The following is a 72,089-nucleotide window of genomic DNA, read 5'->3' as shown; positions in this document are numbered from 1 at the left end:
TCTGCATGGGTAGCACCCAGACACAAGAGGCAGCGATCGTGGCCATCAGACGGGGAGAGAGAACGACCGCAACCAGGAAACACACACAAACGGAAAGACATCTTAAAAAAGACGCTTCACCGTTTGTGCCACTCTATTAGAGAAATAAACTCTTTTAATGGTTTTATATATATATATATATATATATATATATATATATATATATATATATATATATGTATATAAGAATATAAATATATATATAAACGAAGTTATTCACTCCGTAAACTCTTTTATCAGCTGCTGAAGCGCCCAGGGGTGTATGCTCAGCACAACGTAGTATGCGAGGGGGAGGACCACTGCAAAGCGCCGTAAAGCCAACAGCTTGCAGAGATGAATGACACAGCAGAGGAATTCAGCTCTATGACTGCTCTCTCAGCTCCGAAGAAGATATCTGACGTGTATTTGCAGCGTCACTCCTTGCATGCAAATTCCACACGCCAATTCTCATTGGCCTTTTCTCAAAATCAGAGATGGCTGTGCTCCGCAGGAGCGACCCCTAGTGTCAACTCAGCGACACAACGTCGACTGAGTGACAGACGGGGATTCATTTTGCAGTGAGTTTAACAATCCAGGATGTGCTACGACATTCATACCAGCAGGGGTGATTCTAGGGTCAGAGCTTTAGGGGTGCTGAGCACCCAATGAGCCCCACTGCCACCACCCACCCTCTTTTCACACAAAAATAAAAAATATGTCTATTGAAAAATAACTTTATCATTTTAACATTGGTTCAACTAACTCCAAAATCCAGATGTTTTCTTTTTTTTTTTTTTTTTTAGACCTTTTCAGAGCACCAGCTTAATTGTGAGAGTTCACACAGACAGCCCCCTGTAACAAACACAAAACCTTTTTCACTCAGCTGCTTTTACTGACCGTTAACTCCATGTGCCTCCATTTGTATCAACAGTCATCAGATTGGTTACATTAGATTCAACTTTATTGTCATTGAACAAAGTAACAGGTACTTGGACAACAAAATGTAATTCATCTTCTGTAAATTATTTTAAAAAAATGTGCCAAACTGAGTATTAGGGTACTGAGACAGCTTGAACTGTTTAGGACCAGTGTCCTCATCCCCTAAATCTGAACAGCTCTCTTCTGTCTCTGCTGCTTTGGCTTGGTGGTCTCTATGTTGCACTCCCTCTGTCTCTTCATTTCTTTCACTAGTCAATTCCCTCTCATCCCTTATGGACTCTCCCTGTTGTTTTCCTCCTCCTTTATTATGAAACAATGTGGTGTAAAATAATGTTACAAAAAGTAAATGTAATATAGGCTACTTAATGCCAATAGGTTAGTATAGGAGTATGAGTAGTTACTGTTTTGCTTGCCAATATTCACTATATGTCAATTTATTGTTGTTGTTTCCTCACCTGGTTCTTCCTGCATGCTCTCCCTTTCCCTTTCTCCATCTCCCTGACTTGGCACTGACAATCATACACAAATATATTGTAGGCAGGAGAGATGAGGTCAGTTTGTCATGTCACAAAAATGTCATGGAGTCCATTTACAGATTCTAAGGATATGATCAAAAGGCACACAGAGGCGTGCCATTTTCAATGTCTTTATTATTATTATTATTGGGCTTAGAAACTTTTATAAATCACAAATTCCTTTCACAAGAGAAGCTGTATTCTCCATTGAGGGTTTGAAATAAATAAAAAAAAATAAAAGCAGGGGACCATTGCCTAGATAAGTAATTTGATACAACAACAGATAGCTGGTTTGCATTATCTGTTACTTTAGCTTAACACTTTTCAGAAGAACAAAAAAAAAAAAAAAAACAAGACAGAGGTCATTATGGGCTAGTCTCTCACCTGAATCTGTCTTATTTCTTTTAAAGAACTGTTGTATGTCCATTGCTCACTGGCAGGCCACACACACGCACACACACAGAGAGAGAGAGAGAGAGAGAGAGAGAGAGAGAGAGAGAGAGAGAGAGAGAGAGAGAGAGAGAGAGAGAGAGAGAGAGAGAGAGAGAGAGAGAGAGAGAGAGAGAGAGAGAGAGAGTAATGCTAGGAGTTAAGCCTGGTTCAGGTTAAATCCTCTGTGTGTGAGGAATGAATAAATACAGCAAAAGAAAAACATTAAACTTTCTTTTATTGTCTAGTTTGATAGTCAGCCACAACTGAAAAATAACAGATATAAATCTAGGAATGAATAACAATTAATTTAAAAAGCCACAGTGAGTGTTTTCACACATAATGGTGGTATACAGTGATATGTTTTTTTTACTCTGGTCCAAACGCCAGGGCTTCATGTTTCCATGACGACTGACCAGAAAAGACGCAGGTGATATCATGTTTACATGACTCCTGATTGTTAAAATGAGTATCAAATTAACGATAAACTTTACCAACAGAGACACACGTACGCACTACACAGGTACGCAGTTTATTTGTCGCGCTGCTGTTTTTGTTTCACGCTCTAGCAGTTAATAAACAGAACTGCATGCGTCTTGCGGAAGAACATTGTAACCGGCGCTACTTCTCTCCGTTTATGACTATGGACGAATCACCCAGGTCCTGTGCTACTCCACAGCGGCGGCGACGCGCTGGACTAAAATAGTCCGAGAATAAACACTTATTATAGGTGTACCATGGTGATTCAGGATACTGACTCCAGTACTCACCGATATGGTTTCGGAATCGGAACAACTCTAGGTAAAAGGAAAGACGTGTGAGACACAGCTTTGGAGCAACTTAGTTGATTCACAACACTACATAAAGCTACGTACACACTGCCAGCGACTTTATCGCTGCAGGTCGCCAGTGGCTGGCGGTGAAGTCGCTAGTGGGTGTTCCCACTACTGGTTGCCTAGTAACGTTTATAAATGACATTCACGGATGTCATTCCATTGCTGTTGACAGCGAATCTCTTTTCTTGCCACTAAAAACAAACATTTTGTAGGGAAAAGACTAAATATAAATGGAATCAGTACATAAAATGCTTTATATCAAAGATGAATGAGAAACAAGGCGTGCTGTTTGCCAGAGCGGCTGTTTATCTGCGGCGAAAATGCAAATGTCGGTCTGTATGGGTCCATAAAATCCCCGCGATCTCAGATACACCTTTCCACGCAGTATTTTTCTTTAAAATGTCCTTGTACGTGGGAAGAGACATATCATAGAGCACTGGAACATTTCTAACAGCAAGAATTAGCCTTTCATCCATCTTTCCGTTACTGCAGGAGCTGAGAGAAAGAGAGAAGGATCACGTGAGCTCTCCCGTCGTCTCTCCTATTGGCTGTCGCTTCCGTTAGTCGCTCCAAAGTTGAACTTTTCTCAACTTTGTCGCGTCGCTGGACACGCCCACATCTAGCGCCAACGGTCGCGACAGCTCGTATCGCCGGAAGTCGCTGTGCTCCCATTGAAAATGAATGGTATTGAGTCGCTGTCGCGCGCGATGTCGCTGGCAGTGTGTACGTACCTTAACGGGTTCTCACGCTGCGTGTGTTTCGCGCTGGATGACGGTGGTGCTGAGCAGTGCAAGTACAGAGGAGAAGTAGAAGAACAGAAGAGGATGATACCATTTGCTAAGCGGGCGTGTTTTCATTTTCATCCTTAACACATACATTTTAAACCACAAACTACGGAGTATGTTTTGGACATTATTTAACCTTGTCAAAGACGAACAAAATTTTTAGAATAACAACATTTCTTACTCCAAGTTTTAGGGGTGCTGAAGCACCACTAAAAAGGGGCTAGACTCGCCCTTGCATACCAGCATACAGCTCTCCTAAAACATCAATAAGCACCACTACTCTAAATGAAACATAGTCATTTGATGTGTGGTTATCGACTTCATTCGCATGTCTCGCAACTCTCTAGATATATGTGAAGAGTCAGCTATAGTTTTTTTTATTATTTATTGCAGATGTATACATACATAAACGATAAGGGAAATGAAGCATGTTGTATCTTTTACAATGAACAATCATAACAACAGAAAACAATATTATGGATTTGCAGACATCAAAATATGAAGTTATATACGCAGAAAAAAAAATGAAAAGGACAAGGTTAAACCATATCATTTATGAAACTTGCTCATTTTGTGGTTTTGTTGAAGAAACGTATCGGTTACCTAACGTAACCTCGGTTCTCTCTAGATGAGGGAACGAGTATTGCGTAAGCTAGCTTACGCTACGGGAAAGATTCATCTTTTCTGAGATATTGAAGCCAAAAAATTATCCTTAATTTTTGTATCCATTGTCAACGCAGTGCGGCAGCTGCAGACCTTGAGCGGGCTAGCTAGCCAGCTCATAGGTTGCTCTGCGGCAACTGCTGCAGCCTATAGACGAGCTTGGGCGAACTCGCATCCAATGAGAGGCGTCCGTGCGCTCACTGCAACAAAGCCCGCCAAAATGGGCGTGACTAGAGTGCATATAAGCGTAGTTCGTAGGCTGGAACCCTGGTTTTCATTGACTGAAGCAAAAAGTCGCCAGTGGCGCTGAAGCACGGCCGGCTTACGCAATACTCGTTCCCTCATCTAGAGAGAACCGAGGTTACGTTAGGTAACCGATACGTTCTCTTACGAGAGGTTCTCTCGTATTGCGTAAGCTAGCTTACGATCACGGGAACCCATTGTCAACGCTGTGCGTGCCAAGCATCCACTGTATGAGCCCCAGGGAATTAAGGGGGACCGGGGAGCCCTTATGAGTGGGGAAATAATATTTGGCCGGCAAGAATGCGGGTCATTGATTGTGTAATACATAAGCACATAGTGGGAAGGGAACGACTGGAATGTGTCCCATCAGTGCAGCTCACCAGGGGAGCTGTAGCGTATTAAACCGCTAGTAGTTTTGCCTGCAGAGTGGGCACTTCCATATTGTAAAATCTGACAAAGGTGGAGGGGGAAGTCCATCCCGCTGCCACACATATGTCATGAATGGAAATCCCGCTGGACCATGCCCACGAGGATGCCATGCCTCTAGTGGAGTGAGCCCTAATGCCCAACGGGCATGGCAGGTCTTTTGACGCGTATGCAGCAGCAATAGCGTCCACTATCCATCTAGATAGTGTCTGTTTCGAGGTCGGCGAGACCTTTGGTGCGCCCTCCGAACGAAACGAAAAGCTGCTCAGAGCTTCTGAAAGCGGCGGAGCGCGCAGTATACAATCTCAGTGCTCTGACCGGGCAAAGGAGATTGGCGTCGCGTTCAGCTATCGGTGCTGGCAGCGCCGATAGGGAAATGACCTGTGCTCTGAAAGGAGTACCGATCACCTTGGGAACATAGCCGTGTCTAGGCTTTAAAATGACCTTGGAGTCACTTGGTCCAAACTCAAGACACGCAGCGCTGACAGACAGCGCGTGAAGGTCTCCCACACGTTTGACTGATGACAGGGCAGTCAGAAAACGGTTTTGAGTGAAAGGTATTTCAAATCCACAGATTGAAGTGGTTCGAAAGGGGGCTTTCATAGTTTCGAGAACTATAGAAAGATCCCAGATAGGAACCGATGGGGGCGCGGGGGTTCATCCTTCTAGCTCCCTGAGGAAGCGGATGACCAGCTCGTTTTACCCCATGACTGGCCGTGCAGGGGTTCAGCGAACGCCGCAACGGCCGCCACATACACTTTGAGCGTGGATGGGGATCTGCCCTTATCCAGCAGCTCTTGTAGAAATACGAGCAGCGACGACACCCCACATGTCCACGGGTCCAGGTCTCGGTCGGTGCACCATTTTGAGAACACAGACCATTTTGATGCATAGAGTCTTCTCGTGGAAGGGGCTCTAGCGTGTATGATGGTGTTTATTACTCCTTCTGGCAGAGCGACGGGTAGTCGTTGATCACCCACGCATGCAGCGCCCAGCGCTGTGGGTGGGGATGCCAGATTGTGCCGCGAGCTTGAGAGAGGAAATCTGCTCTCACTGGGATGGGCCACGGTGCTGTCAGTGACAGCTGCGTAAGCTCCGGGAACCATGTCTGATTCTCCCAACGTGGGGCTATGAGGAGCACCGAGTGACGCGTTTCCCTGATCCTCTGCATTACCTGTGGCAATAGCGAGACGGGAGGGAAGGCGTAAGCGGGCGTCTGGGCCAGTCCTGGGCCAGCTGGCGTCCTCGCTTTCGAGAAAAATATTGGGCAGTGAGAGTTCTCTTTGGACGCAAAGAGGTCTATCTCCGCTCTGCCGAATAGGTGCCATAACGCTCTGGACTGTTTGAGCGTGCAGGGACCATTCCCTGGGGAATATTGTCTCTGGACAGTCTGTCCGGGCCGTCGTTCAGGTGGCCTGGCACGTGCGTCGCCCTCAGCGAGCGCAGGTGGCACTGGGACCAACTCAGTATGCGTTTCGTCAGATGGAAGAGGTTCCTGGATCTGACACCGCCCTGACAGTTTAGGTAGGATACCACAGATCTGTTGTCCGAACGGACCAGGACGTGGTGACCCTGAATGACCGGGAGAAAGCGCACGAAGGCGTACTCGACCGCTATCATTTCCAGACAATTTATGTGAAGGAGCTTTTCCTGAACTGACCATAGGCCGAAAACCGGAGAGCCCTTGCACTTCGTGAAAGTACGGGGTGCTAAGGACAGGCCGAACGGAAGGACGGTGTATTGATAAACCTGGCCGTCGAAGGCGAATCTCAAGAATGGCCTGTGACGGGGATTTATCTGAATCTGAAAGTATGCATTTTTCAGATCGAGAGAAATAAACCAGTCCCCCTGGCGCACATGCGCGAGGAGTTTGCTGGTTGTAAGCATTTTTAACGGTCTTTTTGCAAGCGCTTTGTTCAAAACCCTGAGATCTAATATGGGTCTGAGGCCGCCGTCTTTCTTGGGGACAAGAAAATAACGGCTGTAAAACCCCGACTCGCTCAGGGGAGGCGGCACTCTCTCTATGGCCCTTTTGCACAGAAGGTTTGCTATTTCTGAACGAAGCATGCACGCTGCTTCCGTGTTCACAGTAGTTTCGAGCCGGCTCTGAAGCAAGGAGGACGGCGATCGAACTGTAGCAAATAGCCCTGTTTTATTGTGCTTAACACCCATTCGGATATCCCTGGAATATCTTCCCACGCTTTGAAGCGTAATGTTAGAGGGTGAATGGCCAAATCGCTCTGATTGCCGCACACAGCACGCTGAACAGAATGTGTGAGCACGCTTACTGTGCTTATGCTGGACTGCTCGCAGACAGCATGGACAGGCTGTTCTGTGAGTGACTTCCCGATTGAGGTGAATAGGGAAAGAGTCACGTCTGTTAAGTGATGCGCAAGCATAGCCACGGGCACGGGACTTACATACAGAGAAGTGTTTGCTGGCCGTGTGACAGAGAGGGCAGAGAATGGGCGCGCGCACGTATTCGTGAGCGCATTTATAGACTCTAAAACTCGAGTGGTTCGTAACCGCTTTTGAGTGTGCTCTGATGGCGACACGGAACGTGTAATGCTTGTGTGTAGAGGTGAACACTAGATTGTGGGCACATTTTCTACACATAAGGCTGGACGTGTGACAGAGCGGCCAGAGAATGGGCGCGCGCACGGATTCGTGGGTGCATTTATTAACCCTAACACTCGAGCGGGTCGTAACCGCTTTATGTGAGTGTGCTCTGATAGGGACACGGGACGTGTAATGCTTGTGTGTAGGGGTGAACACTGAATTGTGGGCACATTTTGTACACATAAGGCATGTTTACTCTTTACAAGATTTCTTTGGGTCGCCGTGAAAACGGCGTTTGAGTGCAGGCAAACGGGTAGTATCACCGGCTTGTTGGCTGCGAATCCACCACTGCAGTAGCCTGAGAGAAGGGGACTGACAGGGGGCGAAGCTTTGACGGTGGTCCGGCCGTGGCGGGACTGAGCCGTCGTTTTCTCAGCAACGCTAGGAGGACTTCGGTTGCTCAGGTTTCAGTACAATCTTAGGCCGAGGCCCGCAGGGGGGCGGCGGTCTGTGGCGGCTGTCTGAGCGCGATCGAGGGCGGCCGCCCTGTCGACGCTGAGAAGTCTGGCTTGTTGAGCTGGGCGCTGTGAAGAGGCTCGTGCAGGAGGCTGGTCACGTGGGCGGCCTGCAGAGGAGCTTAGCGCGACGAGGCAGAAAGAGATTCATGGCTTGGGCTTCGAGAAACGGTCAACAATGCCACTCACCGCGGAACCGAAGAGACCGGACAGAGAGAGCGGCGCGTAGTGCGTTCAGCTTCTCCCAAGTCGGCTAGTCAGATCTGAAACAGCCTCTGTCTGTAAGACGGCCATGGAATGCAGAGCAGATGCGGCTTGGCCGGCGGCGGTATAGGCGCGGCCAACACAGGCAGAAGTAGTTCTGCAGGCCTTAGACGGGAGCACCAGCTTAGACCGCCAACTCGCGGAGGGCGGGAAAAGGTGCGGCGTGGAGTCCGTTGGGAGCCTGCTCAGGGGGCGGTGACCACTCGAGCCCGAGGCGGTCGACGGCCTGTGTGAAGAGGCGCTTAGTTCCCCTTCGACTCGGCGCTGGTCCTGCTGGATTCCTGGGCCGAGGAGGAGGCGTGTGAGCCTGACCACTCCTCGCTGTCCGAGCCATGATGGAACAGCCCTTATCCTCCGCTTCTTAGTCCGAGATGGCAGCAGAGCAGCCGCCGGCGGCAACTGCGCTTCCGGTGGGCGGGGAGGGTGAAGGCGATGCTCGAGGGAGGGGCTCCGGCGAGGCAATCGCTTCTACCACTGGTTCCGGCAGCCTTTGAGAGCGGCGCTTTTACTGCGCTGCTGAATGGAAGGCGCGCGGCGGCTCGGTCCTGAGCGCTTCGAGTCGAGCCTGCAGGGTCGACATCGGAAGCTCCTCGCAGAGATCGCATCCGCCTTCAGCGAGGGTGAGCTCTGCATGCCCCAGTCCCAGGCAGAGAGCGCAGATGACGTGGCGGTCTCCGGTGCTGAGAGGGGCGCGGCATGAGGTGCAAGTGGAGCGAGGCATCTTTAAAAAGACGCTCGTACTCTTTTGTGAAGTTCATAAGAACTAGTTGCTTTAAAAAGGATACGTCGCCGGATGGCGTAGCTCGCAGGACGGCTGAAGGTGGCGAAGATGGCCGGCTTCTTCGAGCGCTGTCCACGCTTGCTTGATGCCCCTCGAACGGCAAAGCGGCTTCCAGTTCAGAGATGCGAAGAGCTTCGCTGAAGAGATGAAAATCAGGGTTCCAGCCTACGAACTACGCTTATATGCACTCTAGTCACGCCTATTTTGGCGGGCTTTGTTGCAGTGAGCGCGCGGAGGCCTCTCATTGGATGTGAGTTCGCCCAAGCTCGTCTATAGGCTGCAGCAGTTGCCGCAGAGCAACCTATGAGCTCGCTAGCTAGCCCGCTCAAGGTCTGCAGCTGCCGCACTGCGTTGACAATGGATACAAAAATTAAGGATAATTTTTTGGCTTCAATATCTAAAGCTAGCTTACGCAATACGAGAGAACCTCTCGTAAGAGAACAGCTCCCCATTTATTTTGTGATTGTAGTATAACCAATAAATCTTGGATTGACTTAAGCTCTTGTGTTTTTAGCCCCACAAATAGCTTTAGTTTACTCGCAATATGGCTATGACCTAACGTCACATCAAAACAAGTCAAGAGTAATCGAGCACACGCTTCAATCTACAATAAACCAATGGTAAGCAGGACCCGCCCACATCATTATCATACGAGAGATAGAAATGTAAGAATAAAAACAAAATAAATAAATGTGGGAATATTTAAATATAGAAATAAATACACGTGGGAATAAATAAATATAAAAATAAATGAATGCATATATAAATAATACAAAATAAAAAAAAATCAAATGAAAGAATATTTTTTTTTTTAAAGAATAAAAATAAAAAGAGAAAATACATAAAAAGAGAAAATAATAGTCATACAAAAATAATTATATTTGTTTTATCAAGACATTTATACATTTATTTATTTTCTTATTATTACATTTATTTATTTATGCATTTATTTATTATTTTTGCATGTTTTGTCCTCCATACCCCAGCAGTCGTATCACCCCTTGCCTGATATTTTCATCCAACGTTACCTTCTCTTTGATTCCCTTTATTCTCAAATTCCAGCGTCGGCTGTATCTGTCTTGCTCCTTTGACCTTTCTGTGAATTCATCAATTTCTTTCCATAAGACAGACATTTGGGTTTCCAAAGTAAAAGTCTTCTCCTTGCATTCCTTGACCCCTTCAGCATTGAACTCAATTGACTTCGTAAGATTAGCAATCATCACAATGTTCTGAGTTAGCTTAACGTCAAGCTCCGCCATCTTTTGGTCTTGACAATCAAACCTGGAGTGAAGTGCTTGAAGTGCTTCTAAAACTTCCACCGCGGTTGGATTTTCCTTGGACATTTTCTTCACATGTGCTCCTTTGGATGGAGTTAATGGCGGGGATTTATTTATCTCGTCATGTCCTCTTTTTCCTTCACTGTTGGGCGCAGTCTCCATGTCCGTTCCTTAATCATGGTCTGAATATCGCGTAGTTCGGAGGCTTTTTTCATCGTCTTTTTTTGTTCTTTTGTTCGTTCGGCATGGTCAGACAGTCAGTGCCAGCTAATATTTCTACACTGTAAAAAATGTCAGTAATTTTAACAGTAAAATAGTGTAAAAATGCTGCAGAAATAAAATGTTAATTGATTAACAAATATTAACAGTAAAATATACAGTAAAATGTTTTAATATATTTTAAAAGTCAATACAGTAGTTTTTACAATAAAATGATGTAAAAATTTAATATTTTAAATGTAAAAAGAACGATTTTCCTGTATAATGAATGGTAAAAAGAACAAGAGAGTACATGTACTTTTTTTTTTTTTTACAGTAAATTACAGTAAAAAAACAGTAATCAGGCGTTCCCACAATTCCCTGCATGACCCATTACATTTCATTATATTTTATGGGAATAGTTATGTTTCTTCTTGTTTTTTTAATATCAGTTATGTACACTGGGGTGTTCTGTGTTATATTTGATGTAATTTAGTTCATGTTTACTGCATTATTTAAATCTCACATGTGTTACCATGATGGTGATTAGTGTTTGTGTGAGTGACATTGAGCACTGTCTCTATATGTTTATTGGTCATTGCCCCTGGAAGAGGCACTACTGATGAGCTTCATGACATCATGTGCCTTTCTGTAATCACTATGGTGATTAACAATTACCTCATAAAGTAAACATTTAAAGAAGGCATGTTAAGTAAATTTTTTAGTTTATTTTACAGTGCCAGCGTGTAAATTACAACCATTTTAAACTGTAAAATGTACAGGTTGTTCTGTAAAGTGGTTTACATTTAACTATTTTTACAGAATTATTCTGGCAACCACAGCTGCCAAATTGTTTTTTTTTACAGTGTACCACATAAAAAAGAGGTGGCAATTATTTGCGACACGGATGTTTTAAGGCTTTTTTTTTTTTTTTTCATTTATGAAGTTACATAAATGCAGAAGTGATGGTTATCTTTAAAAAGTTCTGATTCTAATCTTTCAAATGATGCCACATATGCTTGATCTATGTATACGGTGACTTGAGCATTTTACGTGTAAACTTTTTACGCGATATAAATTTGATGTCATGTGAATAATGAGCAGGATCAGCTTGTGTCCAACAGTTGGACACAAGCTGATCCTGCTCATTATTCACATGACATCAAATAACTAAGAATTAGGTCAGAAGTTATAACATTTTCAGATTTGATTACTTTAAAAATGTATTCAAGATATTACATTAGTGCCTACAATTTTAGTCATGTAAATTGTAATCCTTACCAGATTACAATTAAAAAGTAATCTACCTAGCACTATAAGCACATGAGCCTTAGCAAAACTCATTTCAGCACTTCTATCTAAAATAATGTACATATTCACACATGTGGGGTAATGATAAAGCATTAAACTTACATTTATAAGGTGCTGTCTTGACAAAAGTTTAGCTAGTTGCTACATTCAATATTAATTACAATTGTTTTGTCAGGCCAGCATTGCAGTGTCCAACATTGTTTTTATCGGTTGAGGAAATGCATCATCCGGGTACTCATAGTACATTTATTTTTGTTGAATTTTCAGTGTAAACATATTACTCACACTACTTACACTACAAAATGGCATAGAAAGTGCAAAAGTGTGCTATTTGGGACAGCTTATATATTTTAATAAGCATTTATGCCCTTAATATTTGAAATATGTGGTAACTGTTTTATAAAACCAATAAGGCACTCAATAAGGCACTGATTTACAGGGGCTAAAATTTTCTTGACAGTTAAGATAGTCAAAGGCATATTCAGGGTTCAATACAAGTTAATCTATTTTAACAGCATAATGTTAATTGCCAAAATAAAAATACATTTCAACTCATCCCTTCTTTTCTTTAAAAAAAAAGCATGAGTAAAAAATCTGAACATTGGGGTTGAAGTGTGAAGCATTTTATGGGGGCTTCTCTGTGTGATGTTTTTTTTAAACAAACTTTGTAACATCTGCAGTGTCCTTGCTTAATTTCCCCTTTGCTTCACTATCAATTGATCGATCTGTCTGTCTGTGTTAGTACAATTACAATTATTATCATTCCCAAAAGTAATCATTAGGAAACAATGTAAGTGCAATTTATAATTTTTCTACAATAATAACAACAGGGCTGCGATTGCCAAAGCATTTATAATCAAGTGATTATGTTTCATTACAATACATTTAACAGTGTATAATAACTGTTCAAATTAACGCACAGATAAAGAACTATTCACTTTCATAGCTTATCCTTAAATATTTTTACATTATGTGTCATACCCAATTTTCATCTGAAATGCCTTCCATGCTGCTATTATCACCCTGTCCCACACTGAAAGTTATATATCTACAGGGGGAAAAACAGCCAATGATTTCTATGGAACAAATGACCTGTTTATCTCCCCCATCCCGAAATAATTGTTTTATGGTAATCAACATTAGCCTATGCCACAAATGCTTTCGATTGAGCCGAATTTGTCACGTCATACAGGCCACAAAAAGTATTTGGACACTTAAGCCACACTAAAATCTATTAATGCTGCATTAGATAACAAAACATCAAAACATGTACACCTCCCTCATCGGACTCATCTGTGGTGACGAGTCCACCAACAGGTGGGAGGTTGACCACCTGGTGACCTGGTGCAATCAAAACAACCTTGAGCTCAATGCTCTGAAGACTGCCCCATCACCCTCTGTGTCTCCACAATCAACACTGTGGATTCTTTCCGCTTCCTGGGAACTATCATCTCCGAGGACCTCATGTGGGAGCTGAATATCAGCTCCCTCATCAAGAAAGCACAACAGAGAATGTACTTCCTGCGGCAGCTGAAGAAATTCAACCTGCCAAAGACAATGATGGTGCACTTCTACACAGCCATCATCGAGTCCATCCTCACATCCTCCATCACTATCTGGTACACTGCTACTACTACCAAGGACAAGGGCAGACTGCAGTGTGTCATCCGGTCTGCAGAGAAGGTGATTGGCTGCAATCTGCCGCCGCTCCAGGACCTGTACGCCACCAGGACCCTGAAGCGTGATGGAAAGATTGTGGCTGATCTCTCCCACCCCGGCCACAATCTCTTTGAGACACTCCCCTCTGGCAGAAGGCTGAGGTCCATCAGGACAAAAACCTCACGCCACAAGAACAGTTTCTTCCCATCCGCCACTTGCCTTACCAACAAGGCCCGGTACCCACCCTGACACTCTCCACACTCCACCTCTGGCTCTACATGCCACTGTACTTACTCTGCTGTACTGCTCTCTTTTATTTTTATTCTTAATTTTAATATATACTGTGTGGACATATTTATATTGCTTATATATTAATACTTGTTTCTTATATTTAGAGAATGTGTGACACGCACCTACAACACCAAAACAAATTCCTTTTTATGCGTAAAAAATGTACTTGGCAATAAAGCTTTTACTGATTCTGATTCTGATCAAGTGGCATTGTCCAACAAATGTTGCTAATTCTTTTCTTAGAACTAAGAAATTGTATTTACATTTCGTAAATTAATTTCCCTCAACAGGTTTGTTGCAATCAGATAATAGATAGGCTATGCCATCACATAACTCAAAGAAAAGTAGCCTAATACTGTTGACTTGCCATAAATAATCAAAACTACAAAATAATACTTGGTAGATTTACTCATTACTAGATCAACACAAAGTGTATATATATACATAGCATATCTCTCTCTCTCTCTCTCTCTCTCTCTCTCTCTCTCTCTCTCTCTCTCTCTCTCTCTCTATATTACTTTATACCATCTTCTTCATGCCATGATTTCAATGTTTTGCATGTCACCATGACAGATACAGACCTTGTCATCTTACAAAATATGTGGGAGTTTTACCTAGTTATTTTAGTTCCTTTTTTGACAGACTTGACAGAATTCTTTTTTTTTTTTTTTTTGGTCAAAAGTTTTCTCATATTCTCACGACAGTTATGTGATCAGTGACAGTGATCACGACTAGATGTGTATCACAGTCGCGGTGTGTTTGCATGTGGCCTGTAATATAGCTTCAAAAATCCCTCTTTCATTTCCTTTTTCCTGCTGGACTTTAAACCTGTCCACAGCCTGCTTCATTTGCTTTAGATTGGAAAAGCATGCTTTCATTAATACAATTGTGTCAGGATTAGGCCTATAAAAGAAATGCGCGTGAGTATGTGATGTAGTTTGCTTTGTTAAAAAAACTACGTATTGTTTAAGAGATAAACAATAATTCAAAACACAACTACCTCATCTAATCCCATTATAGGAATAAAAATTGTAATGTCAGACATCTTCAAATTGTGTTTGAAATTATATGTGCTTGTTTTAATTTTTTGGGAAATCCACACAACCTTGTCTGTATACCTTATGTTTGTGTGTGTGTGTTGTCGGAAAAACCTCGCCTTGAATTTCAGGTTTCTTCACTCACACACCTGTTGGGTGTGAAGGGGATGAGATTTATTTGTACTCTCTTTTACATTCCCTCTTCTTATTTCTAATTTCACTCCTGCTCTTGCTTTTGTTCATGCCTGTGTGCGTTTTAGAGCTGTTTAATTTGATTATACGTAGTTTCTTTAGCATTTGTAAAATCCGCAGACTTTGATTAGGGAATTTCAGCATGACTGAGAGTGCCCTGAACACCCCGGACCTGAAAGATCTTGAAGAAGATGAACTATGGGATCTTATCAATGACAACCGTCATGCCATCTCTCTCGGTGTCCGTCCCTGTTTGCTCATCCCTTACTTGCGGCAGGCGCGTGTGCTTACAGACCTGGACGAGGATGAGATACTTACCTGTCTCAAACTCACCAACCGCAGTATGAGAACCAGTAAGACACCCTTGACTGATAGGAAATGGGAGAGAGAGGTTGGAAATATTCCAGAGTATGACAGGAAAAAGGATTATGAAGTACAAAAATTTACAATAGACAGAATCAGGCTAAAAAACTAATATTTAGTAAGGGTGCAAGTGAAGATCTTTTTTTTCATCTTTGTTTTGGAATTAGAGCAGCAGAGATATATAAAAAAAATTAAAAAACGTATCTTTCAATAATATGAGCAAGCTTACTGGAGATATAGGAAAATATTAAATGCAGACAAACAAGTCAGCTGGATCACAGCATGCTGATAACTGAGAAGAAAACAAAGTAATCCAGAGAAAAGTTTATACTCCAGAGAGAGTTAATATATTGTAATAATTTTGGGAAATAAAAAAATGCTGTTTGAATGTTACTTATGTACATAATTTATTATGATTATTATCTCTTTTTGCAGGTCATATGCTAGACCTGTTGCGTGTGCAAGGCCATAATGGAGCCATGGCTCTACTCGAGAGTCTGATGATCCATTACCCCACTCTTTACACACAGATCACCGGCCGCCAGCCCAGCACTGAGCCTTCAGGCTTCAGTGGTGAGCTAATTCTTATCTTATTTCTGAGCGTGTCACAAGTTTTTTATAATGTTTGCTTCCTGGAATTGATTTTCAGGGGCATTTTTACCTTTATGAGGGCATTTTTTCTTTTTACAAACCATAAATAATAAACTCTCAATCTGAACAACTATAGCTGTTACCTATTAAGATCAAGACAAAAATACAAAATTAGCTGTAAACAATGCAAAGATATCTTTGTTAAATTGTACAAACTACTGTTTACTATCATTATATATTTTGATGTTATTGCATCAAAATATATAAATTCAGTTCCCCTTCTGTCACTCACTCAATGTTGTGTCAATTGTAGTGACACGAGGGGTCCCTTCTGAGAGCCTCGTGTACCTCTGAACTTGAGAAAAGGCCACTGTCAAATTGGCAGACAGAATTTGCATGTCCCACCCCCAAACATACGGGTATAAAGGGGAGCAGGCGAGCATCTGTCAGACAGATTTTATTTAAGGAGCAGAGCGGTTGTGCAACAGCAAAGCTGAGTTCACCACTGTTCCATTCACCTCTACTGGCAATAAGCACTGCTGTTGGATCTACGCCGCATTCTAGCGGCTTTCTCCTCTCTGCACGCTATGCAGTCCACACCCCTGGGTACTTCGACAGCACTTTCATTGCATGAAAGAGTGTTTCTCCTCCTAAAGGTTTTATTTCCTCTAAAAGAGTTTGAGTTTCCACTCATAAAACAGCAATAAACAGCAGGCATTGAACGTCCTTTTCAGGATGCGTCTTTTTCAAGATGCCCTTCCGCCTCTGTGTAGTTCCTGGATGCGGTCATAAAAGCTGCCTCGTGTGCCTGGTTGCGAACACATGCAGGCAGCGTTTTATGAATGGTTCATGTTCTAAGTGCGAGAACATAGCCATTGCAACATTGCGGTCGTGGCTTTCTTTTCTCACGAGAGAATGCAACTTCAGCCGCCCCCCTGCGTCTTTCCTTCTTCCCACGGGATTGAGGACTACCTGGCTGGCATTGAAGGCGATTCGGGGATGACGATGGGCTCGGTTTCCAAAGAACCACCCGCCCCCTGGCACGCTTGCTTGCTTCCGTCTTGGGATTAGTGCGGCTCGCCTCGCGGCCAGCCGGTATTCTCCTTCAAGCCCCCAGAATTGGATGACGATTTCGCCGCTGCATCGGAGAGCATCACAACAGCGCCTGGTGCTGATGACTCGTCTGGGCTGCCACCTTTGGGTTTGCTCGCCCAGTCTGAGCCTGACACACGGATGTCTGCTATGCTTTCCCGAGACGCAGTGAGTGCGAGGCTGGACTGGAAACCTCCACCCCCCCCCCCCCCTCACGGCTACTCCATCGGTTCCTCGGGCTAGGGTGCCGTTCATAGTTTTTTATGTTATCTAACCTTTTACAGTGAGGAAAATAAGTATTTGAACACCCTGCTATTTTGCAAGTTCTCCCACTTAGAAATCATGGAGGGGTCTGAAATTGTCATCGTAGGTGCATGTCCACTGTGAGAGACATAATCTAAAAAAAAAAAATCCAGAAATCACAATGTATGATTCTTTAACTATTTATTTGTATGATACAGCTGCAAATAAGTATTTGAACACCTGTCTATCAGCTAGAATTCTGACCCTCAAAGACCTGTTAGTCTGCCTTTAAAATGTCCACCTCCACTCCATTTATTATCCTAAATTAGATGCACCTGTTTGAGGTCGTTAGCTGCATAAAGACACCTGTCCACCCCATACAATCAGTAAGAATCCAACTACTAACATGGCCAAGACCAAAGAGCTGTCCAAAGACACTAGAGACAAAATTGTACACCTCCACAAGGCTGGAAAGGGCTACAGGGAAATCGCCAAGCGGCTTGGTGAAAAAAGGTCCACTGTTGGAGCAATCATTAGAAAATGGAAGAAGCTAAACATGACTGTCAATCTCCCTCGGACTGGGGCTCCGTGCAAGATCTCACCTTGTGGGGTCTCAATGATCCTAAGAAAGGTGAAAAATCAGCCCAGAACTACACGGGAGGAGCTGGTCAATGACCTGAAAAGAGCTGGGACCACCGTTTCCAAGGTTACTGTTGGTAATACACTAAGACGTCACGGTTTGAAATCATGCATGGCACGGAAGGTTCCCCTGCTTAAACCAGCACATGTCAAGGCCCGTCTTAAGTTTGCCAATGACCATTTGGATGATCCAGAGGAGTCATGGGAGAAAGTCATGTGGTCAGATGAGACCTTTTGGTCATAATTCCACTAACCGTGTTTGGAGGAAGAAGAATGATGAGTACCATCCCAAGAACACCATCCCTACTGTGAAGCATGGGGGTGGTAGCATCATGCTTTGGGGGTGTTTTTCTGCACATGGGACAGGGCTGACTGCACTGTATTAAGGAGAGGATGACCGGGGCCATGTATTGCGAGATTTTGGGGAACAACCTCCTTCCCTCAGTTAGAGCATTGAAGATGGGTCGAGGCTGGGGCTTCCAACATGACAATGACCGAAGCACACAGCCAGGATAACCAAGGAGTGGCTCTGTAAGAAGCATATCAAGGTTCTGACGTGGCCTAGCCAGTCTCCAGACCTAAACCCAATAGAGAATCTTTGGAGGGAGCTCAAACTGCGTGTTTCTCAGCGACAGCCCAGAAACCTTACTGATCTAGAGAAGATCTGTGTGGAGGAGTGGGCCAAAATCCCTCCTGCAGTGTGTGCAAACCTGGTGAAAAACTACAGGAAACGTTTAATTGCAAACAAAGGCTACTGTACCAAATATTAACATTGATTTTCTCAGGTGTTCAAATACTTATTTGCAGCTGTATCATACAAATAAATAGTTAAAAAATCATACATTGTGATTTCTGGATTTTGTTTTTTAGATTATGTCTCTCACAGTGGACATGCACCTACGATGACAAATTCAGACCCCTCCATGATTTCTAAGTGGGAGAACTTGCAAAATAGCAGGGTGTTCAAATACTTATTTTCCTCACTGTATATCGCTCTCCTGCAAGTTCACCAAGCCAAGGCACCAAGGGTAGTCCAGATCCCGATGTGCTGCAGGAACTGCATTCTGCCTCCAACAAGGTCACAGCGCAAGCTCTAGATACTCTGAGCAGCTCTTTGTCTGCTTTGGCGGACAGCGGAAAGGGAACGCAATCTCCAAACAGAAGTTAGCTCTTTGGGTTGTTGATGCTATCCCCTAGCCTATCACACCCAGGCCGTGCCCCCTTTCGAGCACACTCTACGAGAAGTGTGGCATCCTCGTGGGCACTGGCCCATGGCTCCTCCCTAGCAGACATCTGCAGAGCAGTGGGCTAGGCAACACCCAACACCTTTGCAAGGTTCTACAACCTCAGGGTTGAGTCGGTCTTGTCCCATGTTGAGTCGGTCTTGTCCCATGTTTTGTCAGGTCTGAGCTGGTAGAACTCGGTAATACGGAACATCCGACCAGGTGTTTTGCTTGCACCTTGCACCTTCACCCTTTCCCAGGTTAGCTTAGGAATTCGCCACCAGACACACCACGAGTCGAGTGCGCCGTGTTGGGCTTGGGCTCCACAGGCATAGTTCCCACTTCAGGCAACTCCCTGTGATGTATTTTCCATGGTAAAGTCCCTCTGCTGGCAGGACCCGCGTCTCCCTTGGGCATTCCTCGCTACCCCCGGTCGCCATGTCTGTAGCAACTCCTCCCTTGTCAGACAGGATCTACCACCACACCATGTCCATGGGTGGCTTGACAACCCCTGTGTGTATTAGCCACAAGTTACCTCCCCCAGTCTGGGCAGGTTATGGTCTCCGCAGGGCCTTTTCCCCCTGAAAGAATAGGAAAAGGATGTCTTCCCCGATGCATCTTTTTAACTCTATGACGAGAAACATAGAGAGAGAAAAGGCACGGCTGGCTGGCTGGCTCCCATACAAGACATGTCGCCTGTTCCCGTATGGGTACAGGAAATCTAAGAGCAGTATATGACACCTTTTATTGGGGGTGTTGGGGAGGGTTACGTGCAGCCGACCCAGCTGCTTCTAGCACGCAGCAGCTTGCTTGCACCTGGCTCGGCGTGGGACCCCTTTTGTCACTACAATCAATACATCATGGTTACAACAGTAACAATGACGTTCCCCTTGTGTCACTACAATCGATACAACATCAAGTGAGTGACAGAAGGGGAACGTCATGGTTACTGTAATCAAAGTATGCAGTACTGGAGAGTATTTACAAAAATGTCTGGTCAGGTTCACTCTAATACGTTTTAATTGGAAATGCATTGATTTCATCCACACTATAATAGTGTTTTACTCGACCAAGAAGCATTTAGAACATGCTCTCCATTACCGCTTACTTTGGAAAACACTGACATTAGGAAACTGAAAATTTGTTTGAGTGTGAATGTAAATGTTGATTTGTAAATGTAGCATTTTCAATCGAAAACATATTAGTGTGGACGTGGCCTAAATCTCAAGTTATTCCAGCGGGGCTAAACCTGTAATAAGTGTAAAAGAGTGACTTTGGCAAAAAGTCAGCTAAATGACTAATAAGTAATTAGTAAAACCTTGCCTCTGTGCTTACCAGGCCTGATAAAGTACACTGAGCTGACAGAGTACCTGGTTCGTGCGGTGAGTGGTATGCAGACTGAGCTGCAAGAGGCGCGACACGAGGCAGTGCGACTGCGAGCCCGGTGCAGTGAACTGGAGGGGAAACTGGGGCAGGCGCAACAGAATTTTGACGAGTTCAGCCAGATGCAGGGAGATCATGTGCGACTGCGCAGTCACCTTGCTGGTTAGCATTTAGCATAGCATAACATATCGTAGTACATGAATATTCAAATTTGGATACATTTGCAAAATATGAATAAAAATGTCATGACATTTAAAATTATTTAAATTTTATATTAACTAATGATGTGTTATGTTTATGAAAGTTATTACCGTAATTTCCGGACTATTGAGCGCACCTGAATATAAGCCGCACCCACTGATTTTTAAATAAAATTTTATTTTAAACATAAATAAGCTGCACCTGTCTATGAGCCGCAGGTGCCTACCGGTAGATTGAAACAAATGAACTTTACTCAGGCTTTAACGAAACATGGCTTGTAACCAAATTAATAGGTTTTAACGAAACACGGTGTGGCAGTGGGGGCGTGGTCAAGCGCCCGTCCGGGAGAGAAAAGCGGTAAGGGCGCTTACACCTGAGCTAAATTATGTCTAACATCGGCGTCTAATTTCAGTAAGCATGGGGAGAGCGGCATAAAAAGGCAGCAGCCACAGAGCTGAGAGAGTGACACACGTCAGTCTAGTGTTGGCGCATAGAAGAATTGAGAAACTTTATAAAATTGATTGTAAACATTGCTGTGGCCATTAAAAGCCTTACCTGGAACGTCAAGTGCCCTGCTGAAAACTGGTGCCTGTGTGACAGTTTTCCCAAGAAGGACACGTGAAGCAGGGCACTTGAAATTAGACACCGGTGTTAGACATAATTTAGCGCAGGTGTAAGTGCCCTTACAGCTTTTCTCTCCCGGACGGGCGCTTGACCACGCCCCCGCTGCCACACACGGCTTGTAATAAAACATTTGCAGTAAACAGTAGCCTACCAAGAAAGTCATTGGTCACTATCTTCCTCGTCCTGTGCACTGAAACCACTGAAGTCATCTCCTTCGGAGTTGAATAGCCTCAGATTTAGTTGTCTTTTTGCACTGAGTCAATTCCTCACGCTGCTGTTTCCAACGTCTTATCATCGACTCATTAAGACCAAGCTCCCGTGCAGCAGCTCTATTTCCTTTTCCAACAGCCAGATCAATCGCCTTCAACTTGAAAGCAGCATCATATGCGTTTCTCCATGTCTTTGCCATGGTGAGGGTGACAAAATTACTACCGTAATCAGAATGATGGGAAGTTTGAGCCTTCGATTTAATCTAAACAGTAAACAAAAAAAGTTGTTTTGACCTTAACCCGTTCGGCAATTTCATTGGTCTAAGGAAAGCTTCACGCCGCCAAAAAACTGAGCACGTCACAGAATGTTTTTTTTTTTTTAATTTGAAAGTGGGAAAAATCCATATATTAGCCGCGTCATTGTATAAGCCGCGAGGTTCAAAGCGTGGGAAAAAAGTTGCGGCTTATAGTCCAGAAATTACGGTAATTAAATTTTATATTATTTAAGTAGTAATGCTTGTATAATACACTTGTATAATACACATTTGTATAATACCACAATTCATAATTGTATAATGATGGTATATACACTCACTGGCCACTTTATTAGGTACACCTGTACATCTACTTATTCATGTGATTATCTAATCTGCCAATAATGCGGCAGCAGTGTAATATATAAAATCATTAAAATATGGGTCAGGAGCTTCAGTTAATGTTCACATCAACCATCAGAATGGGGAAAAATGTGATCCCAGTGATTTAGACCATGGCATGATTGTTGGTGCCAGAGTGGCTGGTTTGAGTATGGCACCAACACTCATGCCACAGTCTAAATCACTGATTTTTTACCCAATTCTGATGGTTGAAGTTAACAGTATCTGAAGCGCCTGCTGCCACACGATTGGCTGATTGGATAATTGTATGATTAAGTAGATGTACAGGTGTACCTAATAAAGTGGCCAGTGAGTGTATATAAATGTTAGGTTGTCCTTTGCACAGGTTTACACAGAGACTGGCTGAAACAGAAAGATGAGATGTGTGATCTGTATGTTAGATACACCACAGCTGTGGAGGAGAAGTCTGCTTCCAGTATACACAACAGAGAACTGCACCTACAGGTGAGGAACTCAAATTTGTGTGTGCTTTGTGTGTGACTATAGTTGCCATTCAGCAGACATGAAGTAAATCAATTGCCTTCTCTTCTTGGCTTCCACCACTAGACACAATTTATAACATATTTAGAGATTTTTGTTGCAAGAGAATGTGTTGTCATTCTCTCCTTTGAATATTAATTTCCTTTTCTTTATATTTTTCCTTTTTTTTGCTTTAAACATATCTTTGTAATTTTGTATTTGTATTTTTACTTTTCTTAAGGTTGATTTATTACTTTCATAATCATATTGGAGATCACTTATATTTGTGTAACCACTGTTTATTTTTCCATGTTTACAGGGCAGTGAAATTTAAGCCATTTGTTTAAAAGAAACCTGAACCCATATGCTGTTAATTTTTTGTTCTATTAACAAAACAAAAAGCTGAAGATTTTTCTGTGTCATGCTACCACACCTACTCAACAAAAAGGGAAGGTTCAAAGCAGTCAAACTCACTGCCCTTGTCAGAGAATCAATAATAGGAATTAGTATAATCAAAAGAAATAGTATAATCAACACAGCAAAAATATGTTTCCTGTGGTTTGTTTTTCAATAAATTAAGAGCATAATGCAAACTCTTCTCTAGATTTACCAGCTGCAATGTGAGCTAAGGAAAGCTCAGAAAGAGACAGATTTCCAGAGGCAGCGTTCCTTAAAGAATATTTCTCTCAGTGACACACAGCAGCTCAAGGAAGAGATCAACGCTCTGCGTGCAAAGTTACTGGAGGCTGAGAAATTCTCCCCGGTGAATAAGAGATCCATTTTCATAGCACTATAACAAGTCAACCAATTTTGGGACTTAACTTTATTGTGCTGATCTTCATTGTAAATCTGTCTATATGTCTTTCATTCAGGCACGCCAGGATATCCTGGCTCAGGATCTGGAAGAGGCCAGAGACAGACGTTCGGAACTTGCTGAGGAGGTTGGTAGACTAAGTGAGGAGAATGAACGACTCCAGCAAGAGAAAGAGGAGGTAAAACTCTTCATGTTTGAATCTTAGTACTGTCTATCTATTTGGCTTTCAATTTTTTTGTCTGCATTAGACCATGTTATTTTAACATTGGGAAGAAAGCAAGCATTCATATCTCCTTTATTTCTTTGCATCTTGTACCTCTTTCTGTTTCTCTTTAAATGTATCATTTTAAATATACACCTTTTTATGACACCTTCATCACACTTGCCTCCTTCCTCCTTTAGCTCCTGGAAGAGAAGGACTGTTTGACCCTGGAGGTGGAGAAGTTAACTGTGGACTGTGAGATGTACCAGCACAAGAGTGCCCTGTTCCAGAGTCAGCTGGGAGAAGTACAGGCTGAGAGAGACAGGGTCAGCATCATCAGAATGCTTTATGACAATACAAACTCATTATATGCATCTTAAAAAGGCTTAATGTTCCCAGATTAAACAATACAGAAAACAGTTTGTACAGTATCTGTTTAAAATTCAATGTAGTGTCCCAAAGAATGAAATAAGGTATGGAGAATATCTCTTTATTTGTGAGTAATGTCATATATATATATATATAAAAAGTTTTGCTCTTATGGAAAGAAATTGGTAATTGTTTTCACCAAAGTGGCATTCAACTGATCACAATGTATTTAGGACATTAATAACATGAAAAATAACTTTTACAATTTGAAGAAATTTTTTAGAACTTCTTAAACTACTTCATCAAAAAATCTTCCACGTGCAGCAATGGCAGCTTTGCAGATTCTTCGCATTGTAGCTGACAGTTTGTCCAAATACTCAGGTGACATTTCACCCCACGCTTCCTGTAGCACTTGCCATAGATGTGGCTGTCTTTTCGGGCACTTCTCACGCAGTCTAGCTGATCCCACAAAAGCTCAATGGGGTTAAGATCAATAACACTCTTTTCCATCTATCTGTTGTCCAATATCTGTGATTCTTTGCGCAATTCTTCCCATAAGGCCTGCACCTCTGAGTCTTCTCTTTACTGTTGTTCATGAAACTGGGGTTGACTCTGGTATATTTATCCTCTTGTTTAGTTGTACATCTGACCCTCCACATCTCCTTCTGTCCTTGTCAGAGCCAGTTGTCCTTTGTCTTTGTAGACTGTAGTGTACACCTTTGTATGAAATCTTCAGTTTTTTGGAATTTCAAGCATTGTATAGCCTTCATTACTCAAAACAACGATCGACTGACGAGTTTCTAGAGAAAGATGTTTCTTTTTTGCCATTATTTACCTACTATTAAGACTTAAGACATGCCAGTCTATTGCATACTGTGGCAACTCAAAAACAAACACAAAGACAATGTTAAGCTTTGTTGTGGCAAAAAATTATTAACCAACCATTATCACTGCGTAAGAGACACTCTGAATCAAACAGTCTTTTAAAAGAATTTATTCTTGCAAGAAGGACCCAGTCACTACACAGGAATTAATCTGTGCCATGACTGAGATGCTGAAGGGGAGGGCTGACTTGTTTTTTTATACCTCTTTTCCCAAGGTCTCCCACAGAAGCAGATCCTCCCCCTCTGCATTCCTCAGACACAGGGGCATTCCCTTGCAATGACTATTACTGATCAATGAGTATAAAAATTTCTACAACAGCTTCATTTAATGAACCAAAATGCTGTTTTTGATATAATGGCATGTGATTTTCTAGTACCAAATTAGCAATTTAGCATGATTACTCAAGGATAAGGTGTTGGAGTGATGGTTGCTGGAATTGGGGCCTGTCTAGATTTGATCAAAAATGATATTTTTCAAATAGTGATGGTGACGCTTTTTTTCTGCATTGGTTTTTTTTCCTGACTATACTTTGTGATCAGTTGAATGCCACTTTTGAATTAAAGTGCCAATTTACTTCCGAAAACATAAAAATCTGTACATTATTCCAAATGTTGGTCACCAGTGTAAATATATATTTATATTAGGGCTGTCAATCAATTACATTTTTAATCTAATTAATTACATGGTGTCCCGATTAATTAATCGCGATTAATCGCATACACAAATATTTGCTGAGAAGGCCCATCATAAACAATAATTCAATATATAATGATTATATATATATTTATATCAATATATAATTATACATAGTGATCTTTAAATATTTAAACATTACATGTGTGTATATATAAATATTCATATAATTACAATGCATTACATTCCTGTAGCAGAAGAGTTAATCATTGATAAGACCGTACAAAAAGCGGCTTTAGAATACAATGTATTGTTTACTACCATATTACTGATCATAATCCAATCATTGGCACGCAGTTCACAGCAATCCATTTCACAAGTCAATTTGTCAATCAGTTTGAGATTTATTATGAGGGCTTGTTTAAGGACCCAGTCAATTTACACATACGTCAGACAGATGCTTGTGTAGCGTCTTGGGTGCGTTGCATCATAAACATAACATTTTTAAGTGTCAAGTTAAATATAGATTGATACTTAGAACACATCTTGAGATCGCTTAGTTCGGATTTGCGCTCCATCAAGTGTTTTGAATGCAAGAACGTAACGCATGTTTGTGTTGTTCTGCTGCTGAAGGGTTGTTTTCTTCACTGTATAAACTGTGCGTTGCCCATACAGCTGAAGTTTCACTTACTACCCTCTGGAGTAAACAGGTGATACTACAAGCTTGCATTTTTCAGGAATCTTCCTTATTGCAGTCCGGGGGAAGTGCAATTAATTGCGTACATTTTTTTAACGCGTTATTTTTAACTGTTCCTGTGCCTGACGGTTCTGGTGCTCAGAGCTCTGACGCGTTGGCCAGAAGGCAACAGTTCAAAAAGGTAGAAGGCTGGGTGAGTGGGGTCCAGATTGATTTTTACAGCCTTTTTCCTCACTCTGAAAATTTACAGTACTTGAAGGGAGGGCAGGGGGCAACCAATAATCCTCTCAGTAGTCCGAACTGTCCTTTGTCTTTTTTTCTGATATCCAATTTTGTAGCTGAACCAAACCAGACAGTTATTGAAGTGCAGAGGACATGTATACAGTATATGCTGCAACAGTTGTAATCAGCAGTCATTGAGTCTGTCCTCTGCACTTCAATGCTCTCTACACTATATATATATATATATATATAAAACCCTAAAGGTTGACAAATCTACACCAGACAAGTTATGCAGAAGGGTTCACTTTCATAGATTTCATAGAAGCTTTCCTAATAACATGCTGGAGGTGGGTTTTTCTTCAGGCATATTTGTCCCGTGATGAGGCACAGGCCCAGATTGCACGTAGTCTAGCGGAGAAGGACACACTGAGAGGTCAACTCATGGAGCTACAGGAGAAGATGTTCACCATGAATGTCTTTAGCAGACAAAGAGAGGAAAGACAAAAATCCAGGGTAACATTCACTCATCAGCCATTCTAATTTTATTATAAATTTGAGACCTTGATCAACAAGTTTTACAGCACACATTCATTATTTTGACTGGGTAGAAAATGCTCACTTGCCTGAGCCCAATATAGCAACAATTATTTAGTGAATTCAGTAAAATAAAATATAGTAGATCTTTGTTACCTGAACACAAGCACATTAGGCCTTTATTTTTAACATTATGTATCTTGCATGAGCAGGACAGGTTCAGTTGGGAGAGCAGCCGAGACTCAAGCAGTGAGTGCCCCCCATGCAGGCCCCCAGCCAGAGTACCTCTACGTCGCATGGATGCCCTCCGTCCTGAGTGTTTCCACTTGTATGACACCTCTGAGGTAAAGTTAGAAAATGTTGCTCATCTAAGCATAGTGTGAATTTAATAATTATGGATGTGTATGGGGCCATCATTGCCATGGTTTATTAAAAACTTAAGCAATTTCACACAAGTAAGAGTACTCTGTACTCTGGTCTGCCCCCTTATATTTAAGGCAGAATCTAAACCATGTTGTTATACTAAATAACAGCATGGTTTAGATTCTGCCTTAAATATAAGGGGGCAGACCAGAGTACATCAGGTAATCACAGATTCAGTAAAACAGAATGATTGCAACATTTCTATAACATTTCAATAAATAAGAATTTAATATTAAGGATCTTACATTTAGACACAATATGGCTAGTTATTTTATCTATTTTTACTCGTCTAATGAAAATAGTTACAAACAAATCCAAAGCAGAATAAATCAACCATTGCGTGTTACAGAGTAACAGACTGACACTGTTACGAAGGCAGGAGGAGGCAGACGAGGGGTGAGGATCTAAGTGCGGTTTTTATTGATAATGGTGCAAACAAACAAGACTGGAACAAATGAAACGTCCACGATGGGAGAACAAAAACCAAAACATGAAAACATCCAAAGAATACACGGGCTGGAGAAACATTCACGGTGGGCAAAGGTAACATTGACAAACTGGGCAAACACGGCAAAACATCTACATCCAGCCATCCACATTCAACGATCGGCATTCACTGGAGAACAATCAGGGTTTAAATACACAAACACAATAACGACTAAATGACATGCAGGTAAGAACGATGAAGTGCATGGGCAGTGATGAGGGCAGGGAAATATGGGAATTGACTAGTGAAACACGGGGCAGACAACAAGGGATCGTGACATAACCCCCCCTCTAAGGAGCGGATTTCAGACGCTCCTAAAAAAGAAAGAAAAATACCCAAAAAACAAAAACAAAATCGTCCAAGGAGTGAGGGGAGGGGCAGGCAGACCAAGGAGGGCACAAGGGGCAAACAGACAGCCCAAGGGGACACAAGGGGCAAACAGACAGTCCACGGGGGCACAAGGGGCAGACAGGCAGTCCAAGGGGGCACAGAGGGCAAGCAGGCAGTCCACGGGGGCACAAGGGGCAGACAGGCAGTCCAAGAAGGCCACAAGACGTGGACTGGGTCAGGTGGCCTGGGTGGTGGCCACAGGACAGGGACATGTTCAGGAGGCGAAGCCGTGGAAGGCTCTGGAGGCGGAGCCGAGGGAGGCTCAGGAGGCAGAGCCGTGGGAGGCTCAGGAGGCGGTGCCGTAGAAGGCTCAGGAGGCGGAGCTGTGGGAGGCTCAGGAGGCAGAGCCCTGGGAGGCTCGGGAGGCGGAGCCCTGGAAGGCTCGGGAGGCGGAGCCCTGGTAGGCTCGAGAGGCGGAGCCCTGGAAGGCTCTGGATGCGCTGGCTCTGGGATGGTCGAGGCTACAGGCGCTGACTCTGGGACGGTCGAGGCTACATGCGCTGGCTCTGGGACGGTCGAGGCTACAGGCGCTGGCTCACTGACGTTCAAGGCTACAGGCACTGGCTCACTGACGGTTGGGGCTGCAGGCACTGTCTCACTGACGGTCGGGGCTGCAGGCACTGGCTCACTGATGGTCGGGGCTGCAGGCACCGGCTCACTGATTTGTGGGCAAAGTTAACATTGACAAACTGGGCAAACACGGCAAAACATCTACATCCAGACATCCACATTCAACGATCGACATTCACTGGAGAAAAAACAGGTTTTAAATACACAAACACAATAATGACTAAATGACTTGCAGGTGAGAACGATGAAGTGCATGGGCAATGATGAGGGCAGGGAATTATGGGAATTGTAGTTTGTGACAATTGACTAGTGAAACACGGGGCAGACAACAAGGGATCGTGACAGACAATCTGTTTGGAAAGCAGCGAACACAGTGTGGCAGGGCGGAGGGCGGGGCGGGGTTGTGATCCTACACACCCGGTCCCGTATTAGGCTAATCAAGCCTCTGAGGTATAAAGGTCGACTGCAGGGGATCGTGCGGGAGAGAGAGATCGTTGATTATGTTGATTACCACAAAAACAAATTTTTGCTCGTCCCTCCTTTTCTTAAAAAATCGAGGTTGCAGTGAAGCACTTACAATGGAAGTGGGTAGGGCTGGGCGATATGGCCAAAAATATGATCACAATATTCTTTTTCATATAATTCGATATCGATATTTATCACAATATTCAATCACATTTGCACATTGTAAATTTTTTTGAATTTCCAAAAAAAGAAGAGAAAACTAAATCCTAAACGGTCTAAATAGTCTTTACAAAACTGCGTTGGGGGCCCAGACACAGCCAATGCAGTGGTGTCTGAGGGATCTTCTATGAAAATATTACAATATTTTATAGAGTTTATCAATTGAGTGCAGTTGGATATGAATGTTATAAGATGATCTGTTCATTTTGATAATAATGAAGGTATATATATATATTTGCTTACAGATATTTGGAGACTTTTAAACCCATCTGGTAGGGACTATAATTTTTTACATCAGTCCATAAGATTTATTCTAGAATAGATTTTTTTTATATATATCTTAGTCCCTCATTTCATCTGTTGTTGATTGCTCAATTGGAAACATCTTAGTCTCAGATCAAGCCCTGGTGAGTGTAGAGGTGTTGCCACATACGGAGAAAAATAAATGATATACAGGTGCTGGTCATATAATTAGAATATCATCAAAAAGTTGATTTATTTCAGTAATTCCATTCAAAAAGTGAAACTTGGATAATGTATACATTCATTCCACACAGACTGATATATTTCAAGTGTTCATTCCTTTTAATTGATGATTATAACTGACAACTAATGAAAAACCCCAAAATCAGTATCTCAGAAAATTTGAATATTGTGAAAAGGTTCAATATTGAAGACAACGGGTGCCACACTCTAATCAGCTAATTAACTCAAAACACCAGCAAAGGCCTTTAAATGGTCTCTCAGTCTAGTTCTGTAGGCTACACAATCATAACCGCACACTGGAGAGGATTGTGAAACAAAACCCATTCAAAAATGTGGGGGAGATTCACAAAGAGTGGACTGCAGCTGGAGTCAGTGCTTCAAGAACCACCACGCACAGACGTATGCAAGACATGGGTTTCAGCTGTTGCATTCCTTGTTTCAAGCCAATCTTGAACAAGACACAGCTTCAGAACACAAAAAGGACTGGACTGCTGCTGAGTGGTCCAAAGTTATGTTCTCTGATGAAAGTACATTTTGCATTTCCTTTGGAAATCAAGGTCCCAGAGTCTGGAGGAAGAGAGGAGAGGCACAGAATCCACGTTGCTTGAAGTCCAGTGTAAAGTTTCCACAGTCAGTGATGGTTTGGGGTGCCATGTCATCTGCTAGTGTTGGTCCACTGTGTTTTCTGAGATCCAAGGTCAACGCAGCCATCTACCAGGAAGTTTTAGAGCACTTCATGCTTCCTGCTGCTGACCAACTTTATGGAGATGCAGATTTCATTTTCCAACAGGACTTGGCACCTGCACACAGTGCCAAAGCTACCAGTACCTGGTTTAAGGACCATGGTATCCCTGTTCTTAATTGGCCAGCAAACTCGCCTAACCTTAACCGTATAGAAAATCTATGGGGTATTGTGAAGAGGAAGATGCGATACGCCAGACCCAACAATGCAGAAGAGCTGAAGGCCACTATCAGAGCAACCTGGGCTCTCATAACACCCGAGCAGTGCCACAGACTGATCGACTCCATGCCACGCCACATTGCTGCAGTAATTCAGGCAAAAGGAGCCCCAACTAAGTATTGAGTGCTGTACATGCTCATACTTTTCATGTTCATACTTTTCAGTTGGCCAACATTTCTAAAAATCCTTTTTTTGTATTGGTCTTAAGTAATATTCTAATTTTCTGAGATACTGAATTTGGGATTTTCATTAGTTGTCAGTTTTAATCATCACAATTAAATGAAATAAACATTTGAAATATATCAGTCTGTGTGTAATGAATGAATATAATATCCAAGTTTCACTTTTTGAATGGAATTACTGAACTAAATCAACTTTTTGATGATATTCTAATTATATGACCAGCACCTGTAGTTGGAACTTTAATGTATCCCTTTTGCAAAATTCTAATTTCCAACAAATGTTAAAGGCTGAAATTGTCTAGGTTACGGATGTAACCTCCATTCCCTGATGGAAGGAACGAGACGTTGTGTCGAAGAAGCGACCAACAAAGAATATACCTCTGAACTATGAAAAAAGGCCAATGAGAAGTTGGCAGACAGAATTTGCATATCCCGCCCCTGGACATACGCGTATAAAGGCGGAGAAATGCGTCTGTTTCATTCATGAATTTTCTGAGGAGCCGGAAATGGGCTGCCTCTGCAACCTTCATAAAGACGCGAGGGGACAGGGACATGCCGAAGGGGAGGACCTTGTACTGATATGCCTGGCCGTCGAACGTGAACCGAAGAAAGGGTCGATGTCGAGGCAGTATTGAGACGTGGAAGTACGTGTCCTTCAGGTCTACCACTGCGAACCAATATAGATGCCGGACGCAAGTTTAAATATGTTTTTGCGTGAGCATTTTGAACGGGAGTTTGTGAAAGGCCCGGTTGAAAACTCCAAGATCGCTCGTAAGCCGCCGCCTTTCTTGGGTATGATGAAGTAAGGGCTGTAGAGACCCTTCTTCATCTCGGTTGGACCCTTCACCTCATTCACCAAAAAATGAGAACTCGTGGTGTTGGAAGGGAATATTAAAAGTACAGAGACAGAGATGAAGCTCCGAATGTCATCCAATGGCCTCAGAGAATTGACCCAATTGAAAATACAGATACAAAGCTATTTTGTCACGGAAGGTGGCGTTTTGGTTATTTAGGGCAAGACACTCATACTTTGAGTTGAGGGACAAAGCAGGGAAGCTTTTGGCTAGATATATAAAGCAGAGAAAGTCTTTTTCTACCATTCCCTCAGTAAAATCTGATGGTGGTGAAATTTTTACCTTGGCCATTGATATTAATAATGCTTTTAAAGAATTCTATCTTGATCTCTATAGTTCTACGTCTTCGTCTACTGATGAGGATATTAGAAACTTTGTGGAACCAAACTGACATGAGCAAAACAGTTCTCTTGATTCTGAGATAAACTTGGATGAGGTTGCCAAGATAATTAAGGCCTTACCTACAGGCAAGGCATCCACCAACTATGACACAAGCCTGGATCAGTCTGATTCTTAAAAAGGACAAAGATCCAAGCGAGTGTAAGAGTAAGCATCCAATTTCCCTGATCCAGCCAGATGTAAAATTTGGGGAACATTTTTGGCTAACTGGTTATGGAAAGTTATGACATCTCTTATACGTACAGATCTGGTGGGGTTCATTCGGGGCCGCAGCTCTTCTGATAACATTGGGCGTTTCATCAATATTATGTTGTCAGTGGCGAATGATCAGACTCTGCCATCTAACTTGATTGATATGGTAGAACTGGATTATCTTTTTAAGGTTTTGGAAATATACGGGTTTGGAAATACTTTTATTTAATGGATTACAGTAAGTTACTTTATAGACACCCAGTAGCAGCGGTACAAACAAATTAATTTCAGATTATTTTACTCTGGATAGGGGCAACTGGCAGTGTTGTCCTCTTTCCCCATTATTGTTCTGTCTTGCCATGGAACCATTAGCAGCCGCGATAAGAAAGGAGAATGATTTTCTAGGGGTGATGGAGGGAGGTGTGGCGCATAAGCTTTTGCTTTACGTAGATGATATTTTATTATTCGTCTCTGATCCCATTAGATCTATGCCTTGCCTCCACAGGATTATTAATTCCTTCTCTAAATTCTCATATTACAGAGTCAATTGGTCTAAATCCAAAGCTTTGGCTCTGACAGTGTACTGCCCAGTAATGGCTTTTCAATATGTTGCCCAAAAAGAGCATTAAGTATTTGGGCATTTTATTCCCAGCAGATTTGTGTGATTTAGTTTAATTGATTTTTTTGACCCTTTAAAAATGGTTTTGAGTGATGTGAGTAGGTGGGCTTCATTACATTTATCTATGATTGGGAAGGTTAATGTTATTAAAATTAATTTTATTGAAAAATTCAACTACCTGCTACTGTCTCTCCCTGTAGATGCCCCATCTCTTATTTCAAGCAATTTGATAGCATAGCAAAGTCCTTTATTTGGAATGGTAAATGTCTCTATATTACATATCAACAAGTTACATAGGCTGATTGACAAATGTGGGCTAGGCCTACACAAGATTTTGTTTTATTATTTTGCATTCGGTCTAAGACATTTGGCTCATTGGCTTCCACCTGAGAGAGCCCCTCCCTGGTTTTGTATTGAACAGGAAGTCCTTGCCCCTATTTTGTAATTGCAAAGCCTTTCTATTAACAGTGTGAAGGAAACTAAATGGAATTAACTTGGATCATGGATGTGCATAAACAAAGGATAAGGAGTTCAGGATGTTATACAAGTTGCTTCTCAATTGAGACAGAATACTCATTCAAAGCAGATGGTTATTAATGAGTGCTCATTAGTGTAGAGTTGCTGTGATTGGAGGATGGACAGAAGGATCATTGATTAAGCTGGAGCTGAGGTTTGAATATGTAAACATACTATTGGGTGTGGGAAAAGTGCAAATGCAAGAAAGAAGACAAAACTTTAATAGAGGTTTAGAACAAGTACAAATAGATCCTTGAGGTAACATTTGCAGGTTAACATTTTTTGCAATGTTTTTCAGCCTGTGAGAATGTTCTAGTACCTCATGAGCTTTTGCAGGAAACATGTATTATTGATTATTACTGTTGGAGTAAATAAGTTTAAATGAAATCGTCATGGTTCCTAAACAGAAGAGATAGGATTCTAGAGCTAACCCTCCCTGAGAGTTGGAATAAGCCAGTGCTTTAAGGTACTCCCATACAAAACAACAAGGAGAGGATGAATTCCATATCTCACACCTTTATCAATTTACAGCTGTTCAGTTTGTAAATGAATGTTTATTACCATGCATTAAATCTTAAAATTCAGTTTAGTTTGTGTGTGTCAATCTTTAACAGTTGACTGATGAAGGAATCAGCAGTGTGTGTTCCAGTCAAGTGGAGCCTCCATGTTATGAATCTCTCCGCAGACGAGAGTTACACTTCCCCTCCTGCAATGACAGGTGAGATATTCACTGGTGAGCTGCTCATATAGTAAATCATTGTAATATATATTTCCTCCCCCTCATACATCATAACTACATCTTATTTCTATCTGAGGCACACTTTTTATTGCTAAAACTTTTCTGTTTGTATGTGTACAACACCCATTAGTGTTTCCTATTTCCTAGTCATGTGGTTCTAACATCTCATGTAATTATATCATGAAGGATGTTCCACTGACTCGGGGACATAATCATAAAACAAACTGGTAAACTGACAGCGGTCATTGTTTTAAGATTTGTCATGTTTTTAGTTGTCTTTGAAGTAAAAAAAAAAGTATTTGTTCCTTTTCTCAGCAGTCAGGAGCTGATGGAGGACTCTTCCCTTAGCATTCTAGACCTGGATAATGATTTTGTTTTCATTAATGAAGGTACTTCCCATCTACATTCCATTGACATTAGTTAAAAATGAAATTCTGTCACATTTGTGTGCACTCAGTCACACATACTGTATCTTTGGCTATTTGAGTGGATCATAATGGAACATTAAGCCCCTGTTTACCTCCATTCTGGGAGAGATAACACATACTGCTTGTTTATAATTTACTGTAGATGTTGATGAGCCAAAAGTTTCAGCATCTCTTCCCTGTCCCACTACCAAGAGGAGCCCTTCCGACAGGTACAATGACCTTTAAAAGCTAATAATCTTATTTATTTTTTTAAAAGGTCATACTCATAAGCAATTAAGTGTTGTATAAACCTAGTTTCTCCAGAGCATCAGCTCCACCCTTCCTAGTGCGTGCCAGACCCCAGGCCCTGCGTATTACTGGTCGCGTGCTCACTATCTCTGTCCACGGAGGAATGTTGTTGAACCAGCTACAGGTCATCGGGGGAAATAAGACTGGCGTGTTTGTGTATCATGTGAACGAAGGATCATCGGCTCATATTGCTGGCATCAGCCCTGGAACTCAGATACTCCAGGTGAGATATTTGTATTTTATGTGCCCTGAAGCTTGAAGAACATATACAGTAGAATAACGATGAACCTGGGGTTTTCGACCAGGTCAACACATAAACATTTTATATTCGTTTTCTGCACAAAGTTTGAGGGAATTCTGTGGAAGGAATTATAACGTAATAAAATGTGTTAAATGGAGCTGAGAGAACTACAATATTATTGGTAGCTGAAAGCATACCTAAATTAGCCAAAATAGTTAAAAAGGGGTGGGTGATGTGTGGAAATTGTGAATGACAGAAACTGCAATTCTGCAGATATCAGCGGAGAACAGATAATGATGATTATAAAGGGATCCGGGGACGTTCCTTGTGAAATTTAAAAAAATGTATGCATCTTTGGGGTAGTATAGTGACAGGAGAAATAGGGTGATTGATAAATTGATATCATGTAGCCCTAGATCAGGGGTGTCAAACTCCTTTTAAGTCCCTGGCCGGTTTGGACTAAATGTCATCTTCTGCGAACAAGTACTTTATACAGTAGGAGTACCCATAGAGTGCACATGCATAGTATATGCACATGTTGCTGTGAAAAATTAATTTTACTCACAGTTTGTGCATCTGTGAGTTTAAGCACACAGGCACACTCGTGGCTACGTCAGTGAGCTTACTTACTGATGTGTCGTCCATCCGAGAGTTGACAACCATCTGTGATGTCACTCGACGGACTAACTTTAGAACAATGCAGCACATAGTATTATCCACACACACACACACACACACACACACACACACACACACACACACACACACACACACACACACACACACATGAGCCAAAACATTATGACCACATGCCTAATATGCCTCTGTGTGCCGCCAAAACAGCATAGAGGCCTGGACTCTACAAGATCCCTAAAGTGTCCTATGGAATCTGGCTCAAAGGCTTTAGCAGCAGATCCTTCAAGTCCTGTAAGCTGTGAGGTGGAGCCACAGAGGATCAGACTTGTCTGTCCAGTACATCACACAGATGATCAATCGGATTGTGATCTGGGGAATTTGGAGGCAGGGCAACACCTTGAAATCTTCATCTTGTGCCTCAAACCATTCCCGAACAATGTGTGCAGTGTTGCAGGGTGCACTGCTGAAAGAGGCCACTGCCATCAGGAAATACAACTGCCATGAAGGTGTGTTCCTGGTCTGCAACCCCCTGTGGGGACCCGGGGTAGAATAGGTCCCTAGCACCCCCTTGCTGTTCATAAAAGGCGACGAATGGGGCGACTTGTTGGCCGTAAGTTGAAGAAGTGGTAGTCTGTGGAAGAAGAGATCCTGGCATTTGAGCAATGCGGACAGCTGCGGCTCCCCCAGATCCAACACAATGCTTTGGCTCTATTTTCATACAAACGGGTGTTTGGAGAGACCCGCTCCAATTAAGCGGCTAGTCATGACATGCCCTGGGCTATTACTGGCATTTAAATCAGTCACAATGCCATTTTTCCCTGAAGGAGGTGGCATAGGGTCAATCGAGCAATTTGAGCTTCTAGCTCTAATTGCAAGAGTATACCTTTCTTGTATCCCTGGTGCATATCTGCTGGAATTCTGCAGCTCTGTGCATCCCCTTGTTGGGCTCCGAGGCGGGTGGGGAGCAAGATTGATGAAATAAAACAACAAATATTTCAAACAAACAAACCCCCAAAAGACGGATACTAGAACAAAATTCAGATGATGATTCGAATGCTAGATGTGTACTTGTTTCAAAAAATTAAAACTGGGAGAGATTTATCATTTTAGAATCTCAATCACATGACATGGCACTTACAATACTCTCCCCCTTGGTAATTCAAAAAGGAATTGCAGGGATTGCAGGAAACGGTCAAAGACGCGAAAAAGTTGAGGTCAGGCCAGATTCTGGTCAAATGTACAAAGAATGTTCATGTAGATAATCTAGTGCGTGCAAACACTCTGGCTTGTGTCCCTTTGAAAGCATCTTTACATCCATACCTAAACTCCAGCAAAGGCATAATAAGAACCAGAGAACTACATGACATAGATGAAACTGAAATTTCTTTAGAACTAGCACAACAAGGTGTTACAAGTGTAAAGAGGTTTACAATTAAAAAAGGAGACCAAATGATAAAGACCGGTACGTATGTTATGACTTTCAACAAACCTCAACTACCTGAATGGATCTGGTTAGGGTATTTGAGGGTCCCCGTTGACATATATATCACTAACCCCCTAAGATGCTTCAATTGTCAGAGATTTGGTCATAGCTCCGCTGGGTGCAAGAACAATCCTACCTGTTACAATTGCGAAGAGGACAGGCATGATGAAACCTGTTTAAAACCACTAAAATGCCAAAATTGCTCAGGGGATCATCCGGCCTCATCTAAACACTGTCCTATATGGATTAAAGAAAAAGAAATCCAAAGAGTAAAATGTAAAAAAAAAAGTGAACTATGTAGAAGCACGCAAAGAGGTGGAAAAGATCCCACATTGTAAGGTTGAGAAATCCTTTGCATCTGTAACATTACCAACCAAATATACAGTTGAGTGCCAGACAGATCTGACCTGGCTCTCAATAGACAAACCTCAGTTAATCAGCAACAAAAACCCACCTTCATCAAAAAAGAAAGCACAAAGTACTCAAACCAGTCAATCACAAACCGGAGCTAGAGAAGAACCAAATGGAACATTCCCTAATATTAAATGGAAAGAAGCAACATCAAAGCACAAAAGCACAGCCACAAAAGGCTAGTCAGGGGAACAGGCCACGGAAAGCTGATCATATAAAAGATGTAGATATGACTAGAGATCTTAGAACCCCACAGTCGGAGTCCCTCTCCTATGAGTAGGAGTAGAGTCCAAGTTCCGGTGCTACCAACTTGACAAGGAACAGTATCATTCAATGGAACAGTCGAGGTGTCAAAGCAAACTTTGCAGAACTTCAATGACTAGCCATGTTACTCAACCCTATTGCACTTCCCGCGGTTGGCTCGACGCTGGGGCTGAGAGCTGGGCCCGGGTTGAGGCGGAGCTGAAGATTTCCTGGCCGCGGAAGGACGCCCTCGGCGAGCAGACGGGGCATGAGCCGTAGCGGCAGGTTTGCGGCGAGGCATGATGTGAGAGATGGCCTCCGTCTGTTTATTCACCATGGAGAACTGCTGGGCAAAGTCCTTGACGGTGTCGCCGAAGAGGCCAAACTGGGAGACAGGAGCGTTGAGGAAGCGAGTCTTGTCTGCTTCACGCATCTCGACCATGTTCAGCCATTGTTGACGCTCCTGGACCTCAAGCGTGTCCATCGCCTGCCCAAGCGCCTGCGCTGTGACCTTCGTCGCTCTCAGGGCGAGGTCGGTCGCTGAGCGCAGTTCCTGCAGCGTGTCGGGATCAGGACCACCCCCGTGCATGTTTCTTAGTGCCTTGGCTTGATGGACCTGCAGGAGAGCCATGGCATGCAGGGCGGAAGCGGCGCATCCGGTGGCGCTGTAGGCCTTTGCGGTCAGCAAGGATGTTGCTCTACAGGTCCGGGAAGGGAGTACAGGGCGGCCCCGCCAGGTGGTAGGGCTTCCGGGGCATAAGTGGAGCACAACTACCCTATCCAACTGGGGAATCGCCGTGTACCCATGGCGCGCTCCGCCGTCGAGTGTGGCGAGGGCGGATGAGCAGGTGGCGGTGTGACGAGTGGAGAGGGGTGCTGTCCACGAAGACGTCAGCTCATTATGCACTTCCGGGAAGAACGGGACTGGGGTGGGACGAGGCTGTGAGCGGCGTCCAGACCCCAGGAACCAGTCCTCCAGCCGTGATGGCTGTGGGGAGGATGGAGGGTTCCAGTCCAAGCCCACGCTAGTGGCTGCCCGGGAAAGCATGTCGGTCATCTGTGCGTCGGCCTCAGCCTGGGCGTGCAGGCCCGAAAGCAGCAGCCCAGGGGAGTCCTCAGCATCAGATACCGCGCCCTCCGATGCCGCGGCGAGCTCATCTGCTTCGGTGTCAGGAGGGTAGGCGGACTGGCTGTAAGGCGAGTCGCCGTCGCCTCGAGCACGGACGGGAGTCAACGAGCATGCCGGGGTGCGGGTGGTCCGAGGGGGCATACCCGGCGGAGCTGCACCCGCTGCCATCCCCAAATCGCCTCCATCGCCAACCGCATCGTCCTCAATCCCGTGGGAAGAAGGAGCACTGCGGGGGGCAGACACATGAGACAACGCCTGTGGCCGTCTGAAGCGGAGAGCACTCTACCGCATCCAGGAACAACACAGGGGCGGAAAGTCATCTTTATAAAGACGCATCCTTAAAAGGATGTTCAACGCCGCTGTGTTTTGCTCTTTTAGAGAAAATTACTCTTAAATAAAATCACTCTTTTATGAAAAAAACTCGTGAGATTTCTTTAATCTGCGCTGTCGAAGCGCCCAGGGGCAGGAATGCACAGCCGGACTAACAGGAGAAAGCCACTGTTGTGCGCCGTAAGGTCCAACAGCATGCAGCAGAGGAATGACAGGAACTGGTGTGTAACTCGCAGCAATTGCAGACACGACCATCGGCTCCAAAGAAATTTTCTGAATGAACTCCCGTATTTGCGCCGCTTAAATTCCCGTATGTCCAGGGGCGGGACATGCAAATACCGGCTGCCAACTTCTCATTGGCCTTTTTTCATAGATCAGAGGTGGATATCGGCGCTCAAGAGAGACCCCTAGTGTCGCTTCTCTGACACAACGTGGAGAGAGCGACAGAAGGGGAACTACGATCCAAGAAATAACCAACATTCTAGCAAAATCTTTCTAAAGAGAACTCCTCATTAGACAACTGCCGACCAGAATTCCATAGGATGCATATACAACAGGAACAGAAACTCCTGAATTTCCACTCAAATAACACTGAGCCATATAATCAACACTTCACTATAGTGGAACTTACAAGGGCTATCAAACGTTCCCATATCACCACAGTTGGACCAGACAGAATCCATTACGAATTCTTGAAGCACTTACCACTAGGCATGTAACGATTCACTCAACTCGCGATGCGATACGATTCACGATACTTGTTTGACGATACGATTTTCTCACCATTTTTTTGAACAAAATTTGATTTATGATAAATGAAAATGTGGTCTTTTATTATTTCTCACTCAGACAAAATGCTGCACATTTCTTTGTGAAACTGAAATATCTTTGTCAAATAACAAAACTAAATTGAAATCAAATCCCAAATCAAATAAATAATACAAATAAAATAAATCTCTTCATATAAACAAACTAAGGCTTTGCCTGTGCTCTTTCCTAGCTTAGATTTTTTTTTGTTTCATGTTTTTTTAAGAAATATCAGCATATCCACATTTTCTGGCAGAAGCTGAGATCTTTGCACATTCACAATGTCCTCTGCTGATGATAAAACCCTTTCACTAGGGACAGAGGTGGCTGGTGTGGAGAGATATGCTTTTGCTATACTGGATAGCAGTGGGTATAGACTAGCATTCTCTTTCCACCACTTGAGTGGACAGCTATTGAGGGAAATGGATGTTTCAGCTCTTGTACATTTTTTTTTTTTTTTTTTACTACTTTGTACATTCTGCATCAATCTGACTGATGTGCTGTGCAACTGGTTCATCGAAAGTCCCTCCAAGGAGATCTTCCAATGCTGTTTTCTTGAAAGGAGTTTGTTTCTGCTCTGTCTGTCTGGTCAAGAGGCTGTTCTGCTGCAGGGGGCTGGCCACTGGCACCATCTTTGCCCTCATCCTGCACAGAGGAATAGCAGAAATAAAAAGACTAAGTAAAATCTAAGTACAAAATTGACAGGGGTTTCACATTGTTATAAAGACAAGATTTTAATATAATTTTTATAATTACTCTTAGAGTTAACACGAACACATTTAGAAACACATTTAGAAAAATATTCCATAATATTCAACAAATTATTAAAAAATAAAGACAATTAAAATAGTCAATATCAGCACAGCTTTCTCCTTCAGTCTGTGGAATACATCCTCACGTTGGTCTTTCTCTAGATGAGGCAGGGCCCGGAATCTGGGGTCTAATGCGGTGCACTCCAGCAGGTGGTTGTACTCTGAAGTGTATCTGTTGTAAAGGTTGTTCAGTATAGCTCTATTCATGTTGCTCACAGTGAGGGAGTCTTCTTCATTGGATGCCATGTTATGCTCAATCATATGCTTTAAGGGCACAATGAGAGACACAGTTGGATTTTTTTCGTCACACAGCACAGTGGTGGCCGTTTTGAGTGGCTTTAGAAGCCTCACCATGTCCTCCACATCACTGATGTCTAAGCCATCCAAAGTATCGATGTCACGGACATTTCGTCGAACGTCATTGCTCAGGAGAGTTGCTGTCACAGCCGCTTGCTGTTCGAGATAGCGTTCGATCATATCCAGACTGCTGTTCCAGCGCGTAGCAACACCAATTATTAACTTATGCGCTGGAAGTTCCAGTACAAAATTAACCATTTCCCACTCACTGGTTATCAGATGGGCTTTGACTGTAAGATAACTCTGGGTAGCCCTGGAGGTCCAGCTGTCGGTTGTAATTGATACACTTTATGCTTTTCTGAGGATCTCAACTACCTTAGATTTTGCATCCCTGTAATGCGCTGGCATGACAGTCTGGCTAAAGTGGGGGTGTGATGGGATGGTGTATTTGGGCTCCAATGTGTTGACGAGTAGCCTAAATCCTTCATTTTCTATGACAGAAAACGGCCTCATATCTTTTGCCACAAAAACACCGATACACCTTGTGATCTCCTTGGCTCTCGCACTCGTCGCCGCAAGTGGGGCTGCAAATCCGCCGGTCACTGTGGTTTGGCCTACTAATAGGTTTTTACATGCAGACGGCGGTGACTGGAGCTTCTCACTGTGGTGATGGTTTGTATTCTGCATCATGTTTGTTGTGCTATTGGTGTATATTAACATCTTCTTGCAGTAACTGCACACAGTTTTTGTTTTGTTTGTTACCATCTCATCGCTTTAATTTTTAGTCCTCGGAAAGCCAAAATGCCACCACACCTCCGAATTGAATGAGGATGAGGCATCCGCAACATCAACATCTACACTTGCCGCCACCGCCATGTTTGCTACTGTTTAACGCTACTTTACTGTTTAACTTGTTTGCTGCTGTCACGCCTGTAAAGCGAGGTCAAAATATACTGCTTCCCCTTCTGATTAAAAAGTGGATCGCGATTTGTTTAACATCTCAACTGACACGAATCGTCACATATTTTCAACCGGCTTTGAGTGCATTGTTACATCCCTACTTACCACATACAACTCTACTACTACTCTACTATTCCCATCTCCAAACCTGGTAAGGATCATTCTGATGCAAACAATTACAGTCCCCTAGCCCTGATTAGCTGTCTCTGCAAAAATATTGAGAGAATGATCAATGACCGTCTGGTATGGATTCTGGAATCAGAGCATAAGGTTAGTGATTATCAGTGTGGGTTTAGAAGTGGCAAAAGCACTTTGGGCCACCTCATCAGACTTGAATCATTTGTCCGGGACAGCTTCATTAAAAAAGAACATGCTGTAGCTGTCTTCTTTGACCTTGAGAAGGCCTATGATACCACCTGGAGATATGGAATACTCAAAGACTTGTACGAACTTGGGCTTAGAGGCAACCAACCCATCTTTATCTCCAACTTCTTTACAAACAGACGTTTTCGCGTTCGAGTAGGAACTACACTATCAAACCCACATGTACAAGAGATGGGAGTTTCACAAGGGAGTATCCTTTCAGTGACTTTATTCAGCATCAAAATCAATAGTGTAATCAAAGTTATTGACCCCCACATTTTTCGGAGCCTCTATGCTGACAACCTATGCATATGCTATAGGGGGAAAAATATGAATATAATTGTACAACAGCTACAACTATGCATAAATAAAATAAACAACTGGTCAATAAAGAATGGATTCAGATTCTCCAAAACAAAGACAGTGTGTATGCACTTTTGCCTTCTCCGATCCTTACATCCCAGAGTTAAGTATTGTCACGAACACCGGCGAGGGCGCCTCCTCCCCCGGCCTTCGGAGATTGCACTCGCCCGAGTACTAACCGCCCTGACTACATTTCCCATTAGCTCGCACACCCAGGTCTGATTGTTCCCCACCTGGTACTCATTACCCCTGTCTATTTAACTGTGCTCGTGAATGTCTCCCTTGTGAAGTCTTGTTAGCCCCGGCCACATTATTGAGCGTGTTTATTCCGAAGTCTTGTTATCCTGTGTACCAACCTAGTCTGTTTTCCTCGACCACTATAGTTTGCCGCCTGCCTAGCTTTTCCCTGCCTGTTTACCATTTTACGATAGTTCGCTGCCTGCCCTGACCCACTGCCTGTTCTAGTTACGAGCCTGCCTGTCCTCTTCTCTCTCTGTTTGACTGTTCCTGACCCTGCCTGTACAACCTGAGTTTGCAATTACCTAATAAACCGCATATGGATCCCAACCAGCCTGAGTCTTCATCACAAGTATGGAGGGAGAACCCATTAAAGTAGTGAAGGACTTCAAATTCATAGGCCATAATAAATTCACATTTATCCCACATATGAATATAATGAATATTTTAAAAGTCTTGGCCAATTAAAAATGGGGTGTAGACGCTAACTTTCTTTTACATCTCTACAGAACATTAATCAGATCCCGACTGGATTATGGGACTATTTTGTATGGTCAGGCAAGGAAGTCATAGATTCGAACACTTGACACAACACACCACCAGGGAATATGCCTAGCTCCTGGAGCCTTCAGAACAAGTCCCATTCAAAGTCTTTATATAGAAGCTGGTGAACCTTCCCTCCAGATTAGGCATCTGAAACTGGCCTTACAATACGCAGTCAAACTCAAAGCAAATCTAAGTAAATTGTCTCTACACCAGCATTTCAACCAGAATGTTCTCATCTGTATAAAGCTAGACCAAAAGCGATCAAACCTTTTGCAATATGGACTAAACCATACTTGGACACCAATCTGGACAACATAAAACAGTATCATTTTTGGCCTGTCCCCCCTGGACCTTGGAAAAACCAACTATTTCTATGGCATTGGCACAACTCAAAAAGGCAGAAACTCTCCCCAATGTGTATCAACTGGAATTCTTGGTACTGAAATGTAGTCTCCCACTCCATAGTACCGCATTCACGGATGGATCCAAAATGGATAACGGTGTGTCAGCAGTAGTGATTTGACACCAACAATATGACATATTTATTCCAGAGCAGAGCTCTATCTTCACAGCTGAGGCCCGAGCGCTGCTACTGGCACTGGAAAACATTGAGCAGGGCCAAGGACGAAACTTTTTAATCACTACAGACTCAAAATCTCGAGTGTGACGAGGAGGAGAGCATGGTTGGGCCGTGATGGAGCATGGCTGGCGATGAATCATCTGATCAGCTGATTTATGTTTACCGTTCAGTCGCTTCCAAACTCCTACTTTCCCGTCCTTAGACCATTACAAACATTACAAAGCTGTTTTCATTAGAATTGCTTCAAAAGTTCAAGATTTTAAATCAAAGTTAAAAACTAATTTATTTTCGCATGATTTTAGTTAATCTTAGATGTATTTTGATGTGTAATCCACTTTATTTCTGAATTTTTTTTTTATACATTGTGTACCTCTGTGAGTGCTGATGAATTATGAATTTTTTTATATATTTATAATAATAATTGATATAGTTATATCTTTTATATCACAATGATTGTACATCACTTTGGTCAACTGTCATTTTTTTTTTAAACTGTGCTGTATAAATAAATTGACATTGTATAAATTAAGCTTTAGAGGCCATTTAGACTGACCAAGTTCTTAGATTCAGAGAAAGTAATAGAGCGCTGGTGTCTCGAGATGCGTTTTTAAAAATGTAAGTTTTGCTTCTAAAAATGTGGCTTTCCTGTGTGAGACACTGAATAAACAGTGAGCCACAGTGCAGTAGTTAAAGATGCTCATTTAGTGCATGTTTACATAAACAAAACTTTTAAAAAACAGCGCTGACAAAAGCAAAAATATGTTCAGAAAGAATAGCCCCTTGCAATTGCAATTTAAAAATATCAATTGCAGTCAAAATATCTTTACCATCCCTAACAGTAGCAAAACACAGTCTGACTTAATATTGAAGAAGTTTCCTTTGAAAAGGCAAATTCAGTGATGAAAGCAGTTGCAAGTCTTTACCATTAATTTCAAAAACATTGTTCACTGACAGAAAATGTAATATTCTGTTCTAATTAATTTTCTCTTTCTTTTTGAGTTTTCGTTCCTTTAGAGGGAAATTCAGACTTAAAAGCAGCGAGAGTTGGATAAAGTAGGAACTAATCAAAGCCAATTTTTTTTTTATCTGTAGCTGAAGTATGAGCGGGAGCAGAAAGCTGTACGTATGGTTCTGGAAGATACCACAATGGAGGAAGCTCTCTGGGCCCTGGGGCAAGTCCAAGGACTATGCCACATTACACTGAGACCCAGCACGGATGGTAAGAGCTAAGGACAATGGTCACACAATTATACACTCTTAAAACCAAAACGTTAACTTTAAAGGGATGGTTCACCCAAAAATGCTAAATCTGTCATAATTTTCTCAACCCCATGTTGTTGTTCCAAACCTGAATGACTTTCAATTAATTTGTGTTTCATTTCAATGGAACACAAAGGGAAATGTTAGGCAGAATGTTAGGGATTGACAACTTGAGTCACCATTCAGTTTCATTGCATGGAAAAAAAGATGGTTGCCGTAAATCCCTAAAATTCTGCCTAACATCTAAGGTTTATTCAGTTGAGTATATGTTTTGGGTGCACTATCCCTTTAACATCTGAATGAATGTGCTGTTAATAATAATAATTTCCCTCCTTTAAAACCTCTTGGCTTGAGAACAAATAAAATCTGAACAACAATTTGAAAAACCTGTTGTGTGAATCTTACGTAGGCAAGGCAAGGCAAGTTTATTTATATAGCACATTTCATACACAATGGTAATTCAAAGTGCTTTACATAGAAGAGATTAAAATAAGAATAAAAAAATAAGAATAATTGAAACAGTTTAGAATAAAATAAAATACAGTACAAACAGTCGGACACACAGTGGCACAGTGCTCATTCAGTAAATGCACAGCTAAACAGATGTGTTTTGAGTCTGGATTTGAATGTGACTACTGTAGGAGCACATCTGATCTCTTCTGGAAGCTGGTTCCAGCTGCGGCTGGCATAATAGCTAAAAGCAGACTCTCCTTGCTTAGAGTGAACCCTTGGTATTTCTAGCTGATGTGATCCTAATGATCTGAGTGATCTGTTGGGTTTATATTCAGTGAGTATATCTGCAATATATTGAGGTCCTAGCCCATTGAGTGATTTATATACCAGTAATAATACTTTAAAATCAATCCTAAATGTAACTGGGAGCCAGTGTAAAGACCTGAGGACTGGTGTGATATGTTCATATTTTCTGGTTCTGCTCAGAATCCTGGCAGCAGCGTTCTGTATGAGCTGCAACTGTCTTATGGTCTTTTTGGGAAGGCCAGTGAGGAGTCCATTACAATAATCCACCCTGCTGGTGATGAAAGCATGCACAAGTTTCTCCAGGTCTTGACTGGAAACAAAGCATCTAATTCTTGCAATATTTTTCAGATGATAGTATGCTGATTTAGTTATTGCTTTGACATGACTACTGAAACTAAGGTCTGACTCTACGTAAGAAGCCATGTCAGAAATATCATCCAATCCAATAGAAAACATTTCATCCTTGTTAATTTTTTTTACACAGCATACAGTTTTTTTCTCAAATACCTAATTCTTCAGCTGTTCTCATTCTTCAGACACGTGCAAACATCACCATTCTTCAATTAATGCTTTTTCAGAGATGCAATTATAATGTTACAGAAGGCGGGGCATTTTCTGCATTCAAAAGCACTACTTCAAAAGCATTACCCTTGTATTTTTAAAAGTATGTGCAAGTACAACATAACTGTAGAAAAACTTTTGCTGTAGAGAAGTTATTGCTTTATAAGCTTTCAGCTATCAAATATCATATTATACATTATGTACATCTTATGTAATAGACCTATGAGCACTTCGTAATATTTATCCTTGATTTAGACATCTTATTTAACTTGTAAATTGTGAAAATAACTAGTTTAGACCAGAGACTTATAAACCAAACTCTTATAAGTAACAATCTGCTGATTTTTTTATTTCTAGCCTATGAGAACCTGCTGCAGCAACTAAAGAGCGGTGAGGTAATTTCAGGTGATTCCTTTTACGTCCGCGTCAATATGACTATGGCGGGGGATATAGCTGGAAGTCTGGCGGTCAAGTGTAACAACATAGTACATGTGAAGAACACTCACTATGGCAATGATGGCTCCTGGTGGGCCAGTCTTGTGCACACCTGCCAACTAATGGACCTGAAGAGCGGCACTTTGCCCAACTACTACAGGTGCACAACACCATCTTTTCTCAAAACTACTTTTGCTGTTAGCAAATCAGTGTTTCTAGGCATGATATTGCTTTCCTCTTTTATTTGTTTGCTATTCTTGGAACTACATTGTAATTGTTCCAGTGAATCATGGCAGTTTATAACTCAAAGGTGTGTAAATTGTACTCCTTTATGGTTCCTTAGATTAAAAAAACTACTACTGTGTAATCTATTTCTGTTTATGATAACATTTGTTGAATTTTTTTTCAAGTACTGTGTTATCATTTACAGATTTTTTCAAGTACTGTGTTATCAGATTTACAAATTGTGCATTTTTAATAATTATCTAAATGTAATGAAATTAATCTCTGGTAATTTTTCAGAGCACAGAGGCTGTTAATCAGAGCTATAGAGGATATGACCTATCCTCGTAAAACACACAGAAAGGTGAGAGTCCATCAGTGTTTTCAAGATCCAAATATTCACTACAGCACAACTCGTGAACTCATTTTGATGGATTATATCCAGTTCAAATATATTCATTTTTATAGCTTACAGTCAACCTATTATGCCATGGGTGATGACATTTTTACGTGTATGTGTTCAGTGTTGGTACAACTACACCATGTGGTGGACTTAAATTGAGGAGTGCCATCTCACGTTTTTTTTTTGTTTAGTACAATGTAAATTTATATTTCAGTTCCAATTGACGTTTACATAATTTTTTTGAAATCTGATTTATCACAATATACAGTATGTAAAATATATGTAGGTTCATGTATGGTTTTCATTGATGTAAAAAGTAACATACTTTTTCACATTGTATAAAATTCACAAAATAAATATTATTTTGTATACAACAACACATTTCAAAATACTACAAAAAAATAGCTGTTTTCATATATGTAACACATATTTTCCCAAATCAAAATTACATTTTTCCATTCACATCGATCTGGGGATCCATTGTGAGCATGATAGGCGGACGGAGTATGATTGCATTTATGAATAATCAATCAAAGTGGAGAAATAGTCTGTATTCGTATGACTATTAGCCTATTCCACATTCAGCTAACGCTCTAGGAGCTTGAAACTTCATCTGCTGGTGTTGCTGTTGGACAGTGTAATTTTAGAAATATAACAGTTATACCCATTATTTGAGCTCACATTTTGTCATATTTATTTGTTTTATGTGTAGTCTAATATTTTTCTTATCCGACTTTGAGGAGGCACTGCCTCAACTGCCTCTTCGGACTATACAATGTATGAATGCAATGGAACACTGCCCACTAAAACTGCTTAACTAAATTACAACTTAACTACAGTTGAAATCATTGTCTTTGCTCCACTGACATATTTATTTCTGCCCTGTTGACCATGGCATGTGAAAAAATATGGCACATGACACGTCACGATAAAGCACTTTAGAAGAGGGTGCAAATTAGGGGCTGAATGAAGCTCTTTTTGTATTTTACTGAATACATTTGTTTTGGTCAGTGAACGGAGGTATTTAATCTTCAGAAAATTTGGATCATCCACCTCAGAAGGTCAAACTAAATATTATATGATATGATTTATTTTCTATGCATTTTCTGTGAGGTTTGCAATTTTTCCAATCCTTTTACCATAATTTGGGACATGTCAAAATACATAAAAAAAAAAAAAAAAAAATTCTATGCTTTGTACTTGTATAATAGTTATTCTAACCAATATTGGGTGTAATCTGATTTCAAAGCACAAAGTAATAGTTAATGTAATCAGATTACTTGATAACTACGGAACTGTAACACATTACATTTTAAATTCTAGAAATCAGATTTCAGTTACTGACTTTCAATTTCTTTTAAGTACATTGCTTGGGTTACTCATTTCTAAAAAGTATTACATGACATGAATTATGTTCATATGTATGTCTGTTTGCCTTTATTTTACAGCTGAAGGGCTAATTGCCCCCTAATTTATCATTGCAAGGGAGAAACGTGTAGATCTTTTTAGTGTTTAATTTGCATGCAACAATGAGCAAGGATGTAATATAGACATTATTTTGACTTCGTTAAGCAAAAAACTAAACTTTTTCAAAGAAGTAACTAGTAAAATAATCTGATTACAATTTTATAGATGTAATTAGTAATTTTTTGTGGAATACTTTTTAAAGTAACATCCCAACACTGTATCTTACATTTCTAATATCTAATCTTATAGTTTTTGCATACAAAAACATAGGATTTGGGCTTCTTATGCTTGAAACAAAAAAGTAATAGGACACCAAAATGTACCATATTCTTTGATTGTGCTTGAAACATCAGTGGCTCAGATAGTTATGAAATATACAGGCTCTCAGCTAGCTTTGTTATGCCTTAGTGTAGAATTACGGAAACGTTAACCTAAATACTGAACCGTGGGTGTGGTATGAGAATGTATTATGACTAATGTGAATAACGATGCATAACTTTAACACAGATACCAGCCGTAGATGAAAAACAAACAAGTGAAACAAAATGTTTTCATTCTTCAATGTCATTTGTCAAAGTGAGCAACTGTTTTATCATCTTGTTGCTAAAACATGAATGATTCATGTTAACAGACACAAAATTAATTTAGACTTGCAGTGACAGATTCTGTTGAGATGTGTTATGGCATGGTATGGTGTGTTAGCACATCTATATTTTAACTCCAACAGGTGGAGAGAGCAGTTGCTCTTGAGAAACGGAGAGCAGTGAGGATCGTCAGTACTGGTCAGCAGAGCAGAAACCCACTGTGGGTCAGTGTGGAAGACGACAACAGTACAGCCCAAGATAGTTAGTATAAAACAAACACCATTCCACCATTTCACTCATTAAAACTGATCCAGACATTTTTGCTAAAACTTTGAAGGTGCAATCATTAATTTTTGGTTTAATTACTGGCCGATTTGTCAGTAATCTAGACTTTATACTGACACCTAGGGAAAGCAATAGCTTTCAGATACCAGTACATTGTAAAAATTCACTGTTCACAGTCAACCACAGTCTCCACCTCGGACAGCACGCCAATAGATTGCGCACTAACCATCTGATGCATATTGCAAAAATAAACCACTGTAAAACACTGTCTTAATCCACGCAGTGCTAATCTGATTGGCTATTTTGATGGAATTTACGTGGTTCCAGGTTAATACAAGGAGCGTTTTTAAGGATGAAATTATCACTGAATTTGCCAAAGTTTGCCAGGTAGCCTAATGTGTAATGACAAAACCGACTGATTGATCGCTGCCAGTTAGACGTGTCTTTCTGTCTAAGTGGGCCGTTCTTGACCAGGTTAAGTTGCAATATAGTCCAGATCTGTGCCGTTTTAATCAACCATGACTAATTTATTCTGTGAGCAAAAGTGTCCAATAATAGGGGGGGAGGGGGTTACAGAGACAAAATTTGTAGTTTTTTTGCTGAGACAAAATTTGTAGTTTTTTGCTGATCATGTGATCTTAACATGGTTGCTCCAATGAGTGAGCACAGCTTCATATAAAATAAAAACAGTTTTATTAGGCATACTGATATGACTGGAGTCTTTATCTTTTGTGAGTGTAGATCATTTTAAACATATTTTTCAAAAGTACTTTTTAAAGGGGTTTTAAGGGTAAAACTGGCTTTGGCTAGAAAAGAATGGCTGAGTGCAACTTTAAATGTACTTAATTTTCATTTATTAGAAATACTACTTTGATTTCTGACCATTTTAAATAGACTCTTTTAATTTGTTGTTTAATGAAATCCATGTTAGACAACATTTTGGTTTAGATCTTTATTGTCACACACATTTTTCTCTCCTGTAGGTAATTGCAGTGTGCCCAGAAGATGTGTGACCCTGATGCCCTACACCCTGGTCACACCTCATTACCCGCCCATCTGCCGCCCAGTCCTCATCTTTCCCACAATCCTTGGCCGAATCCTGCATAAACGATTGACAGAGCAGGAGGGTTATCAGCTTTGTGAGTCAGGTATGACAAATAGCTCTTTTTAATGTATGTTAGATTAATTTTCCAACCATCCAAGCCTATCTGTCTAAGATTCTCACAATCTACCTTTAATTGTTCTCTGTATATCATTCCTCATCCCTCCCTTCCTCTAATTCTTTATCTCTGTTTCTCTTTTATATATTATAGAGTTGCTAATGGCAAGTGAGCATGCTGTTAGAATGCAGAAGGGGGAGATTCTTGAGGAGTGTGACTCAAAAACCCACCGTTGCTACACGATGCAGGAAGTGGACAAGATCATGAAACGGGTGTGTTTGAACTGTCATATTAACAAAACGTTGCTATACTTTTACTAAGTGCCGACTATACAGTCTTCAGAACCCTATATAGTTATAATAGTTTCTGTGGTCAGTGGTCATATAGTGCTATCCTGTTTGATATTCCTTGTATAGGGTGCTCACTGCGTGTTACCACTGGGTTTGGACTGTGTGCGTCGTCTCCACCGTGCTGAAATCTTCCCCATCATCATCTTTATCATGTCAACGGAGAGAAGTATCCGCAGACTCAGGTATTACAGTTTTATCCATCTAAGTCAGGGCCTTGTCAGATTAATTACCTAAATATTCTACATCATAAGTCAAAGAAACTTGGGCTAGTATAGCCTTTTCACAATTAAACTTATTTTAACCCTTCTATTCTGTTAAAGAAGAGCAGCTTACTTTACTGTTCGTGGTCATTTTTTTTTTCGGAAACCGTACAGATTTTGTAAAGAAATTATAACATTGAGGTAAAAACAAAAAAATTATGCTCTTCTTTTGGGATTTTATGTGTATATTTACATATTAACTGGCGACCTGTCCAGGGTGTCCCCCGCCTTTCGCCCAATGTTAGCTGGGATAGGCTCCAGCCCCCCGCGACCCTGTACACAGGATAAGCGGTTGACGATGGATGGATGGATGGATGGATGGATGGATGGATGGATGGATTTACATATTAATTTCTCGATTTCACCATTAATTGTATATGCAAATAAGTAAACGCATGTATCTTTGCTACATTTAAAACGTACACTTGTAAATATGTATGAAAATAGGTATTGGGGCAGATTGCCGCTATCTGTTGAAAAAAGAAAAATAAATTGACTTGAAAATCATGTTATAACAATAATAGCCAGTAGATGGCTGCAGTGTTCTATGCAGCCACCTTCTGTGTAGTAAGTCTACATTTTTATTACAAGTTATGTTATTTGTATGTACACATACTGAGTACTTTATTAGGAACACTATGGTCCTAATAAAGTGTCTGACGTGGTCTTCTGCTGTTGTAGCCCATCCGCCTCAAGGTTCAACGTATTGTGCATTCTGAGATGCTATTCTGCTCACTACAATTGTACAGAGTGGTTTTCTGAGTTACCACAGCCTTTCTTTGAGCTCGAACCACTCTTGCCACTCTCCATTTTCCTCTCCCATCAACAAGGAGTTTAGAAATACACAAACCTGTATCTGCATGATTTTATGCATTGCACTGCTGCCACACGATTGGCTGATTGGATAATCGCATTGTTGGGTTCAGATAAGAGACCAGGGCAGGCCTACACACAGTCATAAAGCCTGACTGGGGCCTATACGGACACTCAAAGCCTGATAACAACAACCACACCAAAATTAAACAAAGGGAGTCCAAAACAGACTACAGATCCCATGAGGTCTTGCTCACTTTACACCTATGTGTGACATTCTGAAGGATCATACCCTCAACTCCTATTGAATGAAAGGCACTACAGAATGCGTTCATCAACCATGATGTTATCAAGAGTATAAAAACCTCAGAGATCTTTTTGGGCATTGCTTCTTGCGACAGTATGTGCCTCGTCTAGATGCTGCCCTGCTGCTCCCAGGTGTAGCCTCGTTGCCCAAAGAAGTAACGTACTTACCTGAAATTTTGGTCATACGATCTTCATCTCATTGAGATTTCTCCTTGTTCCACCGAGCATGCTAACGGATCCAAAGGAGACCCCCGAGCAATCCGTGTCATCTTCACTTCTGTAGACAAAATGGTGAAGATTTCTCTTCCTTCAACCAAGTTGACTTAGCTGTTTTCTCCACCGACCCGCTGAGAATCTGCTGCCGTACAGCCCGCCGACAGAGTGAGGAAACGGCCTCCAGTAATCACCTGAGCCCCGAGGAACCGAGTTTGAGTCAAACGACGGACGAACACACATTCTACCCTTGTCCTCACATGACCCGAGTAAGAGGTTTAAATCTGGGCAGAGATAGATTATTATAGTGTGTTATTCTTGTGTATCAAGACTATTGCTTTTACAGTTTATAGACCGCTGAGTCAGCTCATTGCTGCTAATATTACTCAAGGGATTATTGTAACTTACTATTACCACGAATGAGATTTGCTGTGTTGTAGTCCAACCACGTTGTGTTGTTTGTGAATTTCTGCCATCGTGGGTGAGATCGGCACACTGAGTTTATCCATTTAAGAACCAATGACCACGGCGGATGGATTACAAGCCATTCAGCATGTCTCAGAGTGGTAAAATAACGGTTGCCTCCTCTGCCACAATTGCTAAACCGGCTTCGGTGCCTTCACTCTGTCTTCTCTCTCTCATACTAACCGCACACACACACGACCCCACACAAATATATCGGCACACCCATTTTGCTGAGAAGATAACTTGCCGATATAGCTCAGCTTTGTCCCTAACTTATTGTACCAACGGAGATGCGTTAAACGGGTAGATTAACTAGTCTCTCCACCCACATTTGCGTGGCATACTCTCCACGAAAGCTACGTCTGCCATTTTGTTCTCTCCTTACACACACACACACACACACACACACACACACACACACACACACACACACACGTTGTGTTTCCATGTTTTATGGGGACTTTCCATAGACATAATGGTTTTTATACTGTACAAACTTTATATTCTATCCCCTAAACCTAACCCTACCCCTAAACCTAACCCTCACAGAAAACATTCTGCAATTTTACATTTTCAAAAAACATAATTTAGTATGATTTATAAGCTGTTTTCCTCATGGGGACTGACAAAATGTCCCCACAAGGTCAAAAATTTCGGGTTTTACTATCCTTATGGGGACATTTGGTACCCACAAAGTGATAAATACACGCTCACACACACACACACACATATATATATATATATACCTTCCTCTCATGTATTGTAGGCTTATTTGTTACCATATCTAATCATGTTACTGTTTAGTTTGTAGTTCGATGTCAGAAGTTTATTGACTACATTGTATTGATAATTAATGGATATTACTGCATTAATACACATTGTTATACTTTTAAAGAGAAGTGTTGCGGTATTGTTCTGCATGCACTTGTATCAGGGGCTGGCAGGAGATGTCAGTGCTCTGATTCAAGCCTTCATTGTTTTCCTTTTGAATGTCAATGTTCTCAGGACGTCGACTTTCCTAAGAGAACAATACTATAGTGAGACTACTATACTTTCTGGTTATTTGTCCCTGATTCCTGGGTGGTGCCATGGTGATATTAATCCTTATTAATATTCTATTGATTTTGATAATTGTTAATTATCTTTGATGTCTGTTGATTTGAGGGATTACAAGTTCATGTTAATTATAATCAATGTTCTATTGATTTTAATAATTTATCTTTTGATAATAATTAATATTCTATTGAATTTGGTAGTTGATGTTATCTTTGATTGTTGATTTAAAGGATTAAAAGCTAATGTTAATTATAATCAATGTTCTATTGATTTGAATAATGAATTATCTTTAATTATTAATTATTGCTAATAACCAAACCCACTCTTGAATGAAGTGCCCAACAGCATAAATAAGTAGGTGTGCATGTGTTCCTAATAGAGTGCTCAGTGTGTATATATTAAGACGTTATTAAACAATATTTTGTAAAAGTTTAGCTTTTTTTTATTTTCGGTTTTGAAATTTCGGTTTTTGCAATAATGTTACATAATGCTTGCAGTCAAACCTGACCTGGTGTACAAAGAGAAGACATCAAATAATATTTTTTTTTACCAATAATTTACCAATTTATAAAACATTTTGTAACTCAAAGTAAACGAATAATATTGTCAAAAATAATTAACCGTAATAAACAGAAATGAAATACAATGGACTGAAAATTCAGTTAGTGTATATAACAGAAATTCAGACTTTGTTCTCTCTCTCTCTCTCTCTCTCTCTCGCTGTGTGTGTGTGTGTGGGCAGGTTTAAGTGGTTTATGAGGACTTTTCTAGGTTATAAACTGGTAATTACAAGGGTATTATGCTATAATTGTGGTTTATGAGGACATTTCTAGTGTCCCAATAATTTAAATCGCTTAAAAATACTAAATGATTTTTACTGAAATTGTAAAAATGCAGAAAGTTTTTTGTGAGGGTTAGGTTTAGGGGTAGAGTTAGGGGATATAATCTATAGTTTGTACAGTATAAAAATAATTGTCTGTGGAGAGTCCTCATAATGATAGCTACACCAACGTGTGTGTGTGTGTGTGTGTGTGTGTGTGTGTGTGTGTGTGTGTGTGTGTGTGTGTTTGTGTTTGTGTAAGAGTGTGGCTGATATAATCTGATTAAATACTGTATATGAAAAAAAAAAAGGGCTCTGTTTTTTTAGTCTTTCCCATTCATTTTCTATGGTCGGTCAGTTTTGACCACGAACAGTAAATGTGTTTTTTTTATGACCTTTTTTCCCATTTTTTTATTACATAAAAAATGACAGAACAGTATAGGAAGGTTAAGATTAAAGTTTTTATTTTAAGGATTTAAAGTGCAGCTCTGGAATTCTTTAGACATAATCATTTATATTGTCTTTGTTTCCTAGACACAAACTACGGCAGAACTCATTGACTGAGTCTCAGGTGCTGGAGTGTTCCAGCAGTGAGGAACCCCTTTTGGATAAACTGCCCTGCCTTTACCGCAGTATTCTGCCAGATAGTTGGCATGACAGTGCCAACCTAGTGGACATTTTGAAAACTGTGGTGACAGAGGAGCAGAATAAGATTGTGTGGGTGGAGTCAGATCTCTGGTGAGAGAGTGGGGGACTATGTGGTTAAGTAAAGTCTTAATTCCCTCATTACAGGGAGCAATTAAGAGTATTAGAGATAAACTAACAGCACATTCTGTGTATTTAGAGCAAAGATGGAGGTCTGCTACATAGCTAAAAGTGGAGTGCTGCCTGCTTCAAACTACTAAAATATGCTTTTAGTGCAGGAAAGATTTGGTGACAATTTTTTTAACATTTTACCATAAGGTTCCATTTGTTAAATACATTTGTTAACATAAACTAACAATTAAGAATACTTTTACAGCATTTATTAATCTTGGTTAATGTTCATTTCAGCGTGTACTAAAAACAAATTACAATGGTATACATTAGTTAATGCATTATGAACCATAGACTGTAAAAAAAGATGGACGACGCACCTTCGCTCTTTTCCATTGGTGAGAACTGAAGCCGCCAGTGTCCTGATATGGCGCTGACATCTTGGGACTTGAGTCTACGCAGTTGCGATTTCGGGACCAGACCTGCGCAGTAGTGAGCAGGAAGTAAAGCCGCGAAATCAAGGCCCCGCCCTCACTCTCGCTGAATCAATCGCAAGCACATGCCCTGCACTTTTTACTTTTTACTTATGATGGTGTGAAATAATTAATTATAGAAATTTAGATATTAAATTTAAAGCTCCAATCTCCTCAGTCCTCCGAAGATCCCGAAAAAAAGTCAGTTGGTGCTTCAGTCACTACTTCGCTCAGAGAACCTGTCAATCACAGCTGTCAATCATGATGTCACAGCACCGTTTATATAGCATCAAATAACTAACTAAAAACAAACTTATTTAAAAAACAAACACATGAAATTACATAAACGTGATAGAAACTACAGTAAATGACAGAAACTATCTTTGGAAAAAATATATGTGAAGTGTAATTTAATTGTATAGTTGGTCTCAGGTCCCGTTGAATAACATGGGGAGGCGGGTTTTATGACCTATACTAGGACCAGTCACCGGGGGGCGATCGAGACGTTTTAGCTTCACTTTTGAGGGCTTGTGCGGCACACTTGTTATGAACTAACATGAACAGAACATGAAACATTACATTTTTTATAAACTAACATTAACCAAGATAAATAAATGCTGTAAAAATATATATTATTCATTGTTAGTTCATGATACCTAATGCATTAACAAATGTTAATAAATGGAACCTTATTGTAAAGCGTTACCATCAGTTCTATATGTTAAAACATTACGCTGTAGCATTACGAAACCCTGAGGGTTCCATCTCTAAGAATAATTAATTATATACGCTATAACCTGCGGCCAAAAAATATTTTTCTAAGTAGTAAAGTTTTGCTTTAGGAACAGATATATAAGATGCTATAGTCCATGCTATACTTTATTAATTTATACTTTATCTTTGCTATTCTTATGTTCCCATTATTTTGAATGTTATGTGCATAAATGAAGAATATTTACATTGAAGGAAGCTATATACAGTATAATATCCCCTGAGGGACATTAAATATGCTAGAATATCCGTTTGGCAAAACAGTAATATTTAACTAGATTTCAGATTGATTGTGTGTATGAAGCAACTTTTTGGAAGTTTGCTCATCACCATGAGCTAATTGGAATAATTAATTACTTCTGATAAAAAAGAGCACAAAATCAAGTTGATCTTATACTTAATAGTACTGTTTCACCTAGTCTCAGAGATTTAGAGGTCTATGTTTAGCTCAAGAGAAATACAATCAAGATGTCATTACTGTACATACATGTAAAGAATGAGGATACAGAACACTGTCAGAGTAATTTCCCCTCAAGCCTATCTAATCTCAACCACTCTGCCAAGATTCCTCCAGACCAAAATTTCCATTTAACATTTTTAAACGTTTTACTCTTGTTCAGTTGACCCATTATTTTTGTGAACAAAGTGAACACTGAATTGAAAAGAGTCAGTTTAAAACTGAGGTTAGTAACTATTGCATAGTGAATTAAAAATTATACAAATTACAATGTCAATGTTTTATTGTGTCTACTTGATCTATAAAATCCTATGACATCTATGTTTTCACTCCCATTTGTATGCATTTATGTTATAATGTACTTATATCCATTTATATATGTAATCATTTTTCTTCGTTCATGTTTAATAAACTGTACCTATAATTATAATCATATTATTTGTTTGAACTTTTTCTTCAATAGTTGAACATACACAAAATGAAAACTATACTTGTACTGCTTTGAGTTTAGGGTATGAAACACAAGTCATGGAGCAAATTGTTATGCAATTGTCATGTGCACAACGAGGAAAAACCAATCCAACCCATCATTGATTCTATGGCATGAATGTGGATATTCCCATTACGTGAAAGAACACCGCAAGCATTCTAACAATATAAACAGGAATGAGAATAATTAGTCATCACAAGAGAACTTGGAAGCCAGCAAAGAAATTGCTGTGAGATTTAATTTTAAGCGTAGATTAATTTTAGCCTGACGATAGATCGATCTGTCCTCACCCTATTCCTTTTCTACCACAAGCAGGAGCCAAAGAGCAATGGAAAAAAATAAAAGGGAGTGGTTGATGAAGATTGGCGGAAAAGAAAATACTGTTTCCTGGTATGATTAAGGAAATAAGGTGGGGGATAATTTCATTTTAATTAACAACAGAGATAGCTCCTATTTTATGTATGTATTATTTTACTGAAGTAGCCCTGTTGTTTATATATGTTGATTTGGGCTATTGTTTGATTCTTCTGTTTGCTGTAAAGATAATGGTAAGCCAAATCAATGCAAAGGCCTTTCTGCTATTGACTATAGTATTGTACAGCAGTTCACCAAATCAATTTCCTTGCTGATGCTGAAATTTTTATCAGTTCCACAGGGGTTCTAGAACACCTCTGGTTGCCAGGAAACGGACCAAGTGATATGTTGTGTGTGTCAGAGTATATTTGAGATGATGACAAACCCTCTTTATATGCTGCCAAACCACTGCTTTTGGGATTTGAGAGAAGGGTTGACAGATATGATTTGTGTGGTGGAACATATGTCCTAATGCTCCAACACATGCATACTTCCACTTAATCGTTGCAGTTAAACAGAGATTTTATCGTCTTTGTTCGTGACTCTGGTTTGCCTTTTGTTTCGTGGTGGCATGACTTTATGCATGCTGACAAGGAGGCATTTTTAATAGAATGAAGATGTCACTCACAAACCCTGGAACAACCCCACTTTCAGGGGTTGAGTCAGTAGTTAATAATTTCAAGAGAAAAATGTATATTCTATTTTTAAAACATCTTACTCTTTAGATTAATTAGTGCATATATCTTGTACTGTTTTTACATAGTATGTTCTTTAGAGCCCCCAAACAAAATTATTTAGGGGATTTTAGGCCAGATTTGGCATAGACCAATTTTTTTAAACCATTGTCCAGTAACTTCAGTATTATTTCTGTCAATTCAATCATATTTAGAGTTTTATCAAAAATACATAATATATCTTGATATATATATTATATGTCTTGATTATAGATATTTTTTATGTTTCTATTGTAACAAACATGGTTATATGGATTAGCTTTAAGTTCTGGCTGATATTGACCATTGGTTTTCCTGTACTGCAAGACCAAATACAAGACCATCCTTGTATTTTCCTTGATTTAAAGTACTGAATTTAGATATGAAGAGCTCAGATCAGCTGTACAGTTTCAGAAGATTCTGCATGGACACCATGTGTTTGGTCATCTGAAACGGACAACAGTGGGTCTGAATTTTCAGGAGAGGGTTACAGTATATGATCCAACCAGCACATAGAGAAATGATCCCCACAATACTGAAAATTAAGTTTGGAAATGTGTTTAGCTTTACAAACTGGAGGAGAAAAGAGAAGGGGAGAGAGCTGGACAAATTCAAAGAAAGAGTGGAGCCATTTTATATACACAATCAATTCATCACTTGTGCTGTTGTGTCATTGTAATGTTAGTGAGAAACTGAACAGACATTGGAGATTAAATACACATGGTTTAAGGAACCTTTACAACTCAGGTAGCAAAGAGAGAGGGAGGGAGAGAGAGAGATAGAGAGAAAGTGTGTGTGTGTGTGTCTCTGTGTCTGTGTTTGTGTGTGTGAGTGTATTTTCATGTAACTGCACAGCCTGCAGTTGTGGAAGCTTCTCTTTAAGTTACCACAGTAGAGCCCCCTCCTCAGGTTGCCGGGAGACGTGTATTCCAGATGCACTGTCAGGGGAATTAAGCTCAGAAAATCTGATTTTATTGTCTGTGGAGTTTCCTTCAAAGTGCTCTAACACACATTACTCTTGAGGCCCATGCAGCACCCAGCTCGAAATTGAAGGTTTTTCAATTGTCTCTATCTCTAAGGCTCAGAGAGGGAGCACATCTCTGGTGAGTGGATGTTTAAATGACAGTAATAGCCAGAGAGATACAATCTAATGCCATTAATTGAACTGTAGATATGGGATAAATCCTGGTCGTGCTTGACTGTTCAGATGCCAAGGTCTGCTGAGGGCAAACACAAGTAAATCAACGGTATTAAACACAATGTTAAATTGATATGAAAATGTGGAATCTCATTGGCAGTTCATTGGCAGTTATTGAATATGATCAGAGGCGTTTCCAACATTGAAGGACATCCGGGGCTTAGCCCAAACCATTTTATTTTCACCCTAGCAACCACTTCCCTGTAGTCCAAAGCTGGTGAGAGGGTATTCTTTGAGTTTTGCTCTGGCTGGGCCTGTTTCTACAGTTCCTAAATCTTCCACTCTAGTACTATCCTCGATTAACTCATCCTCTCTCCTCCCTGACTCATCTGTGATGCAAAAGAACAGATACAGCACATAACTTATTGCAAATCAGCTTCAAACAACTAATTCATCAAGTGCTACATGTCAAATTGTAGACCAATACCGTTGAAGAAAATGTATTGGGAAGAGCAGATCAGTGGAATTGCCCTAATATCTATCATGATTCTTGAATTTTCATGTACATTAACATAAAGTCATTACAAAAGAGTTATATTATAGTGAGTAAAGTGAAGTAAAAAAACATTTTTAATATAAATAATTTATATTTTTTGACATAAATAGTCAAAATGATGTATAAGATCCTAAGTTAAAGCAATACATGAATGACTTTAGTCTAAGTTCATTGACACACCATGGCATCGAACGGTATATAATTCTCCATGTTCATCTGTCAAAATCCTTTCATTAGGAGCATTGGGATAAACAATGTTTCACTTTTAACTTTCTCTAAAGTAAAGTGACTGATTAATTGTTACCAGTTTCCATGCCTGATTCTGGCACATCTTTGCTACCCTCAAAGTGTATATTTACTACAAACTAATATCACAAAACAAGTCACACATTTTATGCTAATGCTTATTGGTTATCCTTAGAGAAAACAACACCTGATAAAAAAGAAAATTATGCTTTGAACAGGACTCGAACCACGGTCTTCAGCATGAGAGACAAATGCGTTAACCACAAGGCTAGAGTATACAACGTAATCTTTAGATTTTAAGGACAAAAACAAATTGAATTCTTACCCACTGATTTCTTTCGGAAATTTTAGAAGCCTGATTTGCTTCATTTTTGCTGTCTTTCCTGCTAACTGCTGTTAACTCGCCACTAAGTAACGTAAGTTGATGTCAGCTCCTCCCCTACCTGCTACATATTCAACAGAGAGGAAGAAACGGTGTCGCCCATAGGCTACCGACAGCAAAGAAACTTATTCTATAGGCTAGAATATGCCTATGTCTATATTTACAGGCTGTATGCAGTATGTGCAAAGCCAAAACACAATGAAATAAGGCAACTTATGATTTCGGGGGTTTACATAGGCTATTGTCCGGTTTCATATTTGTCAGTCAACTTTTCAAAATACATTCGGGGCTACACTCAAAACATTCGGGCTGAAGCCCCGGCAAAATCGGCTGCCGCCGCCTCTGAATATGATCCTGTTCCAATATGAGACAGTTTGATTTTTAGCTCCTGTATTGCTTGATGATCATGTCTTTGATCTGTCTATGCCATTAAGCACATTTATTTTGGGATATAAAACAAGACAAGACGTGTGTGATCGCGACTGGAAGATATTCAGAGCCGGAGTCATTACGTGCTATTTTCATGTTTATGTTATGTTATATGATTAAACATTTAAAAGTGAAACATTTCTTGCTTTGATTATAATAGTTTTGATTATTTATCTAAGATACAAAATACTCTTATTTACATATTTTGAATGAAATAATTTTACACTTATAGCGCTTTTCTGACACTACACTCAAATCGCTTTTACATAGAGAACAGGGGACTCTCCTCAACCACCACTCATAGGCGGAAATTGCGGGGGGGTTGGGGAGGTCAGGACCCCCCCCATCTGAGGGTTGTCCCCCCCTAAAATATCATTAAAATATGTGTATTGTAAATAATATAATGATATATTCTTAAAATAATTGTTTAAGAAATAAAATAATACAAATGCAAATGGGGCAACAACAAAAAACCCCTTGGTGTCCCCTTCAAAAATTGCTCTTGAGAATTGTTATGTTTACTGTCCCCCCCAACATTTTGATGAAATTTTCGCCCCTGCCACCACTAGGCTATATACCAGTATATTTTAACATGATTATTCAAGTGTTTTATCTATTAATGTTTGTATTGTAATACACTTATCAATTTAAGAGGTGAAAATAGTGTTATTGCTGATACGGGTTCAACGGAAGACTTTATAATTTTTTTTATTATATTGTACAGCCTCAGTTGATAATGCAAGTCAACCATAATGCTACAATAGTATGTCTATGCAGTGCACACAATAACACCGTAAACTAAAAACATAAAACAAGGGTTCAATAATGATGGTGGGAATGCAGATAGATTTTAGTCTCGCGGCTCTAAGTCCGAATATATTGGCTCAAATATCTCTGGCTTGCACTGGCATGATGGAAAAATGTCTAATATTGTTGATCTGACATGCATAAACACTGTGTGAAAAGAGTTGTGTCCGGAAAAGTAGACTCCTGCATAAACCGCTGAATTTCTGACTTTTTCAGAAATCTACTGGCCCGTTAACATCTGATTATATACAATTGTGGATGTATAATAACTGACAATTCCTTCTGTGTTATGGCCATTTGCTGCCATGGTAAGTAATCCTCTTAAGTTGTCTGTGAGGAGATTTTTTCACACCTTGCATTGTGAAAAAGTCACATTTGCATTTCTCACTGGTCATTTATCTCAGACTGGATTGGCTGTCCTTAAACTTAACAACCATTGGGTCACTGCATACACTGGCTTTCATTTTATTGGTTACAATTTATTTAGTACATCCCTAAGTCTTGACAGCTATTGGGCTACTGCATGAATTGACTTTCATATTCTTGGTTAAACTTAGATTTTAGCTCACCCAATCCCAATCATCATTTAGCTTATGCTTCTTATTACAGGCATGATCAGTGTTGACACAACATAAATGCTGAGACAATAATTGGCTTTAAAAAACTTTTTTAAAAGGAAAATGTCTAGGATACGGATGTAACCTCCGTTCCCTGATGGAGTGAACACTACAGTGGCTCGGCTCAATGACTTGGCCGGGAGGACACAACGTCTCGTTCCCTCCATCAGGGAATGGAGGTTACATCCGTAACCTAGACGTTCCCCGTCTGTCGTTCACTTCACCGTTGTGTCGAAGAAGCGACACTAGGGGTCCAATTCAAATCACGCCATGCGCTGAGCCATGTACGTGTTCTGCTGACACAAGAGCGGGTTTCTTACATGCAAAGGTGACAAATTGTGTCAGACTGCACGTACCTTTCCCCAATGTCCCATAAAAAGTCATCGGAATCCTTTTGGTTACCCTAAGAAGGGGAACAAGGTGACGCTTGCCAACCTGGGAACTGGCCGAACCTAGCCGGGCCTCTTTTCTCTCTATTTTTCCCGCATAGAGCCAACGGCTGGGGCCATTATATGTATCGTGAGAAGGGGGTCTTACCCAGTTGGGAAAGGACCCTGCGGAGACCACACCTGCCCAGGAACGGGGAGGTAAAGTGGCGAGATACATCACATGAGCCACTCAGGTCACATGTGGAAAAAATGTAAAATCAGGTATATCCAGCCTCAAGGAGGGGGGAGTTGCTACAGCACGGCGACTGGAGGGCTGCTGGAACTGCCTAAGGGAGACGCGGGTCCACTCGCAATGGGACCGTACCGTGAAAAATACACACAGGAGGAGTCCACGCAGGAGTCCCGACCTGTGGAGCACCTATTCCAGTACAGGTAGATTGAGTACCCATAGTGGATTGGGTCAGCGAATTCCTCCGCTGAATTGCGGACCCATAGGGCTAGGGAGGAGTCGTCCAGGGATCCGAATTTATGGAATCTCCTGGGAGAGAAAGCACACAGTTTTACCTCGGATTTACTGTGGTTTTTAGTGCCGGGGTCCCGTAAGAACGCACTGGCTGGATGACCCTGGAAGTGGGGAAATCTCTCTTTTATTAACAATGTGGGAAAACAAGGATTTTCTTGGCTGCCCTCCACCGGGGGACAGAGCGATCTTGGTACCAGATACGGAGTGAACGTCTGACTCCCTGGGTCATCCGTCTGAGGAGTGCTTAGGAGCCTTACGGGTCCTAGAGGAAGTCCTGGAGACGGGGGGCATGTGCCACCTGCGAGGTGCTCGACGCTGGGGCTAAGAGGTGGAGCTGCCTGTTGCTTGGATGCAGGGGAACGCCCTCGGGGGGCAGATGGGGCACGGACCGTGCTGGGGCGGCACAGCGGCATGATGTGCAAGATCGCTTCCATCAGCCTCCTTAACGGCGAAGACTGCTGGGCAAAGTCGTTGATGGTGTCTCCGAAAAGGCCAAGCTGGGATACGGGGGCATTGAGAATGCGAGCCTTGTCAATGTTGTGCCTCTCAACCATGTTCAGCCATAGGTGACGTTCCTGGACCACGAGGGTGGCCATCGCCTACCCGAGTGTCCGCGATGAGACCTTCGTGGCTCTGAGAGCGAGGTCGGTGGCAGAGCGCAGTTCCTGCAGCACGTCGGGATCAGGACTACCCAAGTGTAGATCTTTAAGTGCCTTGGCTTGGTGGACTTGCAGGAGAGCCATGGCATGCAGGGTGGAGGTGGCCTGTCCAGTGGCGCTGTAGGCTTTTGAAGTCAGTGGCGACATCATCCGACAGGCCTTGGAGGGGAGATACCAGATGGCTGTGTTCTCGGGGCACAGGTTGAAGGGAGAGGGTCAAAATCCCTTGTCTCTTCAGATATATCAATACATATATATATATATATATATATATATATATATATATATATATATATCCTTTTATATCAATATCTATCTGTATTCTGTTGCTTAACTTCTTTAATAAAGTGATGAATTAACTATATGCATGATCACATAATCAATTCTATTTTCTTATGCATAATAGAAATATACTTTGAATCATATGTGTGTTGAATGTTAATTAGTCTCTTTTAGGAACATTCCAGAGTCTCTCTGTCCTGCACGTCGGCTGAAGGTCTTTTGGGGGATAAGCTTATTTGTGACGCTCTCCAGCCTCTCAGGGAGGGGGTCAGGGGAATGCGTTAAACATGTGTTCCAGATGTATTCTGTGTTTGATTGTTACCTTTCCATGACTAATTATATGGTTTAAAGTCCTATGTAATAACACCTGAATAGTAGAAGTGTGATCTTCTCTTATTATTTCTTTAGGGAAGAAATGTATGTTATTTCAACCCTCTCCTCTGCCCGAGGAGTGAATATTTTATCTCTCTGTTTTGGTTCAAATGGCCTGATAATGTGTGCTCTGGCTCTCTTGTGCCCAGAGAAGAACTGTCGTTCGTCAGTGTTTTGTGTGTGCGTTTGACCTTCTACCCAGTTTTTGAACCCAGGGATGCACACCAGGCCGACTCGAAGACGCCCCGCGACCATCTGCGAGGTCACTTCAGATGTAACTCTCGGGCTCGGACGACAAGTGAGCTGATTAATGTTGATAGGCCGCATAGCTGTCTATATGTTGTGACTGTATGTTCTTTTAGCCAATCAGGAGTAAAATAATGGAATGTACGTCCTTGCAAATGGTATAATTGATGTAAGATTTTGTGTAAGGTACGAGTTGGCTTTCGATCTCCTCGTGAGACTTTGCCGCTGGCTCTACCAATTTCACTGCAGACTATACTTCAGTAAATTTTTGACTCTTTTAATTGAACTTCTCGACTCCTGGTTTTCTTTCTCCATATCTGGTCCGGGTCATAACTGTTATACCCCTAACAGTTTGGTGGAGGATTCGGCGGGCAATCACTCCGTGGTGACATCTCTGGCAAATCAGCAAACAAGGTAGGAAGCTTTTATTAATTGTTAGGGCTGTCTGACTGGAAGAGATTTTGAAGGGGAGCAGGAGAGCTTCACTCCGACGAGGCGAGTGAAGAGTAATTTAATTATACTATTGAAGGTATAAGAAGTCGCTGAGAGAGCTGTTAAGGGTTAAAACAGCAAACAGTGCAAGTGAAGCGTGCTCTGGGGGGCCCAGGTGGGCACTGGTGTATAACCACCCCGGCAGAGTGCGTCCCTGGACGGGTGGTCCAGTGGCACCGTAAACCTGCTCAATCTCTTCCACCTCAGATAGGGGTACCCCGAGCTTAGTGAATCAGGCAGTTAGGGATTCAGATATTAGGTATAAAATAAAATAAAATACAATAGGGATTGTTTTGCCAGGGATGCATCAGGAGTGGTCCCAAGTAAATAAATAAATTATGACCCGAATTGGTATGGATCAGTATATGTGACCAGGATGTTTGTGAAGAATACTTTGTGGTGTATTGTGTAGAAATCCAGTATTGTTGCTGCTATAGTTAATTTATCCGCGTAAAATATTTGCTGCTAAAATCTTTTCGGTACTGATTTTCAACTGTGACCAAGAAAAATTACTGATAAAGGGAATTTTCTGAGTAGTTCTGACCAAAACGAGGAGGGCACACGCTGTAAACAGCTCTGCTCTGACGAGCTCAAATCAAAGAAATGTGCACAGCTCATTAAGAAAATGGTCAGTCAGGGGTTTGATTCTGATTGGAACGTCATGCAGCAGATTGACTGGCTGCAGAACAAAAAAGACGCTGATAGGGCCAAATATCTATCCGTGTTTGCCTATTCATGGATTTGTGAACTGGGTGGTATACCTTTAAGCCATGAAAAGGCAATTCCAAATTCCACGGATGGTCTAGTTTGATTGCCCAGCGTGATAGGGTGGCAAAAATTATTGGGCAGGAAGTCGGCTGTGATCTGTGTAGTTTGAGTAAGGGTTTCGAGGCTGTTTGTGAGAAGGCAGAAAATGCTGTGAAAAGTGAGACAGTTCCCAGTGCTCCCTTGGCCCCCACCTGCTCTTCTCAGACTGCTCAGGCAGCTGCTGCTTTCAGCGCTGCTGATCAGACTGATAATCAGAATGATGGGCCATATGCTGAGGCGCGCGGATTGTTGAATATGGCTGTTTCGCGCCCCCCACCTTATGACATTTCGGAGATTCCTGCCGTGCAAGCAAAGCAGATTTAGCAAAAACCGGGGGTCGGAAATCTTAACTTGTCCCCCAGAGAAATGTCTAAACCCATTGAGATGACATTCGCCGCCCCAATCCGACATCAGGCTTGGGGAGGATTGAATGCTGAGATGGGTGCTGGCTGTGAGGATGGTCAATGGGTCAGACTCACAGCGGCTGAGAAAAACAGTTTGCTTGCAGGGTTGGAACCTTTTAAGTTGTATAACCCAAACAAAATTCTATGGGACAGGCTAGAGGCCATTGCTAGGCAACAGAATCTGGGGATGGCAGCTATACAGTCTTTGGTTGAGGGTTTGGTTCCCACCAGCAAATTAAGGGCGGTTCAGATTGCTCCTTTCCACCCCAGAGTCCCCACAGATTGGCCTGAGTTTTGTGAAGCTTACTCAGATTACAAGTTACGCGTGAAAGATATTTTGGGTCGGGGGTCTTTTCCCTGGACCAGTGTGACACAGATTAAACAGAGGGCTGGCAAAAACACCTTAGAATACATTGAGCGCTTTCGCATAGCCTATGAAACGTACTGTGCTGCAAACAACAACGCAGAAGATCTTGATTCTGCCATAGTGATAGAATCCGCTACAGGCAGATTGAATAAACAATACTGAGACATGTTGTTGAACAGTGCCATTGACATCAGATATTGGGAGGATTTGCTTCGTTGGTGCTCTGTAAGCTGGAGCCGTTTGCAAACACGTGATGATGATGTTAATGTGGGTAAAGTATCTGCTGTGTCAGTTGAAGTGGAAATGAGTCCCCGCAATAACATAACCTGCTATAATTGTGACGAGAGAGGTCACACCTCTAGAGATTGTACCAAGCCTGTTGCCAGATGCAGAAATTGTAACAGAGAGGGCCACATGGCTAGACATTGTCGTAGTGGTAAACAAAAAAATCACAGAAATGAGAAAAAGGAAGGTCCTAAAAATGATGTTTCTGTCAACAGTGATGCTCCGAAGCTTAACTCTCTGACTACAGCTGAGCTCAAAAAGCTGAGGCAGCTGATAGGGGACGAATAGGGGTCAGCGGCCTCCGGTTCATGTAATTATGCAGACACCGCCCATTCATACATGCGTTGTTAGGAGGCCGGCAATGCCTTATTTTGATTGACACGGCGCGACTGTATCAATTACAGATCTCGATCTTGAGATCACTTCTGAAACTTTGTATATAGAAGGTCCAAATGGCACAAATGTATATCATAAATCTGTTCCTATCCCTCTAACCATTTCTAACTCTGAAAAAGTCTATTGGACTGAATTTTGGGTAGGGAAAAATACTGTAGGGACTCTAATTGGTGTTGACATTCTGAAAGAACTCGAAGCTGATGTTTTGCTTTCTCAAGATAAGCTAGTGCTTGGCTGCAATGAAACAATTCGCTTATCTCAGAGTGGCTCCCACCATGAGCAGAGATGTGCAGTGGCTGAACCTGCTAGTCTAACTGAAACTCACCCTGAGTGGAAGTTTATAATTTCCAAATTTCCTGATGTATGGGCAAAAGATAAATATGATTGTGGTTTAGCACAGATTCAGCCACTGAGCATCCCAGGTCCTTTGCATAAAGCCAGAAGACAATATCCTTTGAAAAATGAAGCTCGAGAGGGAGTTGACACTGTTGTAGATGAACTATGCAAACGGGGGATTGTGATTCCCTGTTCCTCTCCCACTAACTCTCCCATGTGGCCTGTCAAAAAGCCGGATGGGAGCTGGCGTTTGACCATTGATTACGCTTCTCTGAATTCAGTGTCTGAGAAAATGCACCCTCTGGTGGCCAACCCCCGCAACTATCCTACACGAGATAGGATCTGAACATTGTCTTTTTACTGCTTTAGACATTTCTAACGGTTTTTTGGACTTGTCCTCTAGCCAAGGAGGACCAAGGCAGATTTGCTTTCACCAGCAGGGGTCGCCAATGGACATGGAGTCGTTTGCCACAAGGTTTCTGCAACTCACCCAAACTGTTTCATCAGGTACTAGCATCCTTCATCGATCCGGTAAGAAAACAAATTGAATATGACGGATCTGTTGTCCTACAATATGTGGATGACATTTTAATTGCTAGTCCAACCAAGTTCAAACATTTGACTGCTGTACAGACTGTTTTGAATGCCCTCCAAAACGGGGGATTCAAAGTGAACTTGAAGAAAGCACAGTTAGCACTGCCTGAAGTGACTTATTTGGGGCAAATTGTGGGTGTGCACGGCAGACGCATCACTCCTGAACGAGTTAAAGCTATTATTGAACTTCCAAAACCAAACACGGTTACTGGTCTAAGGCAAGTAATGGATCTTTTGAATTACTGCTGCCAGTATGTTTCTGAATACACTGAACTTTCTAAACCACTCACAGAGGCGCTGAAAGGAGGAAAACCTGGATCGGAGCTGATCGACTGGACTGAGGAGATGGAGGAGGCGTTTGTGAGTATCAAAGAAACTCTTGCTTCCTCCCCAGCATTACGTCATGCCGATGCCAGCAGGCCGTTCCATCTATGGACATGGGTGGGAACTCGATCCTATTCAGCGGCCCTGGGTCAAAGGGTTCCAGCAAGAAACTCCTATGGGATGGTAGGATATTATTCTGCTCGTATTCCTGTTTCAATGGCAGGACAGCATCCGTGCCTGTTGATATGCGACTGTGCAGAGTGGGCTGGAAAGTTTACCGAGGACATTGTGACTCATCAGAAGGTGATACTGCACACTAGACACCAGATTCTGAAATTGTTAACAAACACTCGTTTAGGCTCTATCTCTAATCAAAGACGAGCTAAATGGGAGGCCACTCTCTTGAGTAAAAATGTGGATATAAATATTGACATTGAAACTGCTATCAACCCTGCCTCTTACTTCCAGAAGAAGGAACTGCACACAACTGTGCCCGGCTGATCGAGACGGATAGCCAGAGCCCTCTTCAATCTGAACCACTTTCTGATGCCATGAAGTTGTTCGTGGATGGTTCCAGCTTTCATGAACAGGGAAAACGCTTCACTGGCTGGGCTGTTGTAAATGAACATGGTGAAACTGTTGACTGTGGTTCTCTTTCAGGAGGAGGGGCTCAAGTGGCCGAGCTGGTCACATTGACACGAGCATTGCAGTATGGCCAGGGGAAACGAGTCAATGTTTACACTGACAGCCGTTATGCATATGGTGCTGTTCATGACTTCGGCCCTGTGTGGAGATGCAGAGGATTTCTAACCACTGCCGGTCTGCCGATCTCTCATCAACAGCAGGTAAAAGAACTTATGAATGCCTGTGATCTTCCTGCAACAGGAGCAGTTATCAAAGTCACTGGACATGCAACGGACAATTCTCCTGAGGCCACAGGAAACCAAGCTGCTGACACAGCTGCCAGAGAGGCTGCAACACAGACTGAGACTTGCGTGAGTGTTATGGCTCTTGCTCCTCAGGAGAGTGAGACCCCCAGAGACCTTTTTAAACTCTATGATGAGGATGACCCTGAAGAGATAGAACAATGGACAAAATTAGGAGCTCAGAAAAATGCAGAAGGACTGTGGAAATTTAATGAGCGTTTTGTTTGTCCTGTTTCTGCTAGAACTGAACTAATGTCTTTGTATCATGGTTTGGCACATGCAGGTCCTGAAAAACTACATGCAATGATTTCCAAAACCTGGTGGTGGCCCCGACTGAGGGCTTCTTGCAATGATTTTTGTAAGAGATGTCTAGTATGCCTTAAGGTTAATTCTTCTTCTAAGCTGAAAATTCCCTTAGGACATGC

The 72,089-nt window shown here is 41.6% G+C and overlaps 1 protein-coding gene across 2 annotated transcripts; it reads left to right on the top strand.

Moving 5' to 3' along the window:
• The first annotated feature begins 14,984 nt into the window (after positions 1–14,984).
• Positions 14,985–58,938, top strand: LOC127646721 (caspase recruitment domain-containing protein 14-like). Of its 2 annotated transcripts, none has more exons than XM_052130559.1 (21): positions 14,985–15,291; positions 15,737–15,874; positions 20,428–20,634; positions 22,509–22,627; positions 23,247–23,405; positions 23,515–23,634; positions 23,859–23,984; positions 26,828–26,977; positions 27,211–27,342; positions 34,376–34,479; positions 34,819–34,889; positions 35,071–35,137; positions 35,223–35,439; positions 45,747–45,873; positions 47,592–47,829; positions 48,192–48,255; positions 50,489–50,606; positions 51,614–51,778; positions 51,944–52,062; positions 52,207–52,322; positions 56,608–58,938. In XM_052130559.1, the coding sequence occupies exons 1-21, from the start codon at positions 15,081–15,083 to the stop codon at positions 56,813–56,815; spliced, it is 2,976 nt and encodes a 991-aa protein (XP_051986519.1). In that variant the 5' UTR covers positions 14,985–15,080; the 3' UTR covers positions 56,816–58,938. The 2 variants fall into 2 exon arrangements, with proteins under 2 accessions (XP_051986519.1, XP_051986517.1); XM_052130557.1 differs by having other exon boundaries at positions 34,816–34,889.
• Positions 58,939–72,089: the final 13,151 nt, after the last annotated feature.

Source organism: Xyrauchen texanus, chromosome 7 (assembly GCF_025860055.1).
Source record: "Xyrauchen texanus isolate HMW12.3.18 chromosome 7, RBS_HiC_50CHRs, whole genome shotgun sequence".
NCBI lineage: Eukaryota > Metazoa > Chordata > Actinopteri > Cypriniformes > Catostomidae > Xyrauchen > Xyrauchen texanus.
The sequence above is the reverse complement of the archived record's forward strand: the minus strand, read 5'-3'. Positions and strand labels throughout refer to the sequence as shown.

Coding starts and splice junctions, on each gene's coding strand:
- LOC127646721 (XM_052130557.1), top strand. CDS start 15,081: ATGACTGAGAGTGCCCTGAACACCCCGGACCTGAAAGATCTTGAAGAA. Junction 26,978..27,210: donor AGGAAAGACAAAAATCCAGG/GTAACATTCACT, acceptor TTGCATGAGCAG/GACAGGTTCAGTTGGGAGAG. Junction 34,480..34,815: donor TTCCCCTCCTGCAATGACAG/GTGAGATATTCA, acceptor TCCTTTTCTCAG/CAGTCAGGAGCTGATGGAGG.